Below are 72089 nucleotides of genomic sequence, written 5' to 3' on the forward strand. Positions count from 1 at the left end.
AAGGTAATAAAGGAATGGCAAGGAGTTTCTTAGCATGTGAAGACCAGGAAACTGGAGCTGCAGATGTGAGTATGGTAGCACCGGAGCAGGGAGAATCTCTTATGTTTAGAAGAGTCTTGATGGAGTAGAGCAAAGAAGAAACTGGACCTACTCAAAGGAAGAATCTTTTCCAAACTATTTGCAAATCAGGTGGTAAGTGTTGTAAAGTTATTGTGGATAGTGGTAGTACCTAAAAATTTGGTATCAGAGGAGATGGTAGAGAAGCTTGGTTTGAAGAGGCTTGAGAACCCTTGTCCTTACAAGGTGAGTTGGTTGCAAGATGATTATGTGGTAGAGGTGAGATAACAGTTCTTGGTAAATTTTAATATTGGACCTTACAAAGATGAAGTCTTGTGTGATGTTTTGCCTATAAGTGCTTGTCATGTTTTGCTAGGTAGACCTTGGCAATATTATAAAGGAGCTATCTATGATTGTAGAAGGAACCTGATCACTATTGAGAAGGATGGGCAGAATTTTACTTTGGCTTCTTTGAAGGAGAAGGAGAAGGAAGTCAAGAATTTGAGTCATAGTGCTCAGGAGCAGGTTGCAGAGGTTAAACCGGATGATGGTACGGATCTGAAGAATGATCTTGTGGATGGGTCTATTAGCAAGATGGTGTGGATGGCAGTAAGGTTAGAGTTGTGATGGCAAATAAGAAGAGTTTCGGTAGAAGAAATATATCAGATTTGCAAAAGAAAGAGAGTGGTAATAAGGGACAATGTGGAAAAAGAGGAGAAGTGGAAAAGAAGATGGAAAATTCAGTTGAATTACCGGAAGGGGTAAGGAGGAAGAATTTTGCAAACAAAGAGGACATTTGGATCAGAAATGAGCATGGGGTCTACATCCCGAATCTTTTCCAGTGTTCATGAGTTACCTCTCATGGAACATCATTTTGCTACCTGGGGTGTCTAATGCAAGAGCATCTCGATCGATGAGTGATCTTGCATCAACCAAAAATAAATAAAAAGTAATTTTTTGTTTCTGTTTAGTTTTGTGTTGCAGTTTCTGTGTTTCTTCCAGCATTCTCCAAAAGCAGTTTATTTTTCATTGTGGATCAGATTCATTTCTTTCAGACGTGTTCTTATCCCATATTCTAGATTATCAGTTCATTTGGGTCCTTTTACGGCAAGTTATCGCTTCCAGATTGGTTGTTTCTTGGTCCCTGAAGCAGTTTTGAGCTTAGCGGCCAGTTGGATATTTCTTCTCTTGCAGAGTGATTTCTCAACTTGTTGATCTAATTGGCACCATGTACAATGTTCCTAGGTCCTTTTCCGACCTTCCTTGGTGGGCCGCACTTCATTGTTGCCTTTGGCGGAGGAGATCTTAATGTTTTGGGTCTGACCTATTTTACACGTTTTATTTTCCTATCATTGGAGAATTTAATCTTTTGTGGTCGACCCAGATGTGTTCAAGATGCTATATATGTTGTTGTATTTGATCCTTTGGGAGATAAGTGAAGATAGATGATGATTTAGATTTATGCTTTGTAATTTTAACTCCTTAGGAGGTCCATATGGATCATTTTTCTAGAATGTAAGTTGTAATAAGGCCTGTCAGCCTGTATGTTTGCTCGCAGCTTACCAACTTTATTTTAATGAATTTGTGATATTGCAGATGTCTAATTGTGCATTTTCTACTTCATGCTTTGTTGCTTCCATTGTGTTACTCTGAATTGTTCTCTTTGAGGGCCCTCTGAATCATGGTTGCATTAATAACCCCCATCAAATATCTTAGTTCTTTTAAGTACCAAATAAAATACTTCTAATCCCCTTATTACTACATCCTGAAGCTATCTACATCTTTTTCCTACAAATAGAATTATAATATTTCCTTAAGATTACCCTCTACAAAATGCATGAAATTACTAATCATACATATATGCAATATTATAACAGCAAGTACTAATTCACTTCCAAATAGGATCTCATACTATAATACCAAATTAATAATCATGTGCTATAACAAGAATGCACTAATTCTAAACATTATATTCTCTCACCCATCATAAGATCTCATTCCTATACATAATGAACACTTCCACAACATGAACCATATGATAATAAATCATCTTATTTCTTTTCAAGATCATAATCTTTACATCAATATCATACCCTATTACTTAAGTGTACATGATACAAGTGCATAGTCTTCTTTACAATTACAATGCCACCATGATTACACATTACAATCTTTATACATAGAAATCACCTGCATGTCCATTCACATAAAGGAAAGTCATAGAATCCATAGCCACGCATGCTAGTATCAATGAAGAACATCCCAATGAAAGAAGACATCAAACCACCCAACCATGTGGAACCAAATAGGAACCACTCCCCATGCTAAAAGATAACATGGGGTTCCAACTCACACTCAAGTACTAGGCTAACACCTAACATCCAATGGACTCAACAAGACGACCACAAGATAAAAACCAAGAACAATGAAATCAATCACATCACAAGGTTAATTATAAATCAATAAACACCTAGATGCATAATCAACAACAAAGGGCATAAGGATAATGGACACATGTAGGGAAGAGTGTCATCACATGCTAGCCTCATGTGTAATCTACCTCAACCTTGGAGCCAAACAAGGGAGGTCGATCTACCTCACTAAGGGTCTTCCCAATCATAGATTCCAAAACCATCTCCCTGGAATTTGTTGTCTCAAAATCATCTCCCCGGGACCCGTCATTGGGGCACACAACTCAAATTTATTATATTTATTTTATTGAATCGTATTTACCCAACCCATTAATTAATTATTGTGGTTATCGCTTCCAATTAAACATAAACTAGATTCATGTGGTTCCTCTATTGGTCTACACCCCCTTCTATAAGTCTTTTGCTCATGACCTCGGTCCACACATGCAAGAGCCCACTCTCCCATCCATAGACCAATACATTAGGGTATTCATAACAATAGAATTACAATAACGTCACATGAACATTCAACCAAAGTATAAATGATGGCCATAAGTGTCCACAAAGAACTATACATCAAGAAACAATCCATCAAGCTCATAAAGCCAAAATTGACACATTAATAAAAAGCCTCAAGAAGGAAAAATACACATAAAAAAGGGGTAAAAAATAATTCCAATAACACCACATAATCCTCTAGAGTGAGGCACATCATATCCTCTCGCTAGAGAAACAATAGTCCATCCTTAAACAACAAGGATTCACTCTACTTGTCGGAGCAACAATACAAAACCTCAACAAACAAGTATAAAACTTCTTGCAGGAACTCAAAAGAATTAAAATATATAAAATATGAATATCACAATGCCTCAAGAACCTCAATCACATCACAACATGCCTCTAGTAAAAATCTAGAATTGAGAAAACTGATCAAAACTGCCAAAAACCTCAAATTCATAGTGCAAATGTAGAATGGCGCATATGCCAAGTACTTTGGCACATATGAAAAAGGAAGTGGTGCCTTTGACACTAAATTTTGCACATATGAAAAATTTTGTGGCACTTTTGATATTTATTTTGGCACATACGAGTCAGAGAGCTAGAAAACTCATAACGGAAGGGGAACGCTCTAGACAACCTAGAAAACCACTAAGGCATAAAAAATTGGAATCTAAAACCTTCTAGAAAGATGTGATAACATTCAAAACATAATAATCAAGGATAAATTCAATCCATTAATTGATTCATAGACTCAAAAATCCATTCTAAAAGCCACAGAAACTTCTCGGAATCACACAGAGAGCAAATACTCAAATCAAACAAATGAAATCTCATTCTAAGAATACAATCACTCCTAAAACTCATAAGGGATTGTATAGAACCAATTTACACTATCAATTGACCCCCAAACAATGCATTCAATCAACCTTAGAAAAACACAGTTTTACTCAAAGCCTTTCACGACAATTTTTTTCAAAAATAAACCCATACAAATAAGACAAAGATGAAAAATAAAACCAATCCCAATATTCCCATAAATAATATAAAATCATATTTCACATCTCTCAAACCCAAAATGAGAATTCACAGAAAGACATTGCACAATCTAAATACTCAGAAAGTTCTCAATGGCATTCTCGGCAAACTACCTGCAATGCAAGGAATACAAAGAAATCACATCCCCAAAATTATATTAAGTGCTTTTATCTATTCTAATACCCCATTTCTATTTACAATATTATTTCTCCCAACAACGAATAAGCAACCTTTCACAAGCACAATGCAGACACAGATAAATAATATTTTCGGAAACTAAAATTGCAAAGATAGAATCCTCCAACCTCAAAAAAATAGAAGTTATGGCCAAGGAAAAACTGATGAAGAGAAAAACCAAAATCATCAAGCTTCAATCCAATTCCAAGCCTCCAATCCAACAAAAATATTCAGCAATCACCAAAAATCATAGAGAAGCCAACCCCTGACAACGCACAGAGAATGCAATAAATAAAAATTAAACCCAAACTATAGAAAGATATTGGCCAATCAGAAAATTCGATAAAACAATATATTGTACCTACCAAGCATGATTTTGAGGTAAATATTATTTACTTACCCATTCGAAATCAACCAATCAGGAAAGAGGGTAGGTAACTATATATTATATATATTCGATTATCAATAGTAACAAGATAATAGTTGTATAAACACAAATAAGCAATTAATAAATCATACCCAGTAATAATCAAATAAATGAACTAAATGGGTGAAAGTCATATAAATAGAAATTCATAATGGAAGATAAAATCAAATTGTTGATAAAACATAAACAATAAATAAATAATAAATTAGCCATCAAACAATAAATAAATAAATAGACAATAAATAAATAATATAAATCAAATAAACCAAGCTCAATAACATTAATAAAGCCTCAATAATAAATAATCCAAATAATTAAATACCCATACTATATGATAAATTAATTTAAACATTAATAGATTATATTAATCCAATTATTAATTAAATAATAAACATACACTCACATCGCCTTAAGTAACCCGACGAAAGGATCAACATCGACACAAGACTCTAACCAACACTTACGTCATGCCACAACTTACAAGGTGAACAAATAAGCCTAGAGTATGAGAGGGAAACACATGGCATCTTTGACAACTTGCCATTGGGATAGGAAACGCTTAGACATGTGAGGCCAAGTGGAGTCAATGTCTAGTACCTGCAATCCTACAACCACCACTAGAACACAATATAATATATATATACATCATGACAAACAAGCAAGTGAAAAGAGAATCGCAACACCATATCATGCTTGCAATGAGTGATAAGGCATCATCCCTTCCACGAAGACAGACACAGAAGAACAACATCAATGCATCACATGAAGCCATAACCATGAAATAGGGGTTAGAACTATCATAACATCATAAATCATATAGTCCACATAAAAATGTCAAGTGCATATAATCCATCCAATGTAAATTCGTCCATCAAGTAATCCAGAATACATAATCAATCATATAAGTCATCCAACACCATGTTTCATATCAAATATCCATCATCATCAATAAGCATCAAGAGTCTAAATAAGATTATAAGTGTCGATCAAATATCATCAAAACATCAACCATGAGTCTAAATAAGTCTATCAAAGCATAAATCAAAATGTGAGTCTAGGAGGGATACTACATCCTCCCCTCCTTTGCCTAGGATTACTCTTGGAAGCTTGAGAACAAATAGGGGTAAATCTCTCTCATTTGAGAAACATCCTCCCATATTACCGAAGAATCATCACTCGGGTCCCATTTTACCCTTACCTGCTCTATGTCCTAACACCTGAGGGTTAGCCCTCAACACTGAAGAATGTGCACAAGCTCCAAAGAAAGTTGTTCATCCTCGACCTGCAATCAATGCCAATCCAAAACATGTGATATATCAGGATGTTAAGGTCTCAATACAGAAAAATGAAACACATCATGGATATAGGACAAGCTAGGTGGCAAGGCAAGGCGATACACTATAGGACAAATCCGCTCCAAAATCTCAAAAGGTCCTACAAATCGAGGCACCAACTTAGAGCCTTTTCCATAAAAGATAGGACTCTTTCACAAACGCACTCTCAAGAACACCTTATCTCCAACCAAAAATTGTCTTTCCACACAATGAGAATCTACATATTTCTTATGTTTGTCCTATGCCACTATCAAATGCTCTCTAATACACCTCACTTGTTGCTCCATGTCCTGCAACATCTCTTAACTAAGGAATACTCTATCCTCCAAACGATCCCAACTCAAGGATGTCCGATATAGTCTACCATATAATGCATGGAAAGGAGACATGCCAATAAAACTATGATAGTCGTTGGTATAGGCAAACTCCACCAAATGAATGTAATATTCCCATCTGGATTGTTGATCCATGACATACATCCACAACATATCCTCCAACACCTGATTAACCCTCTCCGTCTGACCATTTGTCTTGGGACGATATGTTGAACTAAAGTTCAGCTGCACTACTAAGTCATGCTAAAGGGAAGTCTATAATGCTAAAGTGAACACTGGATCACGATCCGATATAATCCGTCGAGGAATACCATGCAACCTCACTACCTACTCCATGAAAATACGAGCCACTGCTGCTGATGTGTATGAAGATTTGATCGACAAGAAATATGTCACCTTGGTCAACCTATCAATGGTGACCATGATAGCATCGTGACAATGTGAAGACACAGACAATCCAACAATAAAATCCATAAATATAATGTCCCATTTCCACTCTGGAACCAAGTTCGACTGTAACAAACCTATCAGATGTTGGTGCTTTGCCTTCACCCATTGACACTCTAAGAAACATGACACATAATCCGCTATATCTCTCCTTATGCTTGCCCAATGATACAACTAACGCAAATGTGTGTGCATCTTCTTGACACTTGGATGTGTTTAGTAATGTGCACGATGGGCCTTTTATAAAATCAATTCTCGTAGACCATCTAAAGGTGGAACATATATACGCCCTAAATATCGAAGAAGATCGTCAGGCTTCAAAGAGTAACTTGCATATCTGTTATCCAAAGCTCTCCCTGGTGCAATCTTTGCTCTGACCTCCTAATACCAACCATCTGATGGAAGAGTACTAAGTATCCTTCTCCTCAAATCTACACTAAGAATCATCATTGAAGCCTCTTGCCTCTTGCGACTCAAGGCATCTCCTACCACATTCTCCTTACCCTGAATGCATATCAACTTAAAATCTATTACAAGTGTGGTTGTCATTGCACCAATAGTTCAACCTGTTAATGCTCGATACAACCACTAGACTTATAGAAACCATAGGAGGCAATTAAGCCATGTCACAAACCCGAGCGTTACGCTGCACAACATGAGAAGACCAAGGGCGCACACCTTGCAACAATCCCCTCCTAGCACAAGCAAGGAGTTTGAACTTGTGACCAATCTCTGATACCACTTGTTACAAGTGTGGTTGTCATTGCACCAAAAGATCAACCTGTTAATGCCCGATACAACCACTAGACTTATAGAATCTACAGGAGGTGATTAAGCCATGTCACAAACCCAAGTGTTGTGTTACACAGCACAAGGAGAGTAAGGGTGCACACCTTACAACAAAATCATACTCATACAAGAACTCCATCCAACATCGTTTCCTAGCATTCAAGTTCGACTACATGAAAATATACTGCAAACTATGGTGATCATTGTGCAGCTTGAATCGGTGCCCGAGAAGAAAATGCCTCCAATGAACCAAGGCATGCACCACTTCCACTAACTCTAAATCGTGAGTAGGATAGTTTAACTCATGATCTTTGAGCTTACGCGACTCGTACATTATCACTCTACCATTCTGCATCAAAACTGCTCCAAGATCCTCCAAGGATGCATTTGTGCACACCACAAAATCACACAAAGGATCTAGCACTGCTAGAATAGGTGTGCTAGTCTGATGCTCCTTAAGGATCCAAAAAGTCATCTCACATTGATCTGACCACACAATCATCTTCCCTTTCCTCTAAAGAGGAGTGATAGGGTGAGCAATCCTCAAGAAATCTTGAATAAATTTGCGATAATAACCTGCAAGCCCCATGAAGCTACGAAGCTTGCCTATATTAGTGGGTGCCAACCAATCCACTATAGCCTAAATCTTAGAGGGATCTATTGCGATACCCTCTCCTGATATGACATGGCCAAGATATCTCACCTTTGTCTGAAAGAACTTGTACTTCACCATATTGGCGTATAATTGATTATCCCAAAGATACTGCAAAACCTACCTCATGTGCTCCTCATGCTCCTCCACTGATCTCCAGAAAACCAATATATCATCCAAGAATACAAGCACAAACCTATCAAGATACGACCTGAAAACTCCATTCATCAAGCTCATGAAAACTGATGGAGCATTAGTGAGACCAAAAGGTACCACTGTGAACTCATAATGTCCATATCTAGTGCAGAAAGTTGTACGATGAATATTCGCCTCGTGAATCCTTAGTCGATGATACCTAGACAAGATCTATCTTGGAGAAGATCTTTGCATCCTTAATCTGATCAAACAAGTCATCAATCGTCGACAAAGGATATCGGTTCTTCACCGTCACCTTATTAAGTTGCCTGTAGGCAATACACAACCTAAGAGATCCATCTTTCTTCTTCACAAACAATATCGAAGAACCTCATAGAGAGACATTGAGGCGAATGAATCCCTTAGCCAATAACTCCTCCAACTGCAATCTCAACTCACTCAACTCCTGAGTAGTCATCCAATAAGGAGCCTTAGATATAGGCTCTGCTTTTGGAACCAAATCTATCCAAAAATCAATGTTGTGCTTCGGTGCCATACCTAGAATCTCACTAGGGAAAACATCTAAAAACTCCTGGAGAATGGGATGATGATGAAAGAGATCATCACGATTCCCTCCTTCATCCAAATCATCCACTCTCACTGCAAACAACTGACATCCCTATCGCATACACCGCTTCAATTGCATAGCGGAAATCATGCAAAGAGAGATAGGTCTCTGAACACCCACTATCTCTACACTCTTCTCATTATCATTTAAACATTGCACCCTCTTGCCACGACAATCAATACTAGCCCGATGAGACTCAAGCCAATCCATGTCTAACACAACACCGTAACAACCCAAAGAGATAACTTTGCTGTCATAGTCGAGACTCACTTTAGAAATGTAATGTTTGAAAGTTTTACGCTGAAAGAGCTTATGTATGGGGATTTTTTTGTCAGTAGAAGTGGGTAAAGCGAAATTAAAATTATGGAAAGATCAAAACCATTTTGAAGATATCCTCTACTAAAATTGGATTCCATGGCCATAGAATTTTTAATTAATCTCGATGTTTAGATAAACATATAAGAAACGAAGATGTTGGATTTCAATTTCAATAGATGTGAAGATATTCGATACCAATTTCTACATCTATTTTGCATTGTGTTGCGGCAAAATGAACTTTGCGTTCACCTATGCCATGATTTCACTGAAAGGATTTCTGAAATACTTCTAGAGAAATCTATTTAAACTAATAAATTGTTATGGACATTAAATTACAATTAAAATACATGAATCAAAGCATCAAGAAAACAACTTCAATTTCATATACACATCAAGAGAAATTGATAGCTATGCGATTTCTGTGTGAATAAAATGGAAGCCCACAATAATGGACAAAATTATAATAGAATAACAACCACCTATGAAATTGCATAACTAATTGGCCCAAAACAACATCCATGCTTAAAAACACAACGTGCCTTGGTAAAACATCCATTCTCAGTTTATTATCTCGAAGAAAACACTATTCAGTTTGAAAAAGTCTATTTGGGTCCATAGCACGAGTCATTGCATATGCAAAATGTTTTGCATGCCTCCTAGTCTTAAATACGACATTCAATACAAACAATTTATTAATGTATTCAGATTTATTTCTATTTGAATTTGGATAATCATTGCGATCAGACGTAATTTCAGGGGCAGAAACACATGGTATACAATGATTTATTCCTTAATGGTCCATGCTGTCAGCCGCCTTCTAGAACCTTCCATCATCTTCTAGAACAGTCAAACACGTTACGTTCCCTAAACCAACCATCCATTCTGCCAAAAAAAAGGCTATATTTACCCAGCAGCTTTTACAAGAAATACATCAAACGCATCATAATTCAAAAACGTAATAGCTTGGACAGAGAAATTGAAGATGACTTCTAAACAGGGCCCCGTATTCGACCGCAGTGATTCATACGGAACAACCTGGGCAGATCAGTGGGATTACAGCGAAGATAGATCTCTTCATCAAGGAAATTCAAACAACATGAAGACGTCAGATAAGGTGAAATCTGCAGCATCTACAGGTTTTGACAAGGCTAAAGTTGGAGCCAAAAAGATTAAGGAGGGTTCCTTCACAGGCATCCGTTGGATTAAGGTGCATTATCAGAAGAGGACCAAGAAATAAATGATCAAAGGACCAAATTTAATACACTCTGTTCCGCTGGGCTGTTCTTTCTTCTTTGGCCTCATTAAATTTGTCTTCCCTTGTAAATTGGGATTCTTTTGGTTTGTATTATCTGAGTATTGCTTTGTATAATGAATTGTTGGGATTTGAATTTTGTGGGTCATATATTCAATACTCAGTCTTGAGAATATCTGAAACTGAGTTGTATTTATGATCAATTATTGGGATTGTATTTTGAGATCATATGTTGAATAGTAAAATTTGAAAATATCTGAAATCAGATTTGTGTTTTAATTGATTGTCTATAATACTTAGAGAACGATGTTACGGTGTCTGGTTATAATGGAAATGAAATTACTGAAATGAATTCTCCTACATACAAAAATTTAACTGAAAGAAGCTTCTAATTTTCAATATATATATTTTTAGTATTCTAATCCGCTATAGAAAAACAAAGGTACAGATACGTTATCGAATTGTTTTGATTAGAAAAATGTTTAAAAAGTCAACAATGGAGATTGAATTTGTTCTCCGGCCTATCGTCCACGTCGAATCCAAATCCAGATTGAATCTAACCGGTTGCTTACGTCTCCAAAATGTTTCAACCAAATAATTTTTTTTTTAGCTGATTAATCCATTAAGTATTGTTTTTCATGTGGTGAGATAGCCTAAAATTGTTTAGTATTGTGATTGAATTTAGATTCTACAGTTGGGAGAGGAAGAAAGCTCCCATAAAGCCCACTTAGAAACTTCTATTGTTGTGATATGGAGGCATGAATCTTATGAGTGATCTTTTTGAGTTCACTTAGTGATGGAGAACCCGTGTTCTTGAAAGAGGGGTCACAAGTTCAAATCTCACAAGGGGTAAGGTATGTACGCCTTGTTTGTAACCCAGTTAGGTGTCTCTCACAAGGAGTACTGGATAGTCCCATATTGTTAAAAGTCATCTATCTGTAGACCCATATAGAAACCACCTGGCATCATGGACCATAAAGCAATCTTTCTTTCTTTCTTTCTTTCTTTCCCCACTATAGTTGAAATCTTGCTAGGTCATAATATATACACAATTGTGCTTATTTTATTGTATGTTGTAGAGACTATATATTGATTTTTGAATGTGTGTGTAGCTTTATAAAAAAGGTTGGTGTTTCTATTATTATTATTTTGATAGTGTTATTATAAATAAACGTTATAATAAAATAGTATATTTTCTATATTATGTAAAATCATATTTAGTTATTTATTCTTCGAAGAAAATAAATGAATGATTATAAAGTGTGATTTAAACTTTTATACAATTTATATGAACACGGAAATTCATCATCTTAAATACAATGATTTCATCTAATCTATCAATATAAAATTTGTTCAATTATTTTTCTATTGATTAATATTTTTTAATTCTTAAGAACTAATATTCTTAAAAAAAAATTATTAATGGTAACAAGAGTTTTTTGAAAGGTCTCCAGCCCTTTTACAAAGTTGTTACCAAATAATGACTAACAAATAGCACAAGTGCATCAAAGCTACCAAGGACAAACCAAAAACACTAAATAATTATATAGCTACATCTAGCAAGTTGCACAACCTTAACCTGAGCATGTGTCAAAGAACATTGTTTGAAAGAAATCTCTTTCTCCTTTGAACTACATTCCAAGAAAATTCATCATCCAAATCTAAAGAGATGGGCTCAAGGAAAGAGTAATGTACAAGGAAAGTAGCACTAATGGATGAAACTAAATGCTTAGTGAAAGTCACAACACCAACCAAAGGAATGACACCAACACAACTTGCTAAAATAGGGGTCAAATCCATAATATGATCTTTAGAACAATGAGAGGCTTAAATTCCTCTAAACAAGAATCAACCTTTACAATATCCACTTAAGATTATAAAATAGGAAGATCTTAAGACCTTAACAATTCGGTAACCAAATGGAAAACATCTTATAGTAAAGCAACATCAACAATGAAAAGGATACCTTTGTAATCATAAATATGACTCCAAGAATATTCTTCCACTTGCAAGAAATAATCTATTAAGGGGGTTTGGATGGATCCAATTCAGCAAAGTTTCAAGCATAGATGGTGTAAGAGAAGATTGAAGTTGAAATGATCCACCTTAACAAATGATCCAATACCAATATGGCAATAATCACATAAAAAGTGAAAAGGAAGAGCTCAAAGGTGAGTCTAAATTGGAAAATAATTCAAGGAATTTGTGAAATGAATAAAAGGTGAAACCCAAGTTTTTAACAATAGATCATGTTGGCTCTAGAACTAAGATCATTCCTCAAGAATAACATTATAATTTAATATCAAGTTAAATAAAACTACAAAGAAACCCTTGGCACTTGGGTAGATTTTAGTTTTTATTTCTATAATAGACAATTCTATTGCTAAAAAATTAATCAATTTAGATTATATATCTAAGGATAAAACATATCAAATCTACAAATTACTCCATTTTGGTAGAAAACAAATACATACTCCATTACAACTTGTCCCCTTACTACTCCCAAATTCCTAAACACTAAAAAAAGAGAGATTAAAGATCTTGACATGCTATTACTAACAAGTAATGAAGTGGCATAACAATATGTGACCACAAACGTATTCATTGTATTAGACCCAACCAAGCCCCAATTCCAAAGAGTGAAAACTTGCAAATAATATCACATACCATTATCCTTATACCAACACCTCAAAGTTCTAAGCTATGACAAGAAATATATCCTTCACAAATTCTTAATTTAATATAATTAACAAGATTAAACCCTTCAATATCATAGATCAAATAAGACATATAATTAGCATATAACCAACATTGATGTAAGGCTCTCTAAAACAAAAGAAGGTCAAACTCAAATCCATTCCATAACCAAGAATAAATCCAACAACGTCTCCTAAAATTTTCATAACTATCATCATATATTAAACTCATATGCACAAGGAGATAACCATGCCAAACATTCCTCAAATGAACCCTCTAAAAATAACAAGCATAGTTCAAAATGATCAACCAAATGTACCAATAGTAGAGAATAAGATTTCTCCTTCGAGATACACAATGCCATATTGACTCTCGCCTTGAATAATATTCTATGTACCTATCCATCTTGAAATCATGTCCATATCTAGGTGAAGGCTCTTCAATATTCCTACTAAAACCTCTCAAGACTAACCATCTCAATAAAAGTCTTTAATACCCAATAGAACTCTAGCCTCACCTAAGTCTCCATGTATCCATGATTACCTCTAATAAAACAATATTTGATAGAATTTAAATTCAATATTTCACTATCATGAGCTATATAGATCATCGTCAAAACTCCCACAACATGTTTGTAGAATCTAGGGACACACCAGGAAATATTGATATAATATCTCCTCCTAAGAGATCACATGCTCCAATGAAAATATCCTACTCTTGAAAGTAGGTATATATACAATGTCAAAAGGTTAAATATTTAGAATTATGTCACAATTGTGATCAACAAAAATATTTCAACCGAAATGGTTTTAGAAAAAAATTAACTTCAGACAAAACTACTTGGAACCTATTTGACATAAACAGTTTTGGGGAGAAACCATTTCTCCCAAAGCTATTGAATGGCTATAATTTAATTTTAAAATGCAAACTAGGTTGAATTTACATATTTTATTTTATCTAAAATATTTTTTAGTGAAATTATTAATCACCAAAATACTTTCACTCAAAATTGTTTATGTGGTAGCCTAACCCTCTTTTGAGGTAAATTCACCAAAAATTTAACTTCAAATCAAGAGAATTCTCCAACGAATGGTACTTTCATGAAAGTATAAAAAAAACTTATTTTATAAATCTTGTAGTTAAAAATAGAGGTATGTATGTATGTATGTATGTATGTATGTGTGTATGTGTGTATGTGTGTATGTATGTATGTATGTATGTATGTGTGTGTGTGTGTATGTTTGTGTGTCTATATGGAAATTAGATTCTAGGCCTATAAATGCAAACTCAGATCTCAAATCTCAATTACATAACATTGGAACTCAAATAGATTCATCTAAAATCCTAATAGGAGAGTTAAAAACTTGGTTTTATGTTTCTTTGTCACAATAGAATTTAGATTGTGAAGTGTGTGTGGATGAACTAGGTTAAATAATAGAAAAAAGTTGACTTTTAGAAATAATAATAAATTATAAACAAAAAGCATCATAATAGGTGAGATTTGGAAACAAGATACAAAGAGGAACCTATTACTAAAAATGCTAGACAGGTGTGTTGGGCGCCCTAGTACAAGGGGTGACCAAACTGATAGAAAGGGGAATAAATGTAGTCAATAATTTGTATAAGCCTATCTCCAAAAAATATAGCTAGAAAGTTTCAGACACTAGAGTTGGGCACCCTAGTCCTTGTGTTTCTGCCTATTCAAACTCTAGGACTATCAGTCACTATTTGCTCTACTCATCTATAACCTCCTCTATTGTCAAATCTAAACCTGCACACACAAAATGGAGAATAATGGTTGTGATATATATGGGCTTGTCTAATTCAAATCTTGTGTTAGTGTTCCCACCTCATCAACAATTATGATTGATGAAAAATAGAGCTTATCTGAAGGACAAAGGCTAAATAAAAAAAAATGCTTAACTTATGTGGTGTTAGATGTTATTCTTATGTTTCTTATTTACAGTTCCATTCACTTTTTCTCCTCTCTTATCCATGTGATGTAATTTTCATTTCAATGATGTTTATGTTCATCAAAGATAGGTTTATTGTGCATGTTAATGTGCTTTAATTTACACATGACAATGAAGATGAATATATCAATGGTTTCTCATATTTAAGGTAGCTTAACTTTTGGATTTGCATATATTTAGAGATTTCCACACTAACATGGTATAAACCTTGAATATCATCAATGTTATCATTATATTAGAGGATGATAATATCTTAGTAATTTCCCAATATTTGGTATCAGAGCTTAAGATGTTTTCATGGTTTGCATGTGCATGTATTTGAGTTGTGTGTACTTGCATATTTCTTGCATGTGCTTAAGTGTGTAGGATTCATGGAAATTTGATTTTGATTTCTAAAAAGCTTGTGGGAATGTGTTAGAAGGAATTGCTGATTGTTGGAGGCTTGTGGATTGTAGTAGATGTTTTATGTGTTAATAATTTTGGACATTCCTCTATTCTTATTTCTAAAAATATTGGAGGAGTCTATTATAAGGAATTACATATTATTGGATTCTTGTGGATTGTAGTGGATTTTTCTATAGATCTCTGAAAATGGATGCCATAAAATCTAAGTTTCAAATGGATATTGTAAATGGGATATATGGAGGGAATTTGAAGTTCATGGACATTTCACTGGGAGTTGATCATAAGTTTTCTTCTTATATTGCGGTGATCTACAACTTCAACTTAGAAATATGCAATTCTCCTCTTGCATGGTAGTTATGTTCTTTTCTCTTTTCGTTGTGTGTAGTGAAAGGATGCGCATTCTGGTTGTGTGCTTTTAGCCTCCTAGTCACATATCAAAATACATACTATTTGCAATATAGTATGGAGTACTTATGTTGGGTTTATGGTTTGATCTCGTGGAAATGTGAAAGGTTTGTATGATTAACCATTGGTTGCCTATATGTTATGGATCTAATATGATTTATATAATGTAAGCTTATGAACACCATATTTTATCTTCTTATTGTGAGTTGTGGAGTTGATTGTTGTATGAGTTGAATTATTTTAGGCAACTTGGTAGGTTTTGTAAATTTCCTATTTCTAAAAGTTGTGGGTTTGTAGACCAAGAGTATTTCTATAGATTAAGATGAATTTTTTTATGATGTGAATAATCTGATGTTTAAATAGATTTAGATTTATAGAGATTGTTTTAAAAGTTTAACATGTTATTTCTAGGGTATTTCTTATAGACATGCAAATAAAATCAATTAAGCAATCATGATAATCATTTTCTTGCATCTACATTGATTATTATTATTAGCTAGAATTCCTATAGCTACTTGGCTAAGCTATGTCTTTGCTCAGGTTTCTTTTTCCATGGTCTCCACCCCTACTTCTCTAATAGAGATAGAGACTCTTGCGAGTTCGATGGCTATTCATTAGAGTTGTTGGCTTTTGAATACTCTCCCGGTTGACTCCCCTCCTTGTTTAGGGGTGTTTGTAAGGAGGCTCTTCTTATTCTTCATTTAAATCATCTTATTGTTTCTCCTATAGAGATGGAAATTTATCTTGTAGGAGATATTGGAGTCCTTGATCTACATTATAAGCTTCTTCTTCATTTTGCATCCCTATCAATCCTATTAAGGTGGCTTTGATGGTGGGTTTGATCAAAAATGAAGATGGATTATTAGAGTGGTAGTTCTCACTATTTTTCTCCTAGTCTTTCCTCTTGAGCATCCTCTAGAGGCGGTATTTTCTCTATTGGTTAAGGCTAGGTCCCCTTCTCACCATTGGTTAGAGGCTTTTATGGCCTTCTCAGTTCTTTCTATTTCCTTCCTCTTCAATTATTTTAGTAAATTCAGTTATGGTCCTTATTTGGTGTTTTGAATGGTTATCCTTGCTCCTATTCCTATGCAGGTGGACTCCTTGGAGGTTTTTGTTGTTTATGATCCCACTATGGGAACTTTGATTGTTGAGTTTACTGGGATTTTTACCCAGATTTGGTGGTGTTTGGATAGAAAAAATTTCTAGTCAAAGGTTTTCATGAGAGGTTGTCCGAGATCAATTTTTCAAGTTTACTCCTTCTCCTCTTGGTTTGGATGACTACTTTCTTATTCTTTTGTTATCCTAGCATCCATTTCCTTCCTCTCCTTGTCTCAATTGAAAGCTAGTTTTCTTTTTTTGTTTCTTTTGGGATTTTTTTTATCTCATTCCCTATCTAAGAATGTCTCAGCTCATGGCACATTCCCTTTTGAAAAAGGTTTCAGGGTCCCTTTCAAAGCCCGTTGGTTATGAAAGTCTTGGCTTTTTTTCAAGGTCAGGACCCTTGCTCTCATCAGTTCATTTCTATGAACAAAAGCTTTTTTTAAAGGCTTCTATTCCTTTTTGGTTTTGGTAGTCTCATTACTTGTGAGATCTCTCTTATTTTCCTAGTTGGATATTGTGTAAAGGGTTCGGACCTAATCCACATTTTTAGAACTATTAATAATTAAATATATTCTTTTGATTAATCAAAACTTGTTTCAATTATTATAGAGATTTCAATAACAAACTGTCTTGAAAATTTATAAATATTGTCGTTCCATTTGTATCTTGTGGTACCCATGTTTCTAAAGTACAAATTTTCTAGAGAAATCTTAAATAAATTTGTGAAATAAGAATATGGTCTAATTTTTCTTTAATTTTTTTGGTTAAAAAAAAAATTAAAATGAACAATGTCATATTATAAATTATAAAAATTATATGCAAATAGATGGAAAATATAGCTAGCCATCACATACACTACTTGATATATAATTAATAGTTATTTAAAAAGGATGCCTTGCTAGTTTTCATATAATCATAAAAATGCCTATGTTAGTTTAGGAAACTTTAAGTCCCATACCATGACAAAAATAAAACCCTAAAATGGGGAGTCAGAGAAAGAGTGGGTCGGGAGCTAGGGTTTTGGAAAGCGAGGGAGATGCAGGGAAGGATGGTGAGACAAATGATTATGGCAGGGGTTCGAGACCTCTATTCTCTATTGCAGCTATAGTGTTTTGGATGTATTCTAGCAATAAGCGTGGGTTTGATTTTTCACTGCCTTTCATGGATTTTTCTGAGTGGAGGCTCATTAGTATATAGGTATTCTTTCTTTCTAGTTTGTCTCTACCTGGGTGGGTTGGTGTGACTAGTTCCTTCATTGTTTGGCCAGTGTGTAAAAAAAATTTGGTGGGTGGTTGCTTTTTGGCTACTCTATATCTGCTTAGGTTGTCTATACCTTGCATCTCATGGTGATGATTCACATGGTGTGTATTCTACTTATGTTGGTGGATGTTTTGCCTCATGTTGTCTTCGTTGTGCCTTGCCCTAGTTTTAGCGAGTGTTTCAAAGCAGATGTTGCCTCTAGTTTTGAATGTGGCTCTATTATCTAGCTATATGGGGTCGAAGCTTTCTTGGGTATGTGTGGGATCATGAGGGGCCAAAAAGTGGTGGTATTGAAAAATATCTATAACTTTCAAATATTATCACAAAATTTTAATCTGAAATGTGTGTCACTTTCTATGCTTTGTATACTATAGGATTAATAAAAATAAATTTAATAAAGCTTTGATCAAGTTATGGTGGTCAGACATACGAGTTTTTTGTATTTTTAAAAAGTTGTAGTAAAAAAATCATAAATAATTATTTATTTAAAAAAAATACAAAACAATGTGTCACATCCAAACAAGAGTCTTCTACTTATATCTAAAATCTTATAAAAAATATTATTATTTGATTGTGGTTAGGGTGGTTAGACAGACACTTGGTTCTTATCTTTTTCTTCAAATTTTAATACTACTGCATTGAAATTTCAATTTCTTGTCAAATAGATTTTTTTTTCCAAAAAACAACTAGTAGCTTAGAAACAACATTCAATTTTCTAAAGATTCTATTCTTACATAGTTTTGAAATAATATTGGTAACTTTTTCAATTTTTTTATTTCAACTTGCCTAACTCTATTTTTCTGATTTCCTTTGCCACTTAAGGGCATGTTTGGCCCACCACAATCCTGCACGTACCCTCCTCCCCCCTCTTTTGACACCCCTGTTTTTTATCGTTGTTGTTGGGTCTTCAAGGTGTTTGGAGGATGTCCAATACCTCTCCAATAGTGGGTGGGTGTGGTTTATGTTTGTAATGACCTCTCTCTGCACCTTGAGTCTTTTCATTGCCCTGCTCTGTGTGATTGTGAATCCTCTATCGGTATTTGTTGAGTGATTGTTTGCAAAGGGTGTTGTTCACTCTCGATAGTTTAGATCAATGCCTATTGGATCTATGAAGATAGTTGTGGCCCCTAACACTTGGTTCTTTCAACACAATCCTTGTGCCTTCCGCAACGGTCATTTTTGGCTAGGGGTTTCGTATGTTTGGGGTTCCCATTCTATGGGGGTCACTGAGGGATGTAGCCCTCCTTTTTCTTTATGTAACCCTAATTGGATTCTAGGTTCTTGGTGCCCTCTTCTGATCTCAAAGGGTCCTTTGTACTTTTACAAGGTCTCCCTGCAAAGTCTCCTTTTGAGGTGGATCTCACTTTGGGGGATGTTGATTCAAGTCTTTGGGGTTTTGTGGTCTAAGAATTTCTCGGTGGAAGATGGATTTTCTATTGAATTTGGTTCCTTACTGCCATTGATAGGTTGGATGTGGTGGTGTGTTGAGGGTTGGTTACCCTGTAGGCAATTAACCAGAGAGGGCTCTTTTCCCTTATTACATGTTCATGTGGTTGTTTTTCGACTTCTTCTGGGGGATGTCGTTTTCTTCCTAGGTTTATACTCTTGGGTTGTTTACGCTTCTTTCTTCTTCAATCTATGCTCTCTCCCTTTGTACTACAGATAGAGGACCTATTGACGTGTTCCATGTTACCATGTTTGTATGGTTTCCTACCATAATAAGGACTAGGGATTCCTTTTACAACCTTCTTGTATCTTTCCTTGGCATTGATATTTTTATTTTAGGGGTTTTTGTCCAAGAAATGGTTCGGAGTTCTATCCTAAAACCCCTTTGTTTTGATTAAGTGATTTTGGGGTTCAAGACCCTTGTTCTCGTCGGTTGGTTTCTCCAATCAAATGGCTCATTTCAAAAAAGGTCTTTCCTTTTTGGTGTTTTTGCCTTGGTGGTCTCACTACTTGTGAGTTCCTCCACTGTGTGCACCTGTAGTATGGTTATGTAAAGGTTTAGGCCTATCTCGCTTTAATTAATTGAAACTTTAAGTCTTATAGCTCCACTAAATCAAAGCTTATAGCTACATATTTGGGAATCCCATTTTACAATAAATGATTCATTTTAACCTTGTAACTATATTTTGTAATTCAATAAAATTATTATCAGTACAATCAAAATCCCACTCCCTTTTATGAGACAATATCCTTAACAAAATTTTAAGATTAACATGAAGAACACTATTCAAAATGTTCATCTCTAACAATTTTATCTTCTACTAGCATTATTACTTAAATACCTTTTATTGAGGATCTAGTATCAATGATGTACGCATTGCTATGTTTTATTTTAAGCAAAATGCATGAAGCATATATATAAATATAAATAAAAGGGAAAATATAGAGTTAACATAACAAAATACATAAATAAAAACTAAACCATCCCAAGCAAAGAAAGGGAGAGGGTGTCAACCCTAATATAGTCAAAAAATACATCCTAAAAAAGAACCAACCAATTCTATGAGGGAACAAAAAGGCCACATCCGCACTTCATTGCATCATTTAAACACATAGTGTGCCTATTGGATTAACATATGCCAAATGCAACATAGAAGCAATGATTGCAGATGCTACATAGTACATTTTTGTCATAACCCATAGAGTAAAATAAATGTGCTTATTTCTTCTTTAGAAACCAACAAAACTGATGCTAAAGTCTTATAAAATGGACAAATACAATCTCATCAAACGTTGCCTTCCATCCCCATAACACAATCTAATTCTTTATTGTTGTAAGTGACTCACAAGTGAGATAAGTGTTTATGTTTTGATCACTACAAACCCTTTTCATCTAATGATATCTAAGGTAGGGAAAATAATGGTGTTACTAAAAAAAATTATAGGGCTTATTATATAAGGGTTAATGTTTTGAAGTTCTTTATACCTTTGTTAAGTCTAAAAATTTTCATTAATGAAAATCATTTGTTGATTTGATTCTATGAGACCTTCCAAAATTTTAAAATATGATATTAAATAATACATATAAATAAATTATCCTGCCAACCATGCATTATTCATCTCTCCCACCCTAAAATATCCCAATATAGGGGAGAGGACCCAAAAGATTAGCACCCTGACTTCGCGCTTTTCAAAATCTTATGTGGAAATTTCAAATCACTCTCAACTTTTTACACCAACTTACTTAGCAAGTCCCCTTCTTATAATTAAGGTTTCAAGGTCACATCATCAAATATGATGCCACATTAGTATGCATTTTGCTAAGGTGTCCAAAAAGGCCTAAAAAAAGTGAGGCTGATACTTGTGCACTAAGTCATGTTTTATTGGTGAGTTGATGTGGCATCACATGATTTGTTGCTTTCTAGATGTAAGGAATGTATTCAATTATGAGCAGTTATCATCAACAATAACAACTTTAAAATCAAAACTATTGGTGTAATATTGTCAAAAATATTGGACATTAAATCAACAAGTGCTATCACAACTGATTAGAACACGCTCAACTCGTTGATCCTCTCCCCTGAAAAGGTGGGTCATAACTACCCTTTTTAAAGCTGAATATGTTGTTGAACATGAGAACAATATTTTTTATTATCTAGAAGGAAAATATAAAATTAACAACTATATTAAGTTTTTAAAAGTCTAATTGGATCCATAGCAAGTGAGGCAAAGTCATATTGTGCGTAGGGCACAAGTAATAGCACATGCCAAATGTTGTGCATGCCTCCAAGTCTTAACTACGACATTCAATAAGACCAATCTATTAATGTGTCTCAAGATTTATATTTGAATTCGATTGTGTGGGGGATTTTTTTATCCATATTTAATCATAGTGATCAAACTGTAAAATCAGGGGCAGAAACTTGTGGTATACAAAGAGTCATTCCTCGGTCCATGGCATCAGCCGCCTTCTAGAACCTTCTACCATCTTCCTCCTCAACAGTCAAACACCTCAAGTTCCCTAAACCAACCATACATTCTGCAAAAATAAAGGCTATATTTACTCAGCAGCTTTCACAAAAATACAACAAATGCATCATAATTCATTCACGTAATAGCTTCGACAGAGAATTTTTTAATGGCTTCCAAACAGGGTCCCGTATTCGACCACAGTTATTCATACGGAACAACGTGGGCAGATCAGTGGGATTACAGCGAAGACAAATCTCTCCATGAAAGAAATTCAAACAACATGAAGATGTCAGATAAGGTGAAATCTGCAGCATCTACAGGTTTTGACAAGGCTAAAGTTGGAGCCAAAAAGATTAAGGAGGGTTCCTCCACAGGGGGTAAAAAGATTATTCGTTGGATTAAGGTGCAGTATCAGAAGATGAGGGCCAAGAAATAAATGATCAAAAGGGACTAAATTCATAACACACTATTCATCTGGCCTGTTCTTACTTTTATGGCCTCATAAAATTTGTCTCACCTTGTAAATTGCAATTCTTTTGGTTTGTATTATCTGAGTATTGCTTTGTATAATGAATTGTTGGGACTTGTATTTTTTGGTCATTTATTGAATACTCAGTTTGAAAGTATCTGAATTTGGGATGTATTTTAATCGATTGTGTATGATCAATAGTTGGGATTTGTATTTTTCGGTCATATATTGAATATTAAATTTTGAAAATATCTGAAATTAGATTGTGTTTAATGTTTAGAAGATGATGATATGTTGTCTGGTTATACAGGATATAAATTTATTGAAATGATTCTCCTCCATATAAAATTTAACTGAAAGAAGCTTCTAATTTTAAAATTATATCTTTTTAATATTGTAACCCACTATAGAAAAACAGACACAGATACGTAATCAAATTGTTTTGATTAGAAAAATGTTTAAAAGGTCAACAATAGATATTGAATTTGTTCACTGGTCTATTATCCACGTCGACTGTAAATCCAGATTAAATCTAACCGAAAATGTTTCAATCAAATAATTTATTAATGTTTTTGCTGACCAATCTATTAAGGATGGTTTTTTCTTTTTTATGGAGGTTCAAACCTGTGAGCATGACAGTCATTAAGAATGATTTTTCATGTGGTCAACTCGCCAAAAAATTATTTATAATTGTGATTGAATTTAGATTCTCCAATTGAAAGGAGGAAGAAGGTTCCACAAAGCCCACTTAGATGATTATTATTGTGATATTGAGGCATGAATCTCATGCCAAATCCTTCACCACTATAGTTGAAATCTTGTTAGGTCGTATATACACAATTGTGCTTAACTTTATTATATGTAGGAGAGGCTAGATATTGATGCTTGAATGTATGCATATTTTATATAAATGTTGTTGTTTTGATTATTATTATTTTAATAGTATTTTATAGATAAATTCTAAGGTAAAATAATATATATTTTTTATATTAATACTTGAAATCATATTTTATGATTTGTTATTAGGAAGAAAAGAATAAATGAATGATTATAAAGTGCGATTTAGATTGTTGATCTAAAACAATTTCACATAATTTACATTTACAAATATTCATCATCTTAAATGGTTTTTTATTAAGGTAAGTGGGGAAGGCCTCAAACCTATTTTAGATTAGAAACAAAAATCATAAAAAGAGGCCTGGAGATCAAGCTAGCAACCACTGTGGACAAAGTAGTGTTTTGACAGGGCCCAGAACCTTATACAATAAAATGAAATCTCAAAAAGATGACAAGGAACAACCCAGAGAAGAGACAACACAACTACATCAAACAAACAACTATAGCTGCACACAACAACAAATCAGAACAAAATAGAGCAAAACAAAAACTACATAACTTCACACAATCTACATTTTGAAACATCCATAATCTTAAATGTTGTGATTTCATCCATACAAAGAGGAAACTTTTCCATGAAAAAATGATTTTAAATATGATATGCTTGTTAAAAAATTTCATGTCAGATAAAAATTTATAAACATGTGCACGTACCTTTTTTAATCAACCCTAAAATATGGTCATAATCACTAGAAATCAAAGGAATGTCTTCAAAGCTTTCATCTTCATCTTCATCATATTTGTCAATAACAACTAGTGGCACCAAATTCTATTCATTAACATATTCAAGCTCTTGGTTGATGATTTTTCATAGTTATCCAAAATGTATTCACAACAAAAACATGATTAATCCCTAGTGTACAATGTCCATGGGTGATTATCTATACTCATGATAGAATGCAAAGATCTTGTCTTCTCTACCCTCTTGCACCCATGCATTATTCTTCTATCCACACCTTGAAAATGTACATGTATAAATATTAAACATATTTAATTTAATACTAAACTTAATGTAGCATCCTAAATTATACTCGCTTATAATTTTGTCCTCACCTAGGCCTCACTTTGGCATTCCGACTTTCAATGCCTGATTGCAGTGATGATTCTTTTCACACCTCATTCCAATCTTACATTTTTATCATCTATCTAGTTCCATCCCCATTCTGGAGTCCTGATTTTCAAGACCAATCCATACCATGCCCTAGTCCTCTTAATCGGTCCCTAAATTGGGGCCTCACAACGGTCATCTCAAATGAGCAGGAAATTTTCTCTCATGTCGTCATTTTCTAGAAATTCAATTTTTTTTCAAGTAAACAAGTATAAAAGGAGGTCTACCCCTCTCATTTGAGACCTAACAACTTGTATGATCTCAATTACACTTTGGGAAAATTTAATTGAAGTGAGCAAGTAACTAATCATTCATCAAGCATTAGAGAAGAAGTGAACTCAAGTTCAGGTATATAAGATGGCATCTATGATCAATGTAAGACACTCTATACATGAAACCCTAAAACCTTTGTGAAGGTCAAAAAAAAACTTCTTCAAGGTATACATTGTTGTTTGAAGCATTTGAAGCAATTTCAGCCTTTCTCTCAAAAGGAAAGTATTTCATTATAGTCTTTCATTACATTTATCAATTCAATTTTATGGTTAACTCCAAAACTAAGGTTTGACCTAAGGAAAACATGTATTCCCAACATCTTTCCCTCTTTTTCTGTGTCCAGAAAATGGGTGCAGAGACATACTTAGGGAATCCAATAGTGTTGACAACGACGAACAAGTTCAACTTTCAATGATGAAAAATTAAGAGGACCGAGGTGGATCTATGCTACTGGGTCCCAAAAAATTAGGTTAAACTTCTGAGAATGGGTTCTAAACATCTTCTTTTGCCCATATCTCAATTGGTGGTTCCATGGAGCATTTGTATCTTACTATATTTATTCGTTTACTTCAATTGTTCATGGTTTTGCCCTAATTTTATAAGTACATTATGAATTCAACTAAGAAAGAGGATAATTAATACAAACTAGTTGAATCCAATTAGAATCTCAAACCTTTCCCCATTGGGATTGAGCCTAGATCTATTGGATTCAACCCTCTTTCAATATAATGGTATTAATTGGGTTATTTTAGTGGATTTACTTAATAAAACCCTAATTTCTAATTTTCCCTCCATTACATTTTGGTGAACCTGACATCCTTCATTCTTAATTCTAATTTGTTTTCTTAGATCTAATGTTGTATGCATTTTAAAATTCAAATTTCCACTCATAGTTGTAATTTTCAATTGAGTTACATAATTTTAGAGGTTAAATTCACAAAAACTCTAATTTATTATTCTAAAATAACTTGTGGGTTGCATAATTTTTCAAGTGTATTATCAGATCTAATTATTATGAAATGTTATGTTATGATTTAAAGGAATTTATTATTCAAAATCACAAATCAAATTTCTTAATCAATTGGTTAATCTTGCATTGCTGAATCATAGTTTCCAATTTTTGCATTCCAATTTCCCTCCTTTTTGCATGGATTTTGTCACCATTAGTCCTACATATAATATTCCCATGAGAAGAAGTTGTAGACTTAAGGCTTCCCAAGATTTAAACACCAACGATATGGAACCTCAGTTGGATCACTTGTTCCATGAGAATGTTGGTGCTTTCTCTAATCCAACAAATGACACCATTTATCCCAATTCTCCTCATAATTCGCATGATGTGGGTGAATCACTAACTAGGGTTACCATTGACCAATTGGATAAGATTGACAATGAATTTGAAATTTTTTAATGTAACTGATGAGTCAACAATATTTGAAAAGCAAGGCAATCCCTTTGCTTGAAGGATAAAAAAAATGGTGCAAAGTAATAAAACAGGTGTTGATTTGTTGTGTAGCCTTGCTCATATTGTTGACACTAATATAATGTCAATCAAAATTTGTGTCGAAGTCCTTGGTTACTCTCAACCCACTAGCCAAGTCAATCATTCTATTCTTATGCATGCATCCTTGCCTAGTGCGCCTAAATTTACATCTTATACCATGGCTACTTCTACACAAAATGTTAATCCTACACATGTGGGAAAATGCACAAAGTTGTGGTACCAAAAAGGTGCCACACTTTAAAAAAAAATCAAATCTCCATAAGTCATGCGCCTTTTTTTTTTTTTAAAAACAAGAACCTGCAAGCCCGTGTTTTGGCATTTTTGTGCATTTGTGTTGCACTTGCCCTTTGTAAACGCAAGATATTGGGCCCTAAGTTATCCATTTCTCATAAAAATGTCACCACGACATCGAAGAGCTCGAAGAGGTATGTATTTTTGTTTTCTTATTGTCAAACTTTTATTAAGTTGAAGATTAGACTAGGTTTCTTGATTTAAATTTATTTTAATTGTCAGGAATTGTGACTCCTCAAGAAAGTCTTGAAAACACTCAATCATCTCCTCATGAAGACCATATTGAAGAACAAGCACATCAAGAACCTTTTGCAATCCGTATACATCCCATAGGTACACAAGAAAACCTATTAAGTCAAATAGAAAATAGCCAGAAAGAGCTTGAAGATTTAATAACAAGGCTAAAAGATCCCACTAGAATGAACTCTCATAGGACAAACCTTGTTAATTCTCTGCAATCTATTGTATATCACATACAATAAATGAGTGGGAAAATCAATTATTGGTCCAATGAAAAGGAAGAACAAAAATAATTTTATGTCAACAAATTATCATATGTAGCAGTGAAGAAAAAAAAATAACAAATTTGACTTGTGTGCCCTTTTTACGGACCCCCAAACGAATCAACCTTTACACCCTGGATGCAGGAGGTTCCATATCCATTGGTGTCACCATGAAGGGATTAAGAACAATTTATGGGATAGGTGGTGGATGGTATTTGATTAGTCCCCATGGAATAATCACGAGGTACCCCAATACTTTTTGAAGAAACTGTACTGTGAGTTTTTTCTTAATGAGATCCCAAACTATTTTGATTTTCTAGATTTCCAAGGTAGTCATGGGGGCTCCTCACATGATAGAGTGGGTGCACAGCGTGACCCAAATCTCCCACCAAGACACTTGGCCCGACCTATGGTGGAGCATGTCATTATTCCTTCTGTAGTCACATAAATCTGTCCATTTTAATTAAATGAATATTTGCTATTTATTTAATTAAAAATCCACTAGCCATCAGTTAATTAAATTAATATTTAATTAATTCATCTTCAAAACATTCTCCTATTAATGAAATAAATTATTCAATTTATTTTAATTAATTCATTAAACCAAATTCACACTCAATTAAATGAATAAATATATTTATTTAATTTAATCCTCTTTCCTCTTTTAAATAAATTAAATAAAACATTTATTTAAATCATTTATTCCCCCCACTTGCATTTCCCTACAAATGCAAGTTGCAACCACAAGTTGAAATAAATTAATTTTATTTTAATTAAATTTCTATTTTCCCTCACCCACCAAATCCACTTGCACTCCTAAACCCCCTTCTAGATTCTTCTAAACCCTTCCTAATTAACCTAATCCATCCCCTAATTATTGTCACATTCCTAAGCAACTTGGAGTCACCTCTCAAAGACTTCAAAGTCTTTGAAAAACATTTAATGCTTTGTGTGTTCAACAAGCTAACCTCTAAAGTCTTCCAAACCATTAATGGCTCTTACATGACCATTTATGGTTAACCCCTAACTCAACCCTCATGTGACTCATGTGTCTCCTCAAGCATTTATTGCTTTGACCATGGTTATCCCTTTTACCTTTGCACAAGAGTTTATCCATTGGATAAAAGCATTATTCTTTGAATAATGAATTTATTCACTCAACCCAACCTTGACCTTAACTCCCAAGTTAACTCTCAGGCCATGTCAAGCATTTAATGCTTCTTCCTTCTCCTCTCAACCCATCTCATGTTGACACTTGTCATCCTGAGATTGGGTTGAAAGCCCTCACATGGATTGAATGATACCCTTGTTGAGATTACTCAATCTCAACCATCCATTGCTCCATTTTTCCTATAAATAGAGCTCACATTCCTCATTTTCAAATCCTCAAGCTTTCTCAATCCTCAAGCATTTAGCATTCATAATCCAAATCCTGAAAACTTGTATGCATTTAATCTATAGTGAATTTTAGAGAGAGCATTTAGTATAAATCACATATATTGTCATTATTGGACTAAAATAAATTTTAGTTAATTTCATAATATGTCTAATTAGTTTGTTTTACACTTGCATAGCATAGTTAAAACATTTCAATCTTGAACCTCCATAAGCATCCATAGTGCAAAAAGTTGTTGAGAGCTAAACTAATTTGGAACTTGGAGAGGAGAGGAACAAAGGAGAAGGAGCTAAGAGCATAATAAAAAGCATTTGGAGATGTCTTGTGGTATTTACTTCCATAGTTAAATCCTTTATCATATTTTTAGTTTCTCTTTTGATATGTCTGCTTAGATTAGTTTTTGGTTGAATAACACTAACCTTTGATCCTTGTTTCTTGTTGTTTTTGTGTGTTATACAACCACAAGCTTTAATCTAACCCTTGCCCCATTTCACAGAGCATAACCTTCCATTGTGAATGATATTTTTGAGGTTGAAACTGTAGACTCCATTAGCTCACTCACTCAGACCCTTATACAATATGTCAAGCCTCTAGTAGAGGGTGATGTGGGTGATTCTTCTAGGCATCAAGTTCCAGCTCATTTTTTTTTTATCTTGTGGTTCTCTTTGCACTTCTGATCGTAATAGTAGTGAGCATGCACATGCATGAGATGAGTTTACCATGGAGAACATTGGCATGACAAAATCCTTGCTGAATGAAACATTTGGCATTGATACCAAGGTGAATTTCATTATAAGTTCATTTCATTCTTTTTATTAAATTTTATATATAAATTTAATAACATATCTAAATTAGTAAATGATTATGATAATAAATTAGGTTCAAAGTGTTGTCAATACTAGCAACATTCCTGTAACACCCTTTTTCATGAGTTCGTTGACTCCACAGGTATACAACGAGTGAAGAAATATAATTATTATATGTGAATAGTTGAACATTATGTGAATGATTTCTAATTACTCATTTTTGATGTTAAATAGTTTGATGTTGGAGCTTCAACATCAACACCACATAATGTAGCTCATCGTCAGTCTTTCACCCAGGTAAGCAATTTATTCTTTAATGTTGTCATTAAATAATATAGATAGTTTTGGTGATTGATCAATATTCTTTGTTTAATTTTCAAATGTTGACATCTGAGACTCCTCCTGCTACTTGCACAACAATGGAGCGTGGTGTTGTTGCAACAACTTGTATTTAGTTTAATTTATATTGTGATGCCTATAGGAGGGGCTTGCCACTCCAGATCATGAATGTGTGCATGTTGTGGATGAACATCATGATTATTTGTATTCGATAAGTTACTATTCTATTATATGTCATTCTAAAATTCAATTTTCTTATATGTTAATATCATTATTTTCATTTTATTAGGTGGAGTTACAAAAAAGTTTGGAGAGAAGGTCGAGTGGGCACACTCGAAAGGTACCCGCGTCATATGCATCTCCATCCACCCGAAAGCCAAAGATATCTCGTGATCTATTTCCTTGCCCTAGAGGGAAATGACTAGATCAAGGTCCTATCTTGTATGCCTATATGGCAATTTTGAACACATGTTTTGTATTACGAATACATGATATTCTATGTCCCTATGGCTTTTGGCAAGCCTATTTGACTTTATTAGATATTATGTTGTATGTCTATATGGCAATTTTGAACATATATTTTGTTTTACGAATACATGACATTCTATGTCCATATGGCTTTTGGCAAGCCTATTTGACTTTATTGGATATTATATTGTATGCCTATATGGCAATTTTGAACATATGTTTTGTATTACGAATACGTGACATTCTATGCCCATATGGCTTTTGGCAAGCCTATTTGACTTTATTGGATATATTTGATACTAGATTATTGGTATATAATGTTGTATGGATTTTTAGCTTTCTGGTTAATGCAAATCATTTATCATGGTTATCCATAATTGCAGTACAAATGATTAAATGAATAATTGCACAAAGTTGATTGTTAATTAAGCTTTGAACCTAAATATGAGTCTCTAATCCAAGAAACAAGCTTATAGCGATCAACACAAATTCAATTGTTATAGTCCAAATCATTGTAGAGGCATTCTATAACATTCACATTAATACAAACCACAATTTAATAGTAAATTTTTAATTTCATACAGGTTTGACGGATTTCATATTCAAATCAACCTAGTCATGGGACTGAAACAGAAATTAATAATATATAAGGGAAACACGAAAAGAACCAAAATTAAACAATGTAACACACCATTGTACCAATACCCATTCTAAAAAAAATGCATAGCACATACAATTCTATTAATCTAATGCATACCCTAATAGAGCTACTTTAAATGACTCTCAATAATTAATAACACTTCAATGAAACCCAATCAAGCTCCCAATTTAATACTTGCTTGAATTATAAACCTTATATGTAAGGACATCAATACGTCAAATAGGAAATCATTGTATTTATCATTAATTATTCAACACAAAAAAAATTCAAAATATCTGATAGGTTCATCTCGCCGACACTGAGGGTAGGTTGAGTACTTTGATCATTGTCATATAGCTCAATAATAGACATCAACGAGAAATAAAAGATATACATGTGACCTCACATTTCCTACAACCTAGTATATATATACCTTTTTCATGAGTAGTACTTAGGTTATACCCAATATAGATAAAGAAGAGTTAATTTATTAAGTCAATCAAGTATATTATAATTAAGCCAAGCCACTAATAATTGTAACGACCAATAGAATAACTGTCGCAATGACCAAATGGATCTGAGTTTTTAAAATATGAGAGAGGTTCTTGTATAGTGTCTTACAACATGACCGCATAGGATCAGATGACTCATTAGTATATCTCACGGGCATTAAGATATGCGTCACCGAAGTTTGACTACTTTTTAAAATTTGAGCACTTAAGCGAGATGGCTAGTAGGGTGTGGCCTGAATCGATCAAACGAGTGGGAGAGCGAAATGAAGTCATGCATAGTGTAAACTCGACCACATGGACATGTACGAGCAAAGGATTCGGTGCCACAATGAGTGGATTGAAAGTTAGGCATTGTGCAACTTTTCATCATACTCATCTGACACTTTTTGAGGCATCTGAGAAATTGTTGGTATGGGCAAATCGATCTGGTTATTCAAAAACCAAGAGAGGTTCTTGTATAGCTCATCGTAACACGACCCCGTAGGATCAAACAACTCATTAGTATGTCTCACGAGTGTCGGGAAATGCATCGTTGAAGTTTGAAAACTTTTCGTGATTTGAGCGCTTAAGCGAGATGGCCAATAGGGTGTGGCCCGGATCAATCGGACAAATTGGAGAGTGAAAAGAAGGCATGCATAGGGTAAATCCGGTGACACGGATGCATACAAGTTGGTGGTTCGATGCCACGACAAGCAGATTGAAAGTTAGGGTGTTGTGCAACTATTCATTGAACTCATCTGACACTTTTTTGTCACCACCGAGAAAGTGTTGCCACTGGCAATTGGATCCGAGTCTACCAAAACTAAGAGAGGTTTTTGTAGTGTCGTAACACAACCCTGTAGGTTCAAATGGCTCATTCATAGGATCACACTCCACTCTCCCCTTCACCAAGCACTTATGGCTGCCCATTCACAAATTAGAGGAATAAATTCAAAATTTTAAGGCTCCAAAATGTCCAATGAATGCTTCAACCTTTCTTCGGTGTGGGAATTTATTCTGTCATTACTTTGGCAATAGCAATTAAAAAATGTAATTGTTATAATTTTATATAGATTTACCCAATTTTTAAATAAATTTGCGAAGTTGGAGGAGAGAAAATCAAGAATGAAACTCTGCCTACAAGACCAAAAACAAGCACAAAAAAAAAAATGAAAGATCAGTTTTTAGGTGTGTAGGATTGCCCATGCACCCAAATGGTTCTACATCAAACACATTGGCTAAGAAAGAATGTTTCATGAGTCAGAATGCTTCTACAAGGAGTGATACACCTAACACTCTTTCTTGGACTTGTTCATGTGTATTGTTTGTCTTTCAATGTTTAGATTAATTATCCCTACTTCAAACCAATACAAAGAGGAAGCTTTTCTATCTTAACTCTTAGAATTCTACTTTTGTATGACTCACAAATTGTTCAATAACAAAATTTGTACCCTTGAATCAAACTTGGTCTTTAAGAAAAATTATAATCTGTAATGTATGGAAAATTAGAAATTGGGGTTTCACTATATAAATCCACTAAATAGCCCAATTAACCAAATTACATTGAAAGAGGGTTGAACCCAATAGATCTAGGCTCAATCCCAATGGGGAAAGGTCTGCGATTCTAATTGGATTCAACTGGTTAGGGCTGACTATCCTCTTTCTTTATTGAATTGCAATGTAATAATGAAATTAGAGTAAAATGAGGGATTATTGAAGTAATCTAACAGAAAAAGTAAGCTATAGATGTCCCACAAAGCCACCAACTAAGATCTAGGCAAAATAAGATGTTTAGAACTTGTTCTCAAAATTTTGGCCTAATTTTCAGGACTAGGTAGCACTGATAGGGAGAATCTCTCAAAAGAGTTGCAATTTGGTTTATAGATTAGGAAAAGGTGTTATTGTGGGCTTTCTTGTTTTTTTATGCCCTTCTCTCCATGTGTGAATCTATCCCAACACCCAAACTCCTTTGTAGATCTCTCTACCAACTCAATTGCTCAAATTACTCAAATCCAAGGTTAGAACTCACATGAGTAAGTTCAACCTCCAACATGCCTAATTCAATGCTCTTCACTTGCAGGGGTCTAAGAAGGATCTAACATGGTTTTCCAACTCCTTCCATGCTGATTTGGTGTCTACTCCCATTCATTCTCCTATTGTTTCATAGATCCTATAATTAAGGACTTGTAGCCCTATGAGCCCCTTTTAGCCCTCTTTTTATGGTTTTTTCTCTTTGGTTCTAAAAATTGTCAAAGGACCCCATAGAATATTTGCAGATATGAATACCCATTTGGAAACCCTTTAATATTTTTGAGGTTAGGTGGTTTGTTTTGTCAGTATAGGGACTATCCCAAAAATGACACTTTTCAAGGGTTTAGGACTTGTGAGCATTCACCAATGGGTTTATATGTCTCAACACCCTGTCAAGATTCCACACTTACACTGAGGCTCTGTCTAGCATCCACCCTCAACACAAAATACTTAGCATTATTTAATTTTTCCACCACTGCAAGGAATAAGGTATTGTGCAGTCATGTTCCCTAGTCGGGCTATGGCAGAGCACGCCTAGGGCATGATCTTAAAATTAGCAAATACAACTTCCTGGTCACAAAAATTGATAATTACACTGTACATAAACTCCATAGCTATAATCCCAAAGGCCATTGGGAACCCACAGTGGGAAATCAAGATGGAGTCATTTTGGGGGGCCTAAACCCTTGCACAGACTGAGAACAGTGAAGACAAACACATGGACATGAAAAACCCTAATCACACACACATTCTTGCATGAAGATTGATGTAAATTTCCTCCACAATGCTTGAATGATGGATATGTAGCCTTGACTCTCTAAAGATGTTTGATGATAAATGCTTCATGAATGCATGAATACTTTAGCTGGCTCATGTGAATGATCAAATGAATTGATAGAATTTCTTTATATAGGTTTTCCTAAGTAGATTACTAATTAGGCTAACCTTCAATAGTCATGTGTAGCCCCAAGAATCCAATGCTATCAGGGAGATATAGCACCTACCCCATTTCAAATTAGGGCCCATTTGAGAGGGACTGGGATATTTTTGGGTGCCCTGGTCCAGATCAAGGCGTCCCATGCCATATTCCTTCTACAAATAGGACCAAAATAAGCATACATGAGGGAGGGTATCCCACAGTAGGACTCACCAATGGGTGTATATGACATCAAAGTTGGATAATAGGGTCTGAACAGACCTCTAGAGAGAGAGGATGAGGATAGGACACGCTAAAGTGGGAGCACAAACATGAGCTATAAATTGGACTAATGACAATTTACAATGCTACATAATTATACTCCATCCTCACCCAGAGTCACCACTTTGGTCCAACATAAACCAAGGTATTAACAAGAGAAACCCATCATTCAAATTAATTTTAGAACTTCCAACCCATGGTCAACTATTCTTAGGTTTACTCCACCATTGTTAGTTTAGCTCGATTCAACTTCAAACATTTAAGTCAACCCAACCTTAGTTCAACATGACCTTGGATCATCAAACCTACGTTTACTCCACCATAATTAGTTCAATTATGTCAACTTTAACTCAAGGTCAAACAAACCTTGGTTAAACTTAGACATAATCTATTTAACCATATAGGTTAACTCAACATTTGTTTAATTATAAATCTACTATAATTTAATTCAACTTAATTTAAATCAATCAAAGTTTAGTTCAATCATATATTAACTCAACCCTAGGTTCACTCAACCCAAGTTAACATGATCTTAGTTTAACTCAATTTGCAGATTAACTCAACCTTAGTTTATCTCAATAATAGATTAACTCAACTTTAATTTAACTCAAGAAAAGCTATGTAAATCCAAGATCAACTCATCCTAAGTTTATCTCAATCGTAGGTTAACTTGACCTAAGTTTAAAGTATCCCTAGGTTAACTCAACTTTAGTTTAGCTCAACCACAAATTAACTCAACCTTGTTTACCTCAACCCAAGCTTGGCTCAACCATAAGAACTAACTTAGCCCATGTGTCTAGTTCAATCTTAGTTTACCTTAGCCATAGTCCATTAAACCTATATTCACATTTGGACACTAGATTCACAGTTGATCATAATTATAATCAACCCAAGTCTAACATTACTATAGTGTAAAATATCATGTAACTTCCACACTCAGGTTAGATTCTTCCTACATCTAGGTAACATCCAACCTTAGCCATATCACTATTTTACGCTCATGGTATGACGATCCCATATCCAAATCATAAGTCCAACACTTAATCATAAAAATTCATCCCTTGTGAATTAAGTTCATATGTAACAATTCATATCTCATCCATTATAACAAAACACTCACTTTCAACCAAATTTTTAGTGTATATTTTATCATTGGTTGATCAAATTTTGTGTCTGACAATTTTTAACATGTAATATTTTACCATATATAAGAAATTATGTTCATCCATGAAAAGTAAGTCTAAACTTTGTATCTCACTATTTCTTACATGTAGCCAAACAATGTACCATAAAATTAATAACTATAAACACTCTTGTGTGCTGCCCCAAGACTATGATGATGATAAACATAGAGAATATGGAAATTGCTTCAAGAACTTACATTGAAATACATATATATCACATCCTTTAAGAACCAATTTATAATGAAGAGCTTGATTTCCAAGTGATTTTGAACTTGACCAATTAACAACACAAGGACACTCTCCTACAAATACTAATGAATTCCATCAAGCACTTGAAAATGATGGTACTTGTGAGACTTATTAGAATTAAAAAAGAATGAATAAGGGGATAGTCTTTGGTAAAATTTCCCATTATTAGTCTCATGTAAGCCTTATAAATACATCAACCATATTTTTTATGTCGTCCTCAACACATCTAAATTTAATTTCAATCATCCAAATCTTTGGTCAATAAAATATTAAAGGATATGAAGGATACCCTTATAAAATTTCATTTGGGTTCACCTTAGACTAAAGGATATAAGTTCAAATAACTATATTAATGTCCCTATCCTTTTTAAATTTCAATCACACAAGTACTTTTTCCTTTACAGTTTGAAATACCCAAATTTGATAAATCAAAGGAAACGAAAATGCAACGAGTCACATTTGTAAATTTGCATCATTTACCATGATTTTTCTTACAATAATGATTATTTGCATTTCCTTTTTCCTTGTAGCATTAGGGGACAAGATTTGGATTGATTTACTTGTCTACCAAAAGGAATAAAAAATGTATTTCCCAAACTCAAAGAGTGGATTATTAAAAACTTTTCATACAATTTATCAAAAATAAATATATAATTATTGATCTTTTCAATGATCAGTAAAAAAAAAGTGTTCAAATTGAAAAGGTAATAATTTCAAAGGGTTATTCAAAGTTTTACCAAGGATCAAGACAACAAAAAAAACTAAAATGAGAAGCCTAATTTCTTTGTAAAAGCTACAAACATAGTCAACAATGATTTAATAACTTTAAAGCAAAGATATATAAAAAAAAACTAAAAATATAAATAATCTTAAACATCAATAGATAAAGTGGTTTGAACCCTTGAATAATATATTCAAGAAACTCTTACAAGAGAACATGATCAACTTCCCACTTACAAAGTTTTATGATGATAAAAACAAAAAATTGTGTGATATAAACACCATGAATATTCTAAATGCCATTGATTCAATAGCCATACAACTAATAAATGTCTAAAACTTAAATATTATGCATCCAAGATTTGAAAGGTGAAGGTTACATTGAAGTCAAAAGGCACCATCATCTTCACCTAATAGTATATATTTATTTTGTTATGGATGGCTACGAAATCTTTATTTATTCAATTATTTCTATATATTGAAATGGAGAAAAATAAATTAGATACTCGTGTATACAAATCAATTTATGCAAATTAGTTTTCTTTAATAAAATTCTTAACAAAAGAAATTATGAAAATACCCATACAGATTAGAAAATGACCCCTGCCTTGTGATGCAAGAGTTAATATACATAAATCTAGAAGCATAAAAAAATACCAAAAATATATTTTGGTATCTATTTTTTTTTTTTTAAATCACTTTTTCTAGGAGACAAAAAAGGATTCAGATTTATTAATCAAGAGAAATAAAGAGAATAAAATAATATTTCTAGCTATCCATAGCTATCATTGCAAGGAAAAATAGGAGACAAAAAAGTCTCCCACAAAAATGTCAACTCCAATAATATAGGACTCTAGAAAAATTCAAGAAAGAAGTACAAAGATTGTCCCACATCATTCTAAATTATCTATGTAAAAATTAAGAAAATGATCAAGAGAAAGAGAACCCCGATCACAAATATTTCATCCTCTGAAAGTATTTGAAAGTTGTTTAGCTAAAAAACCAACACTTGCATTCCATTCTCGAGGGATATGAACAAAAGATATGGAGTTCAAGTATTGAGATAAGTCAAGAGTTTGTGCAGTAAGAGAAGTCATGTGCCAGAAAGATCTCTCAAAATTCTTGTTAATCAAAAGAGAAACTAAAATCATAGAATTCATCTCACTGATGACATCTTCAACCTAGTACCAACTCTATTAGCTACAAACAAAGAATTGCATAAAACCATAATTATCATTACCAATCCCTCCAATCCTAGTTGGACTAGGATTGCCCCTAAAGGAACCATCAATGTTAAATTTGAAAACATTAGGAGGAGGAGGCTAATGGCCATCTATGTTAACTTATTGAGAAGGAACATAAGGATAAGGACAAGTCTACAACTTAGAAGTAGAAGAAATAAGAAAAATACCCTTACCCAACAGTTCGACAAAGGTGAGACAGCAACATCAAGCGTCAAATAAAAAGAAAATTTAGTAGTAAGAGTTTTGTGAAGTGAAGTTAACATCTTATGCCAAACATACTCAATGAGGTTATGATGACCCTAGAAAATATAATGGTTCCTCTCTAACAAGACTTTCTACAGAAGAAAAGTGGGACCAATATCCCAAACTACCAAAAAAAAAGTAGTGGGAGGAGCATGATCCAATTTATCCTATAAATCAAACAAGGAAGTAGCATGAGAAAACATATGAATCCAACACCACCACCATTTAGCCCAAAAACCCAAAGAAAAAGGGCATTGAAAGAAAATTTGAGAAGCATCCTCCTCATGAAGCCCAACAATAACAAACTTTTAAGGTCCTTGGAAACCTCTTTTTTTTTAGATTATCCTAGGTAAGACATTTATTTTAGCTAAGAATCCAAACAAGTGAGTTATTTTTGGTCCAAGAAAGCTTATTCCAAATTATTTTCCACTAAGGGAAATCCTCCAAACCATTCTTTTTGGCATCTAAAAATTGATAGCCACTTCTAACAAAACATAGACTCCTTTAAGATCAAAATCCCAAGCCAAGGTATCATGCTTAAATAAGGAAGAATAATGTTGATCAACTAGAATAGAAGAAAGAGTTTCCCACAATTCATAACCCCTACCCAAAGGCCTTCTACTCATATCTTTCCACTAAAGAGAGAAATATTCCCCCTTTGATGGCATTCCTTGAAGTCAACAACTTTCTACCATCTAGCATCTATGAAATAATTACTCAAATGGTGGAGATCGAGAAAGGAGGAGAGGATCATATAGTGAAGACCCAAAATTTCGTCCAAAATAGAGTTGTACATCACCATAATTCACAATCCAAAAAAGACCATGTTTAACAAGGGAGAAACCTTTCTTTAGAGTATTCTATATCAGAGAACCTTTACTTATCAAGTCAAATGTGGGACCATCTTGAGAGCCAACTCTGTGAAGATATTTATTATTAATTATATTTTTTCAAGGTTGACTTTGTTGAGTACATCATCACCAAAAAATTAGAAGCTAAAGCTTGACTAATAATCTTAATTTGCCTAAAGCCTAGACCACCATACTGTTTAGGTCAACAAACTTTTTCTTAGCTCACAAGATTACATTTTTTAATATCTAAATTTATAGCCCATAAAAATTTTCTAGAGAGAGAATCAAACTTAGGTTTAAGAAACTCTTGGGATTAGAAAGAACCATAAATTCATAATTAGAAAGGGGTTTCAAAAAATATTTTAGAAGTGTCATACAACCAACAAAAGAGGACCAATAAAAATTCTAATGGTTGAATTTCATCCTGAAATGATTAAGAAAATTCTTCCAATAGACAAGATTAGTAGATCTAGTTGACAAAGGGATCCCCAAATATTCCAGAGGGAGTTGGCCTATACGGAAACATAGGATAGAAGAAATCCTAAGTTGAATGGGAATAGGAGTATTGAAGAAAAAATATTTGACTTATCTTCATTAATTTTTAGACCTAAGGCTAACATATACAAATTTTAATTTTTATGAAATGAATGGCTTCCTAATCTTTAGCAACACCTATAAGGGAAGTATCATCAAAAAATTGAAGATGCGAAAAAGGACAACCCTAGCCACCTTCTACCCCTATATCAAACCATTAACTATTTGATGATTGATCAACCTTCACAACCCTTCAACCATAAAAATAAAAAGATAAGAGGACAAAAGATCACCCTGATGAATCCCTTGAATAGAGAAGAAAGAATGTTATTTATAAGAATAAAGAAATAAGAGGATTCCACACAAATCATGACCCAATTAATCCAATCAAAGAAAAAACAAAGGAAGAGCTCGGATATTCTTCTAAAAAGACCATCTAATCATATCATAAGCCTTAGACATATCCAGCTTAATAAACATAGCTTCTTCCTTAGAATAATCTATAAAATGAAGAGCTTCAATTGTTATTACAACCCCATCTAGAATTTGATGCCCTTTAACAAAATATCCTTGCTCAAATGATATAAGGTTGTCAAGAATCTTCTTAACATGATTAAACCAATGGTTGTAGTAATAATTTTATAGGTGAGATTACACAAAGCAATTATGCAGAAAGAGCTATATAAACAATTAGCATTAGGTTTCTTTGGAATTAAAGCCAATAAAGTTGTATTTGTGGATTTAAGCTTCTTATTATTAGTTTGGGACTTGTGAATAACCTCTAATAAATCATATTTAAGAAGATCCCACAACTCTTGAAACAACTTAATAAGAAATCCATCAAGACTAGGAGCTTTATCATTTTTTATTCCAAAAACAATTGTGTGGAATTATTCAATGTTATTTGGGGCCATCAACGTCTCATTCATTTTCATTGAGATGAGAGAATGAATATAGTCTAAGATAACTCTTTCTTCCATCACAGAGGTAAAGACCATTTTCAAAAAAAAGGGAATAAAATAAATGAACTAGAATCTTGATTGATTGCATCAAATGAAGTCAACTTCTCACCTTGTGAAGAGATGATAGAAGAAATAACATTACCACAATGCTTATCCTTAAAAGAGTTATTAAAGAAGGAATTATTTTGTTCACCTTCCTATAGCCAAGTAATTCTAGATTTATGTTTCAAAAAAAGATTCCTCACAAAGTTCCCATTCATGGAGCTATTTGGATAAAGAAGAATCTTCTTGAAGAGGGTCTATGGTCATACCACATTTCCTAATAAGAAAAGTAATATCATTAAGCCTATCTTGAACAAGTTTCTTTTGCCAAAATAAATTATGAAATCCAAATTTGTTCCATTTTTAAGTTGGAGTTTTATAAATTGGAGCCACTTAGAAAAATAGTACATATCAGTACCAAAGGAAGTTCTCCCCATAATCCACCATTGTAGCATTTTCTCATATAGAGTTTGATCCCGAAGCCACATTAATTGAAACTTGAAAGCATATTTTTTCTTAGTAGAAAAGAGATAAGAAATGAATTTAATAGGCCAATGATCTGAGCCACGTCACTCCAAATTTTCAAAAGTTGTTACCCAAGATTGTCAATCCAAGAAGAAGAGACCAGAAATCTATCCAATCTTTTTTATTTAGATTCCAACCCACATCTATAATTATTGCATGTGAAAGAACCTCCACTAAGCTTACATCCACAAGATTGCAAAAATATATATTATTCTTGAAATAGAGTAGAAGATTTACCCATTTGACTAAGAACCCCCAACTTATCTTAAAAAGAAAGAATAGCATTGAAGTCCCCAACCAAAATCCATGGAGTAGAGGTAAACAAGGATTGAACAAAATGGATATGAGACCACAACCCAACATTAACTTCAAACTCTATTGAAGAGTAAATATTAGAAAGGAGAATGACATCACTAGAAGGAAAACGAGTACCCAGCAAGGATAAAGAGTGTTTAGAAGCAATCCAATACATATGAGTAAGTTGAAGCAGATCCACGAGACAAGCCACTCCTCCTGTAGAACCTTTAGCTCCAATACATTGGCATCAACTACCTTTCCACGGGGTAGAAGAAATAGATTGCATCACATTCACAAAAAGTTTAGCTTCCCGAAGGAACAAGATAACTAGCTTGTGAATTGTAATAAGATTTTGAACAACTTTCTGACAAGGGCACTATCCAAACCCCTAGTATTCTATGAGAGGAATATCATCATTAAGACATAGTGAAATGTGAGTCCAAAGGATGGATAATGCTCAATTCCATCAAGGTTTCACCTACCAACTTCACTTTCTCTTGTGTACTTTTCTTGCCAACTTGACTACCTTTCTTCAATGTGGCTTTTTTGAGATTCTTTTGTTGAAGACACAGAAGAGAAGGAGAACATTTTTTTACTTTCTCATTTGTATTAACAATCATAGAGACATTTGGCAAGATATAATCAAGACCTCCAAAGGACGCAATTGCTATTGGAAAAACCAAAGTATAAAGGAACAATAAATTAATCATTTTTTGAATAATTAAATGACCACAACACAAACAAAATTATATAATAAAAAAGATGATAGCCAAATTCTTGAATAAACTCACTCAATTACTAATATGTAATTGCTCAATTATTGAAATAGCGTTTTATGTTTGGAATTATTATTGTTTCAAAGTGTGCCAATTTGGTTTGTTGTATATAATTGAAACTTAAACAAGCTAACATTCTAGGATAAAAGCTATAAAATATATATTAAACTATCAATTTCCATATTAAATATTGTTATTTTATTAAAGAACAAAGTTGAAAACTTTTGTAAGAGAAACTCTCTATAGTCCTCGTGCTCTTATTGTTGCTATAGTTGACGTCATCATGTCAGAATCTTACACTGCCTCTGCTTTTAGGATGCGTCTATTCTGGTTTCAAAATGGCAGTACGGATTCACTAACACGCGTGTTTGTTGCGTGTTTTACACCATCGATTTTGCAATAAACGATTGCAATTGACTAACCTGTCGCTAACATGCTGTACGAAAGATCTGTTTTAGAATCCGAATAGCTTCAGCCCTGCTTTTATAACACTGCAACGACTGTGTTACTTCACACCACGAGAGCCATTGCAGTTTGATCTATTGACCAGTGACTGACACCAATCTAATCTTCAGCCCACTGAAAGTTTCTGAATCGTGATAGAACTTCTTTATGTATATAAAACAAAATATGGAAGACAATCTGAAAAGAAAGCTCTGTTTGTGATCCTTTCACCGTAAGTCTTTCCTCTAAGCTGAGTGGCAGTCTACTCTCAAGTATTCTGGTCGACATTAAATATAATAATACGTACCTTACGTTCAATAAATGCATGAAAACATATATAGCATGTAAATCTCAAAACATTGAAAGTCGTTTAAAATATTGGAAATTACAGTGTGCTAGCCATTGTCATTGACAGACTCCATTTAAAGCTCATTGACAGAAGTTCATCACGTTAACAAACTCAGTGCCAGCTACCCATCTGCCCAAAAATTAATATTTTGTACATTCAGTGGCCTGTTTTTTGGGTGGGTTATTTTGACCTCAGGTCATTAAAATCTTTTATTCATTTATTTTTTGAGTGTGTTATTTATGAGTTTTATAAACTATTTCGATCACATGAATGTTATTTATTCTTAAGATGTGCTATTCGTGAGTCCCACAGACTACTTAGACTACATGAACATTATTAAAATCTTTCATTCATTTAGTTAAGACATGTTACAGTTTAGTTTTTGGGTAGATCACTGGCATTTGACAGCGACCGTACAGCACAATCTAGTAATAGATTCCATGGAAAGAAACAGTTCACAAAGGCAGCACATGGAAGCCTCAAGGTCACCACAATTCCCTATAAGTTTGTAGCAGACATTTTGAAATTTGAGATTAGCCAAGTGAAGAAGACTACAGTTAATGCTTGTGTTTGTCTAGCCAGATATATTGATGGGTGAGAGGAGGAGTAATAGAGGCCTGTGGAGACCTGAAGAGGATGTTTTACTAATTAAATACATACAGGCTCATGGTGAAGGGCACTGGCGGACATTGCCCCAGAGAGCAGGTATGGATTAATTATCATGTCAAAATTAATTATTAACATATTGTTAACTTTAATTGCTTCTGAATTGGATTGATAATTTTTTTAAAGTATCATAAGATTCTGTTCTAATTTGTGAATCTTGTCTGGACATTTCAGGTCTGCAACGCTGTGGAAAAGGTTGCAGACTGAGGTGGAAGAATTACCTGCGTCCTAATGTGAAACGAGGTAACATTTCCTTAGAAGAAGAAGAGCTCATTATCAGATTGCATAAGCTCCTTGGCAATAGGTATGCTCTTGGGCTCAATGTCAACTTGAAATCTGTGTTCACAAGAACTACCAACTTGCTAATCTGTCTGTACTTTGAAGGACCTGCAAAATGAATGATAGAAGTTTTACTTTCAAAGCTAATTTAGAGAAAAGGAAATGTTTAAGGGCATGAGCATGTTTATATTAGAATAAGGTGGAAGAATTTAAATGTTTATGAGGTTAAAATTAATCTATGAGACAGTGGTTAAAATTCTTATATGGAATAGAGTTTGATTAGTTTTTTCATAATTATATAGAAGTTTTACCTTCAAAGTTCATGGAAATTTTTAAGAGTAGTATGTTTATTTATTCAGTGTGAATGTGAAGGGTATATGACAAAATTCATGTTGCAGGTACTTTTTTCTACAATACAGAGAGAAAAATAAATAAATAAAAATAGAATAGAAAAAATTTAATATTCATTAAGTTCAATTTTATGAAATAACACAGACCGTTATTGTTAAAGATTAATCGATTTCCTATTAATCAAATAACTATTTGTTAATTTTTGTAAATGAAAAACTACTGTTCAACTAAAGACTCACATTTCCAGTCTATTTTATTGGTTTGAATATTTTTAAATTAGAATATATGAACATTATTCTTCATTGTATTTTAGAATATAGATCATATGAATCATAAAAAAAAACTTTCAATATCTTTGTCCTCAACTGAAATCGAATATATTGATGCAATATTAGCTTTCTGTCAAGGAATATGATTGTTGGTTTTTCGATTCTCAAGGAGTTGTTGGTGACCCTTGGAATCCCTTGGACTACTAAATGTTGGATTTTCGAATTGAATACAATACTTTTTGGCTTGCTTCAATTCTGTATTATCTTGTTCATCCACAACACCGCAGGTTCTCACTTAGATGTTGTCGTCCAAATCCATAATTCGGATCAACAAAACATATTGATATACAATATCATTTTATCAAAAATCTGTAACTGAGAAACAGGTTGAATTAAAATTTTGCAAAACCAGTGATAAAACTTGCAGATATACTCACCAAGGCAGTTTCAAAAGAAAATTTTGCAAAGTTGAGATAAAAAATGGGTGTTCAATCATTAAACATTAAGGGGGGAGATTAAAGATAGTAATGCTTAATGGATCCATATCAACTGGTCTTCTGTAAAATCAACAAATATTATTCTTCAACGTATTTCAGATCATATTTAATAATCTATCATCATATGAACAAAGAAGAGAAGAGGAAAGTCCCTTACATGATCTAATCAATAAATATGTTCCAATGAAATTGTTTTGCTGTGTTTTTTATTTTGTGAGTGCAGATGGTCTCTGATATCGGGAAGAGTGCCCGGTAGAACAGACACTGAAATCAAGAATTACTGGAACACTCATTTGAAAAAGAAACTGAATTGTAATAACCACCATTACAACACTGCTGCTTCTCAGGTGGTTCCCCCGAAGATCAATGCACAATTGGAATGTGGTAAACCAATGGCCTCCCTGATGGGTAATTCAAACTGCCAGAACTTATGTATCTGTGAAGGAGATCCCTCCAACAGCAATTTTTTCAATGGGAATGTCAGCCAGTGTAACTATACAGTGGATAATATAGTCCCTCAATATGATCCACATGAGATATATCTACTAAACAGAACCCATTTCAATACTATGGATTGTCAAGCTGATATTCAAAATCATGTAACATATGCATATGAAACCCATCCCCATAATGTAATGGATACAAGTATGGCAAGCTTTACGCAGTGCCCATTTGCAGAATACAATGAAAACAATCATGGGAACCAGTTGGATGGTGTAAGTCTTGTGTTGGGAGAAGCAGAAACTTCACTGCAACGACAAGAAGGTTTTCTTTGTGGTGAAAATGGGTTCACATTCCATGAAAAGCCAGTTCAACAGTACTCCTCAGGAGAATATGTTGATGGTTACAAGTATTTGCAAGAGCTTCCGAAGCTCACCTTAATGTATGACGACCTGCTGCCTACATTAGTAGATGAATCTACCAATGAAGTTGGTAATGGTATTCAAGTGGGCTGGAATGATAATTATTGGCCCTTGAAGCAGAATTGAAAACAGGCAGTGCACATCTGCAATTAGTTCTAAGTAGTAATAAGTTCCATATCCTCGGAGATATTGATCCCTCTGCATCATGACATTCAATGATTTCTAGTTTTTCAACCTACTAAAGGGCTTCATGATTTCTAGTATTTGAACCTTCTATAAAGGGCTTCACCAAATTAGTGCTTGATATGTATGTTAAACGGAATTTAATATAAATAAGCTAATTAGTACTTTGAGATTTAAGGCAAGAAAGTTATTCAGTGTAGGGGATGACTCCCCTTATCTAGAACATTCTAAGAAATCTTTTAGCATTTTAATGCTAAAATATAATGAATATTTAATGTTTTGTAATTTTTTGGTATTTTAAAATATAATAAATATTTAATATTTTTCAAAGTGTATGAGGTGATAGTATTTTAACAGCAAGCATTTTAGAAATTCAAATTATTGTGTTTTCTTGAAGGAGAATTTTAAACATGAGATGGGAAGTGTTTTTTCTTTTTCTTTTTTAATCAAGAGGAATTGATGAGTTAATTTATTTTATGTCAGAGTTATTTAACTATGTTGAGAGCTAAAATGAAATGTAATCTTATGATTTTAATCTTATGAATGTCTCAAATTCTTTGAGTTAATTTATTTTATGTTAGAATTATTTAACTATGTTGAGAGCTAAATGAAATGTTTATTTTTCATTAGAATTATTTAACTATATTGAGAGCTAAATGAAATGTAATCTTATGAATGTCTTAAATTCTTTTATTAAAGAGTAACATGTGATTTATTCACATAAAACTATAAAATAATTTTGTATTGAAAAAATAACTTTTAATGTCAATTCTAAAAATAAAAATAAAATAAAAAACTATCTAAATCATGTGGAGTTGTAGAGTTCTAAAGTGATATATTTTTTCAAATAAAATAAAAAACTAGTGATATATTTTTTCAAATAAAATAACCTTTTAATGTATATAAAGAACAACAATTCTAAAAATAAAAATAAAATAAAAAACTATCTAAATCATGCGGAGTTCTTGAGTTCTAAAGTGATATATTTTTTCAAATAAAATAAAAACTATTTTTTCAATGTGGAGTTCTAAAGTGATATATTTTTTCAAATAAAATAAAAAACTATCTAAATCTGAAAAAATATAAAAGACTATCTAAATCATGTGGAGTTCTAAAGTGATATATTTTTTCAAATAAATAAAATAATTATTTCAGTCCAAGGGTGCAATTATGTGGTGGTGGAGGGATGTGGAGTTCTAAAGTGGTGGAGGGATGTGGAGTTCTAAAGTGATTAATTTTTTTAAATAAATAAAATAATTATTTATGTGCAAGGGTGCAATTATGTGGTGGAGGGATCAACAATGATCACTTGATTATTAATGATTTTTACTTCAGTGATTTTCCCTCTATAGTAGATGGCTTTATAGAGCTAGCTCCTTTAAGTATAACAAATCTTCTCATGATGTTGGGTCCTCTCTTCTTGTTCATATTCTAGTGGCTCCTTTAAGTATAACAAATCTTCTCATGATGTTGGGTCCTCTCTTCTTGTTCATATTCTAGTGAGTCACATTTTTAAGGAGGTTTCTCATGTGGTTGTTGTAGCTCGTATCGATCCTTTGACTCATATTAGTAAGTTCTAGGTAGTTCTTGATGTTGCTACTTAGCTTTCATTTTCATTATTTCCATTAACGTGACACATATCTACTCTTGAAGTAGTTGATCATTAGTTGGTAGATTCTACTAGGTGTTCCTCTATCTATGTGGTGCCCATGGATGATCCCTTTGAGGAGGCATCCCTCCTCCTAAGTTGAAGATCTTAGAAGATAGCATTTCCTATATAACCTAGCTAATTCTTGATCTAGTTGCTTAGCTTCCATTTTTATTATTCCCACTACACCATCATCTTTGACGTGACACATATCTACTCTTGAAGTAGTTGATCATTAGTTGGTAGATTCTACTAGGTGCTCCTATATCTATGCTATGTGGTGCCCATGGATGATCCCTTTGAGGAGGCATCCATCCTCCTAAGTTGAATATCTTAGAAGATAGCATTCCTATATAATTGTTCAAAAGTGGAAAAAAGGTCTTCTCATATCAATATCAATCTCCCATGGGTATACCAAAGTTATTGGTGTGATTTTTGAATTAGATAGGTTCTAATATTATTTAGGTTAAATCCAGTAGGTAATTGTTTATGCTTGAAAATATTTTTTGATTCAGGGACCTCGCATTTCTTTTGCATTGTCTTTTTTTTCCCCGCCTACCACTATGTACATTTTTTATAATTTAAACTTAAATTTAGTTTGATCATTTGAGGGAGAGCCACCTACTCTTAGGTACATTAATGAACAAAAATGTGACAAAAGAGGAGAAGAGGCAACGTGATCAAGAATCCAAGAGAAGAATTGTTAAACATTTATGTTGGGATTTTGTGCAATGTACCTATTTTAGGTAGGATTTTGTAAAAACTTACAAATTTTTGGAGGGATTTTTACAGAGAAATAGGATGTGTGTGTGTGTGTGTGTGTGTGTGTGTCTCTCTCTCTCTCTCCTCTCTCTCTCTCTCTCCTCCTCTCTCTCTCTCTCTCTCTCTCTCTCCTCTCTCTCTCTCTCTCTCTCTCTCTCTCTCTCTCTCTCTCTCTCTCTCTCTCTCTCTCTCTCTCTCTCTCTCTCTCTCTCTCTCTCTCTCTCTCTCTCTCTCTCTCTCTCTCTCTCTCTCTCTCTCTGTGAGAGAGAGAGAGAGTGTGTGTGAGAGAGAGAGAGAGAGGAAAAAGAAGATGGAAACAATCAACTATACCTAATCATGTTTTCTTTAGAGTCATCTAAATTCTAGTACTATAATACTAAATATTATCAAACTATTACTATATTATTATTAGGTTTAGGATTAGTACAAGAATTAAAGTTATGATTTGATTATGATTAAATATAGGATTGAATTAGTGTTATTATTAGAGATGATTTTTTTTTTGGATTCAATTAGGATAACACATAGAGATCAATTATGATTCATATTAGTATTATATTATATTATCACTATATTATCTTAATATATATTCAATTACATATTCCCTTATTTTAAACAAATTGTTGGAATCAAGGAACACTGAGGGGGGGGGGTGAATCAGTGTTCTACTATTTATTAAATTTTCTGACTTAATCTTAAACCATCGGAAGCATAAATATGAAACTGAGATGCAGAAACACAAACAATCAACCACAAAATCACAATAACAGAATTTTTACATGGAAACCCAAATGGGAAAAACCACGGTGGGATTTGAACCCACAATATGATTCTACTATGGCCAGTAGAAAAACAATATTACATGAAGGGGAATGCACAAGCATTCAGGCACACTCCCTATAGCTTACAACTCAATTACAATAAGGGCTACAACCCTGAAAGGCTCGCTGGCTTACATATCAATTACAGTGATGAATTACAATGAATGAACTCTAAAATAGCATCTAACAATTCCTGGATGAGTTTCGGTTAAGTGCAAAACTCTGACTGTACCACCTCTACTACTCTACTCTGTTTACTGTCTTAGTTAACTACCAGATCAAGAATGCGCATGTGAAACTATGCCAAAAGGGATTCTCGATCACTACTCACTCATATTACCTCATAACATACATCAAAAAGATCTTTTGCACTGGTCTTATATATCCGCAATCACAAAATAGACAAATATCAAATCGGCCTATAGTGTAACGTGTAGAATTAAGTCAGCTTGACCGGATCACCAAAAATAAAAGAGGATCACCAAAAATGTGATAAAATGATGTCCCTATGTTGGCCCTATCATCCCATGCATGATTCATAACATTGCAATCACTGAAAAGCTTCCGAACCAAAACTACTATGCTCAACCTAAAATACTAGTTAACTGGTTACCGGTTCACATCCACTTCCAGTTATCAAGATCTATAGCTACCAGATAGGATTCGATGAAGAGTTTCCATCAATGACAATCCTTAAACCAATAATCAAGCATCAGTATCCACCAGATGAGTGTCAATTGCCAACAATCTCCCCCTTTAACATTGATGGCAACACTCGTGAAAAATGACTAAGTGTTGAAACAACTTGGATACCGGATCAAAATTGCTATCAAAATTTCTAAGGCTCCCCCTTAGATCAAGACCTCAAAAACCTGTAACATTATCTATACATTTTTCACCTTTACTCTCCCCCTTTGACAGTAATGCCAAAGTAGGGGTGATGTCCAAAACTTATGTACAAGGATATCTACTGGACACTTCACATATACTTGAAGATATCAACAAAAATGGTCTTCAAAAATCCTAGGTGAGTGTCCCACCCACTCTTCAAGTTATCCAAAACTGTGATAAATGCACTGAAAACATAGGCATGAATCTCCACATCTTTCAATTCTAATGGAACAGGTTGTGTCATAGCCTTTAGACAATCAACCTTATTACTCAACATGGTGTTCGTCTGGGGGGCAACCAGATTCCGGAGTTCACCAATTCTCCTCAAAATTTTGTCCTTCTCCACATTTAGGATCTGATACCAATTGTTGGAACCAAGGAACACTGAGAGGGGGGGTCAATCAAATTTCTATTGTTTATTAAATTTTTTGACTTAATCTTAAACCATCAGAAGCATAAGCATGAAACTAAGATGCAGAAACAAAAAAAATCAACCACAAAATCATAACAACATTATTTTTACGTGGAAACCCAAAGGGGAAAAACCACGGTGGGATTGGAACCCACAATATTATTCCACTATGGCCAGTAGCAAAACAATATTACATGAAGACAAATGCACAAGCATTCAGACACATTGCCTAGAGCTTACAGCTCAATTACAATAAGGGCTATAACCCCGGAAGGCTCACTGCCTTACAGATCAATTATAGTGATGAATTATAATGAATGAACTACAAAATAGTGCATCTAACAATGCCTAGATGAGTTTTGGTTAAGTGCAAAACTCTGACTGTACCAACTCTACTACTCTACTCTGTTTATTGTCTTAGTTAGCTATCGAATCAAGAATGCACATGTGAAACTGTGCCAAAAGGGATTCCCAATCACTACTCACTCATATTACCTCATACCATACATCAAAATATCTTTTGCACCGGTCTTATATATTTGTAATCACAAAATAGACAAATATCAAGTCGTCCTATAGTGTAACATGTAGAATTGAGTCGGCTTGACCGAATCACCAAAAAAAAAGCGGATCACCAAAAAGATGATAAAATGATATATCTATGTTGGCCTTATCATCCCATGCATGATTCATAACACCACAATCACCAGAAAGCTTCCAGACCAAAACTGCTCTGCTCAACCTGAAATATCGGTTAACTAGTTATCGGTTCACATCCACTTCTAGTTATCAAGATCTATAGCTACTGGATAGGATTCCATGAAGATTTTCCATCAATGACAACCCTTAAACCAATAATCAAGCATCAATATACACCGGATGAGTGTCAATTGCCAACACAAATGTCACACTATTCAAGCATATTCATATAATTTAAATAATGTTAAAAGTACATAACAAATTCCACATTTAAATTCATGTCATACCTCTTTGTTTTGGAGAGGTGTTATTAATAAAAAATTAAATATGAATCTTTGAATATTTTGAACTTACTTATGATTGGGTGGGAGGGACTACTGCATTAATACTAATATACACATGGATAGGCAGAGAAGAAACTTTGATACTAGAGTTTCTGTACTTGATTGGGTCAAGCCAATGTGATGACTAGCTAGCTTGAATAAAAGAGGTGATAAGTTTACGCAATTTTATCAAAAACTTCTATCTTCAAGGTAGAGAACAAGAGGAAGCAATGGGTGGAGCATTGGGAAGCATAATTCGGCTAAATTAAATAAGAGAAACCTTTATAATATTTCACCATACCCTAAAATCTTGCTAAAGTATTTCTATTTACAAGGGTCTATACTCATCTTTAAATTCATTTAAACTTTTGTGTCATGCTCCTAGTTGTAGCACAATAAAAAAAAATCCATATATTCAAATAAAAATCCAACTAATTAATAAGCAAATTAATTAATTAGTAATTTATGTTTGAAATGAATCGATTAAAAAAAACCAATAGTACAAGTTCCACTAGAAAAATATAAAATATTTATTGAAAACTACGTATATGTTCATTTTCTAAGAGGGATTCTCACTTGCTAAGTAGATTCTTCCTTACGTGTTAAAGATTTTTCCTTTACCCTTAGATATTTGTGACATTAATGCTTCAACTTTAGAGGAGGTGATTGTATTCACAGAGATTAAATTAGATTTTTTCCAAATTATTATATCACCAATCTACTCAAAATTAGGCATCTTAACTTTAAAACCAAGAGCATCTATTGTAGAGTAAAAGCTAGAAGAGAAGACTTGAAAGGAGTCTTTCAACTTAGATATGATCAAGAACCTACATTGTTTATTTGATTTTGTTTTTCCACAACCTTGTAAATGTAAAATAAGATATTTTCAAACTTAACCAAGAATCTTCAATAAAAGAAAAAGAATCAAAGGATAATATTGTCAATTAAACAACCAAGAATCTTCAATAAAAGAAAAAGAATCAAAGGATAATATTGTCAATTAAACATCCAATTGCATAAAATAAAAAACATTGACTATACCAAATATTTCATTCAATTTATTTCACATTTGTTTAGATGAATTATAATTTGCAAGATGAAATTGAATTTGTTAGACAATGTGTGTACACTAATCATTCCAATTGTTTCATCTAATTTGTTTCTAATAATAAATTATTCATATCGCATTATAAATTAAGATTTTTGGGTTCTTATCAATTTTCGTGATCCTTTTAATTGTAATACTTACATTTGGATTTTGATATTTCGAGTGTAATAGTAGTGTGGAGTTAAAAGGTTGATTTTAGGATCCATGATTTTAGAAGCTTACTTGGAGGAATTCTAAATTTCATCATGCAACCCTCCTGATATCAATTACTGTTGTAAAATATGCCCTATTAGAAAAATTGACAATTTTTTTATAATTGTGCAAGATAAAGTCTAAATTGACCATTTATAACATGTAGTGATTCTTTATTTTTTTTTTAAATAAAACATTTCATATATAATAAATTATATGTCACTTGAAATGTACTTATATATGGCTTTTCACATAATTGAACCAAAAATAATAATAAAAAAAACTTAAAATATTCAAAAGGTTGAACATACTTGAGACACAAGATCTACATACAGTAGAATGAATAGTATGATGGTCACATACATATGAATGTACGACTTGTCATTAATTATATAGTAGTTGTACTATGGTGTGGACTATACAAAATTTTGTGTGATCTCCAATAGAACCCCTCCTAAAAACTTATACATTTGAAAATAAGTAAAATTGATTAATTCGTACATTTTTTTAGCCTTTTAGACACAACATTGAGGTTGGATTTACTCCAATATGCACTATATGAAAGTAGTTGATAAAAATCCCACAATCAAGAGAAGGGGCTTGCACATATGGAGCTCTAAAATAATGGTGAAGTCACCAAGAGATTCACAAGCTTACAAGATCTTTATAAAGCCAAACAATATTTTTACAAAGACTTTACACAAAAATCTAAGTTATAATGCCAATACTCATACAAAATTTAATGAAATGTACATGTGTTCCTTGTATATGTAGGACAGTGGGGAAATTGGAAGGTAAGAATAGAAAACAGACTTCCCCTCCAAAAGTGGTGACACATGTAGGGACAATTAGAACAAGTGTGTGGGCACATGTAGTACACTCGTGGGGTGAGGCAACAAATTGAAAACTCTTTAATTGAGATCAAGCACTAGTGTGAATAGTACAATTAGGTAGATTGTGAAATATTTAGGTAAAACCACTTTCAAACATTAACAATTATTGCTATGAGACTTTGAGGTTTTTATTGTACTTGTGTAAATGTAAAAATAACATTTTCTAAATATCTTTCTAAAGCATACATGAATAAGATTCAATAATTATATCTTAGTTAGAGTGCTTTGTCTTTGTCGAACAATTTTGTATTTCTTAAATGCCTTTTACATAAACTCTTATGTAGGAGATTGATTAAGATTAATGAAAGAAGCTCGCAAGGTTTACCAGAATTACTTTAATCCTCTTATCATGCATTTGTGTATATTATGCATCACATGATAATCCATTTATTATTTTGATATAGATAAACGAGGTTTACATGGACCCGAAACCAAAAGTTTTACAAAAACTGGCCATCAGCCAAACAAACATAAACTAACAGTAAAACAAGGGAGCATCCCAGAAAAGTCACGAAAGTAAAAGAGACGCAGACAACAAGACAAAACAAAAGAAAAACACTCAATTAAGAGAGTGTACCAGACATGATAATCCATTTATTGTTAATTTCTTTGAGTAAAAAGTATTTTCTTGCAAGAGAATCTAGTGCTCCTTGTCAAAAACAAGGATAAATTATTAACCAAATAGAGTATCAAGATCATTTTTAAATAAGAATCAATTTTTTTTAAAATAAAAATATTTTTTGTTGTTTTTAAGACCATATTTTAAAATAAATGATTTAGACTTAGATAAAGTGTTTACAGTATATTTTCAAGTCATGTTTTCATTAATTCTTAAATATACAAAAAAGGGGTATGCAAGGATAATATTTAAATATAAATTTCAAGGGAATTCCCTAAAAGCGTCTACATGGGACCATTGAAGATTGAAATATTGATATCATTATAATAACTCACTCTATATTAGTATTAAATAAACTTTAAAGATATTGTTAGCTAAAAATAGAATGAAGAAAATTAAATATGAAACTTAGCAAACCATCCCATCTCTTTACCAATTAACTTTCTTTGAAATGTATGAACCAAAAAGTTATCAAATTTAATATGTATGCTTATAATATTAAAAAAATAAAATACCTAACATGTAAAGAAACATTAAAGTAAAAAATTATATACTCTCTAATGATGTGATCGCTATTAATAGTATGAACTGATGTATAATTGTGTATGCATGGAAGTGTTAAAGGTTGTAGAGGAATAACTATCATGATATGTACTTAAAGAATGTCATCATCTAATTTAAAAGAACATCATGAATAATAAAAATAAATGGAGTAAATGGAGTATCATCACATGATGTATCATCCCTAGATAATTAATAGAATAAAGGAATGCACTTAGAGCTAAGTCACCATCATATGTTATGAAAGAAATTTCTATTATCATAGATCATATGGAGAATGTAACAAGTTGATTTAGAGTGGATGAGAATGAGTATATAAAGTTATAAGTGGTTTAGGAATCATAAATTTTTAGCAATGAAAAGAATATAAGAATGGATCTTAAATCAAATGTGAATGGAGGGTCTAGAAAATAATTATATATTTCTTAGATCTAAAAATAAATGAATAAATTAAAACTATCGTGTTTGAAAATGAAAGGTGAAGAATAATACATCAGACACAATCTTAAGTTGGGTATGTAATTGTAGGTTTAGTAAAATATAGGGAAATAAAATGCACTCTATGATTAATTTATGAGTCTAATTAAATGCTCAAAGCAATAAATATCAATCATACCTAAAATTGATAAGTGTAAATGATAAATAAAATGAGGTTAGAATTTACTAAAAAATTTCTAGAAAAGCTATGTAATTAATCACACAATTTAATGTATTGTGAACATCTCATGTACACTAGCAGTTAGAGGTGCATATCTCTTCATTGATAAAGAATATTATGTTATGTGTATCATCAATGATCAAATCAAAAATATTTCTAGAAGTTAATCTATGAAGATGAGCTTATTAAAAATGTATTATTTGAATCTAGATTTTTGCAAGATTGTCATGATTGCAATATGTTCCAAGGACACTATCTCCATGCATTCTACTCCTTTGTTTATTTGAATTCCTACATTTGGATATAGTCATTAGCATCTATGTTTTAAATAGAGGTTGTGCTAAAGAGTATAGTGAGTATGTTGTGTGCAAAAGGAAGGTTTATGGCCTCCTTGATAATAGGTCAAACCCCCTTTGATGATACAAAACCAGACACTCCAAGAAAGAGATATAATGCATTCAATGTCAAGATTGATGCAATGCTATAATGTCAATAATAATAGATGGTTTATGATGTAAGAGACTCAAATTATGTGATGATCTTCAAATGAGATTCCCTTGATTTAAGCTATAAATACATTATCTTAGATACTCAACTCGAAGTGTTTTCATGTGCAAGACCATAAACAACTAGTAAATTTTGAAATTTTTGATTCAAAATGACAATTTTTAAATTTTTAAATTGAATCAAACTACACCACAATATGGTCTAGTCCAAGGAATGAGATCATATATATAACCTAGCCCACGAAGACAAAGATCTTTAAAAATTCATAATACGCCCATCTATAACTTGAATAAAATTGTCCAAAATAATACATTTAATATTTGAATCAATCTATGTGCCAAATAAAATAAAATAAAATGAGATGACATTCATTACTAACTGATCATAAACTTCTCACATACATTGCAGGTCAAAAGATCATGGCTTCCACAGGCAAACAATTCTGATAACAGCAAGATTGAGTGGATGAAATCTGCAGCGATTACAGGCTTTGTAAAGGAAAACATTGTGGCAAATATGCACGCCAATGCTCCCCATTATTATATGATTTACAAGATGAAATTTAAGTTGACAGATATATGGACGCCCATGATGCCCATTATTTCATCTAATTTGATTCTATAAAGAAATTATGCATATCTACTTTTTGTTCACTTAACATTTGCCATAATCTTTTTTAATTGTAAGAGTTTTTTTAAATTTTGATCTTTCAAAGTGTGATAGTTTTGTGGGGTCATAAGGCTAATTTTAGGATCTAAGATTATCTTTTTTAATTGTAAGAGTTTTTTTAAATTTTGATCTTTCAAAGTGTGATAGTTTTGTGGGGTCATAAGGCTAATTTTAGGATCTAAGATTAAGGAGGCATTTGAAATTGTGTCTCTGCAACTCCCTAATATCAGTTAATGTTAGTAAAATATGTTTCTTTAAAAAAAATATAAGTTTTGAGCATAATTATGTAAGTTGAAAGTCTAAATCAATCATTTATATGATAATTTTATTTTAATTAAAATAAGACATTTCAAAGGTGTGATACAATGGTGGAGTCACCGAGAGATTCACAAGCTCGCGAGATAATCAAATAGTTATTTTACAAAGTGATTATGCAAAACTAATTGATAATTTCAATACTCATACAAAAGCAAATGAAATGTACATATGCTCCTTGTACACCTAGAACATGCAGGAAGAAGGAAGGTAAGAATAGAATATTGAGTCCCCCTCCAAAAGTGATGACACGTGTGGGAATGATTGGAAAAAGTGTAAGGGCACATGTAGTGCACTCATGAGGTGAGGGGAAAAAAATTCCCTAACTGAGACTCTAAGGTTTTTCCTACTTGTACAAATGTAGTGTGAGATGTAACAATAACATTTTCTAAATCTTGTTCTACATTTTCTAAATCTTGTTCTAAGATACCCCTACATGCTTGGTATGTATGAATGAGATCCCATTATTATATCTTAGTTGGAGTGCTTTGCAGTTCAACATTATTTTATTTCTTAGGTGTATTATCTCTAAACTCTAATGTAGGAGGTAGGTTAGGATTAATGAAAGAAACTCATCAAGTTGATTATCATTCTTTTTGAGTCCTCGTGTCATGCATTTGCATATATTATTCATTGCATGATGTTTCCATGTATTATGATTTTCTGAGTGCAAAAGGTTTTCTTGCAAGAGAATTAGGTGTTCCTTGTCAAAAATAAGGATATGATTAAATCCAAATAGAGTATTAAGGTCTTTTAAAATAAGGATCAATTGTTCCTTGAAAGACAAACAGTTTTTGTTAGTTTTGAGACCATATTTGATATATATTTGAGGGAAAATGATTTGAGCTTAGACAAAGTGTTTACACTATATTTTCAATAAGCTCAATTAAATTGAAACTTAGTACTTCATACATGTTTGATTATTTGGCCATGTTTTCTTGAATACATAAATTTAAAAGGAATTCTTAGGGGTATTTAAGTATGATATTTTGAATGTAAATTTGAAGATGTCTCCTTATCATTATCTACCGTATGGATGTTGAAGATTGATGTATTAAGAAATCATCATAAGAACTCATTGTACAATAGTAGTAAATAACTTATGTTAGCTAAAAATGGGATGAAGTAAATTGAAACTCATTAAACCATTCCATCTCTTTACCAATTAATTTTATTCAAAATGTAAGTATAGATAAGTTATTAGGTATGATATATGTGTGTTTATATTATTAAGAGAATGGGAGACAAAACATGTAAACAAACATCTTCATAAACATCAAAGGAAACCATTGAATTATGAATAGTATGAACCAATGTACACATAAATATGTAATAAATCACTAAGTGTGTGTATGGAAGTGTCAAATGTTGTAGAGGAAGAATTATCATGATATGTACTGAAAGGATATTATAGTATTATTTGTAACAACATCACGACTAATCAAAAGAAATGGAGTATTTAATCACATGATCCATTATCCCTAAATTATTAGTAAAATTAAGTAATTTACTCTTAGAGCTAAGTCACCATCATATGTCATTAAAGAGTTTTCATTGTCATAAATCATATGAAAAATATAACAAGTTTACTTAGAGTGAATGAGAATAAATTCCTGAAGTTATAAGTGGTTTAGGAATCACAAAATCTAACAATAAATAGAACACAAGAATGGATACAAAAATTAAATGTGAATGAAGGGTGAAAATGTAGAAGATAATGTTAGGTTAATTTAAAGAAATAAAAAAATGCAAGGCAAATCTAAAAATAAACGACCAAATTAGAACCATCATAGTTAAAAAATGAATAGTGAAGAATAATACCAAGGCCACAACCCTAGGTTGGGTATGTAATTGTAGGTGTAGACACATTAATCTGTCCACTTAATTAAATGAATATTTAGTATTTATTTGATTAATTAAGCATCAATCAACAGTTAATTAATTTATTATTTAAATAATTCATCATCAACCTCTTCTTCTATTAATTAAATAAATTATTCAATTTATTTAAATTAATTCATTAAACCACACTCTAACAATCAATTAAATGAATAAAGTATATTTGTTTAATTAAAAAAAAAAATTCCTCTTTTAAATAAATATTCATTTAAATCTCTAAACTCCCCCCCCACCACAACTTACATTCTCCTACAAATGCAAGTTGCACAATTTTAGTTGAAATAAATGAATTTTATTTTAATTAAAATCCTATTTTCTCTCACCCACCAAACCCACTTGCATTCTAAACCCCTTCTAGATTCTTCTAATCCCCTTCTAGACTCTTCTAACTCTTTCTAATTAGCCTAATCCATCTTCTAATTATTGTCACTTTCCTAAGCAAAGAGAAGTCACTTCGCAAAAGCCTTAAAGTCTTTGAAAAGCATTAAAGGCTTTATGTCTTCAACAAGTTAACCCCCAAAGTCTTCCAAACCATTTATGGCTCTTACATAACCATTAATGGTCAAATTCAACTCACCCACATAGTTGGAGACTTTCCCTCTAACTCAACCCTCATTTAACTCATGGGTCTCTTCAAGCATTTATTGCTTTGACCATGGTTATCCCCACTAACTCTTGCACAAGAGTTTGTGCATTGGATAAAAGCTTTATTCACTAACTCAAGTCTAACCTTACCTCCTAAGGTAACCTTCATGTCATCTCAAGCATTTAATGCTTCTTCCCTCTCCTCTCAAGCCATCTCATGTTGACATTTGTCATCCTGGGATTAGATTGAAAGTCATCACATGGATCATAAACCCATCAATCCTGACCCTTGTTGAGATTACTCAATCCCAACCATCCATTGCCTCATTTTTCGTATAATAGAGCCCATTCCTTCTTTAAAAAGATCCAAAAATCTTATATGCATCAAACTTATAATTATTTTGAGAGAACATTTAGGAGCATTTGCTTTGTTATTTTGCTAAAATTAACATAGACTAATTAGGTGCTTTCTCATAAATAGCTTGTTTAGACTTGCATTCTTAGTTATTCTCATTTTCATAATCTTGAATCTTCATAAGACATCCATAAATATTGTTAAAAGTTGAGGGCTACACTCATGTGGAACTTGGAGAGGAGAGGAACAAGGGAGGAGCAACTATGAGCATGTTGGAGAGCATCTTGGGGAGTTTTATTTCCCTTTTCCGTTTTTGTATGCTTTTCATTGTCTGCTTTATATCTCTCTTGGTATGCATGTTTAGGATCATAGGTTCATTTTTTTTTCATTTGTGTCACTAACATAGTAACGTTTGAACTTGTGTGTTTTCTTTCATCCTTTTTAGCGTGCATCAATAGGTTTACCAAAATATATAGAAATAAATGTACTATATGACTAATTTATGACTTTAATTGAATGATGAAAGTAATGAATAGAAATCATACCTAAGATTGATAAATGCAAATGATAAATTAAAAGGGGTTAGAAGTTAGTAAGAAAAACTATATAATAAACCACACAATTTAGTGTATTGTGAACATCTCATGTGTGTTAGGGGTTAGAGGTGCATAGCTCTTTGTTGCTAGAGAATCTATTATGTTGTGTTGTGATCAACGATCAATATAAAAAAGCTTTCTGGAAGTTCATCTATGAAGGTGAACGTACAATAAATCTATATTTTGAATTTAAATCGTTGCAAGTCATTGCAATCTATTCTAAGGACACTTTATCTCCATACATTATATTCCTTTGTTGATATGGCTTCCTACATATGGATCTAGCCTTTAAAACCTATGTTTGAAATAGAGGTTATGCTAAAGAGTATGGTGAGTACATTGTTGGAAAAAAAATGTTTATGACCTCCTTGGTAATAGATCAAGCCCCTTTTTGATGATACAAAACTAAAGAAACACCAAGAAAGAGACAAAATTCCTATAATGCCAATATTGATATATGTGATATTGCTATGTTATAAGGCTAATTATGATAGATGTTTTATGTTGTAAGAGACTCCAATTATATGTGATGATCTTCAAATGAGATTCCCTTGATTTAATGGCATTTGACTATCTATAAATGTATTATCTTATATACTCAACTCAAGATTTTTCATATATGAAACAATAAGCAATTATTAAATTTTTAAAAAGTTTGATTTAAATTAATAATTTTTTAAATTTAAATTTGAATCAAACTAGATTACAATGTGACTTAGTCTAAGGAACAAGACCATATATATAACCTAACCCAAGAAGGGGGAAAAAAAAAATCTTGTTCCTATCTATAACATGAACAAAATTATTCAAATAATAAATTTAAAGTTTGAATCATTCCTATACCAAATAAAACAAATTAGATTTGTCATAATATTTTGATGTGCAATGTGACCAATAAGGTTTTTTGCCCATTGGACGAAAATTGTATACAAGCAGATTTTAAACACGTGACATAATATAATCAACATGCCAATACTTTATGTTGAAGGCGGTCAAAGTCACCCTCCAATTGAAAACTTAACGTACAAGTTAAAGAAAAGAAATAGCCGCCATCTAGAACAACCTTCTTCGTGTTCCACTCAAACTCGTGTTCTCCAAAGAAAGAAAGAAAGAAAAGAAAAGAAAAGAACTTCCGTGCCTGACTGTCCATCTGGGGGAAGGTTCTATTTATATGCACACGCAGGCACCACATTCTCATTCATCAATGCTTCATTGAAAATCATTTCTGTGTGCAAAAATACAGTTTATACAGTTTATAGCATTATCATGGCTTCCAATGGCACTCCAGCCTTCGAACGCGCTGATTCATTCGGCCTTAGGTGGGATTACAGGCAAGATATTTCTCATAACAGCAAGATTGAATGGATGAAATCTGCAGCGATTACAGGCTTTGAGAAGGCAAAAGTGGTGGCTGCAAATGGTGCCAACAAAATCAAAGAGGGCTCATCCGCAGGTCTTCGTTGGATAAAGATGCACTATCAAAAGAGTGACAAATTATAAAGGAAGAAACAGTCTGAAGTTGTATATTAGCTCCTCCTCTTTCTGCTGCTTTTTCTTTCTGGTTGTTCTTCAGCCACTTATATAAGCACTCTGTATTATGTATCCATCCGTTGTGGATTGTATTCTTTTGGTTCCTTTTTAACCAGTGTTTTTGGTTATATTGTGAATATACTATGGATTTATTTGTCTGAGTTACTTTTTCATGTATTCGTGCTGCGCTTCTGCGAAATCGACATGCAAAAATAGTTTAGAAAAAATGAAATATATTAATCAACTGAGGAATTAGCAACGATTGCAAAAAATTTCTCTTTTCATATGTTGAAGAGAATATTTACCAAGAATACGAACAAATGAAGTGTGACCAAAGGCTTTGGTCACAAGGTCCTCTTTAACAAGAATACGAACAAATGAAGTGTGACCAAAGGCTTTGGTCACAAGGTCCACTTTCAAGAATCTGTCTAAAGTATCATCAATAGCTTCGTAGGCTTCATCACACCAAAAATGAAGGGGAAGGTAAGATAGCCTTACTCATACTGAAAGAATGTCAACTGAATCTTTTAAGGGGCTGAAAGAAGAAACCCAAGGACACACAACAAGGATATGAGATTCCCACCATCAAGGCTCACCATCAAGCACAACCTATCCATCATCTTTGGATTCAAAGCATACCACACAAAAAAACCTCTAGTGGAAGGGTAAAGCTTTATTTTACCATCAACCAAAGGGGACCAAACCTCTTTAACCAAGCGGTGCAAATCAAGAAGAGAAGGCCAAAAATGAAAAAACAGCTTGGAAAAATAATCCTCACAATCTAGCACTATTTTCCCATGAGGAATTATAGGAGCAACAGCACAAGGAACTATATTTCTATTATTTTGATTTTGTTTGAGAAATTTGAATTAGCTCTGAAAGAACGTGAAATTGTACAAATGATGATGCTTGTTGGAGGTGAATAGGATTTTTTAAATGAATAGGTGTATAATTTATCATTTTTAAAATAATATTATACATATTCACAACAAAAAATGGATGGATATAAATCCATAATTATAGAGTCGAATGTACAAATCATAAAGCATATAAAACTAAGCTGTTGAGGTGGTAATAGCAATAGTAAAGGGGAGAGGATGTGACTCTTGGCCACTCAGTTTATCTTATACATTAGTGGCATCTGGAGTATCCATAGGAGGGTCCCAACCCTTATTATTTTTATCTTTATCTTTATCTTCTTTTTCATTGGCATAGACTAATGATGTTGCAAGGACTAGTTGAGGAAATTTGCAAGAATCAAACCAACTAGAAGTTTCACTCAAAGGTCACATAAAGGTTCCCTTTGTGGGTGAGAAAGAGATAGAGCACCAATGAGTAAGTGGTGACCAATCCCATTCTCCGCAATTTCATCTAGTAGCCAAAGGAGAAGCTAGTGGATGAGCATCATAGTTGCCCCAAATAGAAAAACTCCATCCCCATTGATGCCTATGAGGGGGCGAATAGCCAGTAAAGGAGGAGGGAGACAGAGGAACTCTAGCCATAGCACATTCGGCATTACCCAAGTGGTTTAGAAGCACATGTAGGTGGGCCACTTCTAGTGCAACTTTTTTAGCTCTTGCACCTAAATTTGCCATAATATATAAGAACAAACAATTGTTTTACAAAAAATGAAATTTACTAATCAATTGAGAAATTTGCAAAGATTGTTATCTTGTCATGTGTTGAAGAGAATATCTACCTAGAAAGAGTTTCAATTTTGGTTGAATTTGCGATATATGTGAGGCGAATCCCCAAGAAGAACCATTTCCTAGGAGAAATGCTCTGGCTAGAAGGTCTTGAAAAAGTCACAAATTCATGTCTATAGTTTCTAGACCCTAGAATAGATTCAAAAGAGGTGTTTAAAATAATATGATTCCCCATGTAAAGAGGGCAAAAAATATCCTAGATACTCAAATGGGGTAGCCTAAAGTCCACCAAAATGCCTTAAAAAAGTATACACCAAGCAAAGTAGGCCAACTTTGATTCCAAAATAGCCCACCAAATGGTTTCAAACTTGTGTTGCCAAATTGAAACCAATGACTATAAAGGCCTTCTCTATTTTAATAATGGAAAATAGAACTGGTCATAGGTTTTAAGGTGCTTGTGGCTACTACCAGAGAGTTAGAAATTCAATAGTTTATTCTTCTAGGTAGTGAGTAGGTATTGAAAGCATCAAAGTCATCTATCAAGTCTTTGACTCTGTTCCTATATATTTTCAATCTTTAGTCATGACAAGCATATTGAATCTAGATTTTTTTTATCACTAACTCATCTAGTCTCCTTCAACGGATAGTCATTTCACTTTTTTTATGGGCTAAGAGAAAGCCTCAAATCAATGCTTCATGGTTAGCCATATTATTTGTAAATACCATGAACTATAACCTATCTAGGATGTAAAAATGCATCACCTCATGGGTTAACTAGTTCAACTTCGGCATCACAACCTTTCTTACACTTGTATCCATCAAATTTGAGCTTCTATATTGGTATTTCCCCATAGCCTCTAGGTTCTTGCTAAAATGTTGACTTAGGTACTTTCATTTGTTAAGCTACAATCGACTATGCTTTTCTCCCTTTTAATTCATCAGGTTCATTAATCATAGTTGGAACTTCTTCTAATTTAGGTTCATTAATCATAGTTGGAACTTCTTCTAATTTAGGTTCATTAAATTTTGAAAAGTTGAACTCAAAGTGACAATTTTTTAAGTTAAATTTAGAGTCCAAAGAACAAGACTACATGTATAAACTAATTCAAGAAGACAAAGATCTCGAAAGATTAAAAAAATTCTTGTATCTATAACATGAATACAATTATTCAAGATGATAAAATTAAAATGTCAATCAATCTCTACACCGAATAAAACAAATTAAACAACACAACAATAATATATTCACAATAAAACAAAAATAGATATAAAACTAGATATTAACCTATATGAATTTTAAGTCATGTAACCTTTTAGCCCCTTTTGAATGAAAATTGTAAACATTTTCTAGTTGGAACACCTCAAAAACATATAGCATAATAAAAAGAGATGGCTTTCATCACTATTATATTTTAAACACGTGACATAATTTAATCAACATGCCAACACTTAATGTTGTAGGTGGTCAAAGTCACCCTCCAATTGAAAACTTAACGTATAAGTAAGAAAAGAATTAGCCGCCATCTAGAACAAACTTCATCACGTTCCAGTCAAACTCGTGTTCTGCAAAGAAAGAAAAGAACTTCCGTGCCTGACTGTCCATCTGGGGGAAGGTTCTGTTTATTATGCACACCCAGGCACCACATTCTCATTCATCAACGCTTCATTGAAAATCTCTTGTGTGTGCAAAAATACAGTTTTTAGTATTATCATGGCTTCCAATGGCGCTCCAGCCTTCGAACGCGCTGATTCATTCGGCCTTAGGTGGGATTACAGGCAAGATAATTCTCATAACAGCAAGATTGAATGGATGAAATCTGCAGCGATTACAGGCTTTGAAAAGGCAAAAGTTGCGGCTGCAAGTGGTGCCAACAAAATCAGAGAGGGCTCCTCCGCAGGCCTTCGTTGGATAAAGATGCACTACCAAAAGAGTGACAAAATATGAAGGAAGAAACAGTCTGTAGTTGTATATTAGCTCCTCCTCTTTCTGCTGCTTTTTCTTTCTGGTTGTTCTTCAGCCACTTATATTAGCAGTCTGTATTATGTATCCATTCGTTGTGGATTGTACTCCTTGGATTTTTTATTACTAACATAGATTCTCCTTCAACACACAAGTATTTCACTTTTTTGATGGGCTAAGAGAAAGTCTCAAATCAATGCTTCACACTTAGCCACGTTGTTATTTGTAAACATCATGAAACCTATAAGATGCAAAAATGCATCACCTCATGGATTAACCAATTCAACTTCGATATCACAACTTTTATGACACTTGGATCCATCAAAATTGAGCCTTCATTTAAGTTTTCCCCACGGTCTTTAAGGTCTTGATGTAATGCTAACTTGGGAACTTTCATTTGTTGAGCTACAATTGACTATTCTTTTGTCCCTTTTCATTGATAAGGTTGATCAATCATAAGAAGAAATTCTTCTAGTTTAGGTACCATTGTGTGTGGACCAACATTATCCTACAAATTAGCTATTTGTTCATTTGTTCATTTGTTCATGAATCTTTGCAACCTTGAATCTAGATTTTCTTAGGTGGTACTACATGTATGTATTTGATTCTTTAGATGATACCAGTATACATGTATTTGATTCTTTAGAAAGTATATGACATGCAATATTTGGGCATACCATCTATGATGGCATTAAAAAATGGAAAAGAATGGTGTCATAAGCTTGCCAACTCTACCCAAAACAATTGAAAAATGAGAAGCATGCACATCTTAACTAAACATCAAAGAGAGTTAAAATGAAAGGAAAATGCTATTAATCCACTCTTATTGGACCATGATATATTTGAATCTCTTTTATCGTATTCATATTATACGGCCAATATTTATCACAATAACATTTGTATCGCACAAACCCTTAATTACAATTTTTTTCTCGATGGAAGCGAGAGTACAAACAAGAGAAAAAAACTAAGAGCCAAAGGATAGGAAATGAATGGATGTAAAAAAATTATAATGCAATTAGAAGGTTCCATCTTATCTATATTCATATGCTCTACCAAGTTTGAATGAACACGTCAAAAAGGTGCCCCATTAGGAAGCGGGAGATCTTTCTATTAGAGTTGGTTGTAGCTATCATAAGGAGGGTGACATCTATTTAGAGATCAAAATGTTTTGTTGAGTGTATTTTTAATCTATTAATTAATTGAAAATTTTGATGAATAGGCCTTCTCTATTAAGTATAAATATTAAAGTACATATTCACAAAAAAAGATCAATGAATACAAGATCACCCCGCGAGAGTCATACGGAAAGAAGCCGGAGTCAAAAAATAAAGATATTCATCAAAAAACTTCCTCAAGCAGCCAAAGCGCAGAGGCAACCAAGGGAGGAGGATATGGATCATCTTTCTTGCCCCATACATCAGCAGGGTCAGGAGTTAGGTTCGGCACAGACCACCCATATTTAGGGTCTTTGTCTTCTTCTCCTTCCTCCCGCCTGGGAGGCGAAATTTCCAAAGCCAGGTGAGGAAACTTGGAGGTGGTGGAAATAGGCCACCTAGAGCCATCACCAACAATAGGAGCCAAAGTCACGGGAGAAGCAGAAAGCCACCCCGAGGCAAAGCCATGACGCAGAGGAGAAGTCGAGCGGTGCCTCCATGCATCGTCTCTCCCACCATAGGAGTGGCGAGGAGCCTGAGACCGCAGTCGGGCGGAGGAACTACGACCACGAAGTGGAGTGCAGTCGGCAAAGATAGAATCCAGCAGCACTCTGGAAACTGCACAAGGGGCATTGCCCAGTGCTGGAGGAGCTCCTATAAGTAGCCCACCTCAAGAGCTCAAGAGACACTTTGTCAGCTTGTACTTGAATCTGCATTAATACATTATTACAAATGCAAGCTTTAGCATAAAGCGAGACATTAATATCCAAAGAGTTGTGAGTAAAAAGAGCTCTATTTCTATCTTTCCAAAGAGTAAATAGGATCTCCCTTCTAAAAGCATGCCATATCTAGGAAAACTTGAAGGGGATTCTAGGCGAATTGCCTAGAAGAGCCATATGCCAAGAAAAGGGCTTAAGTAGAAAAGGTCGAAAGAAATCATGGATCCAGCTCCAGTATTGTTGAGCTGTTCTACAAAACCAAAAAATGTGCATAAAAGTTTCTAGGTGACAACAAAAAGGGCATCGAAGATCAAGAAACCCTAAATGTTAAGTCTAGAACCCAAAGGCAGCCCTTGAAATAGCACACACCAAGAAAAGTGTGCAATCTTGGGTTCAGTAGTGGAAGACCAGACAGCAAGAAACCTGAGTCTCTAGGAGTTCTGAGAAGATTGCAAGTGCCACCGTTGGTTGAGAATATGGACCATTGGCAAATGGGGAACCAACCAGAGATAAACCATTTTGGGTTTGTAGCTAGTGAAAGGAGTCCAAGGATACCACTTCCAATCTTTCCACCAAGATCTAACAGACTGAATGCCAAGCTTATGTAACAAATGTGAGGGTAAGGCTGAAACCAGAAGGTCATAAGTCTGTTGATCTGGTCGAGACAGACGAAACTGGACCTGGAGGTCATCCCATGACCAGAGACTCATAGAAGCTCTTGAAAATAGATCCTTATGTGATTGATTGTCGCGTTTGTGAAAACGCAGAGCACTAACACCCTGGATTTTGGGTAGCGGTAACCCTTGCACCTGAAAAGTATGTGACCACCAGAGGTTGTGTTGATTCATGGAAATCCCATCACAAAAACAATCACCCACCCATCGAATCCAAGGCTTGATAGCTTCCCAAGCACGCCAAATTCTTTTAACAACAAAATTACCCTGGATCTAAATAGGGTCTTTCATAATGAGCAGGGTTTGAAAACCAATCCCCTTCCAAGCCGGCCTATTGGTAGGAAATCCTAAAGAAATACAATTCCAAAGAAGGATTTTCCAAGCCTCGACACCAGATAAGGCTCTGATTATCCATTTAGCACATAAGGCAAGCCCTTCTTTCTGGGTAGAAATAAGGTCGAGCCCTCCAGACTCATTGGGAAGACAACAAATAATAGAGAGGGATAGGGATAGGGATAGGGATGGGGAGACAAGGAAAGATATAGATAGAGGGCAATATAGAGAGATACAGACAAATAACGAAAGAGATAAAGAGATGCGAAAAGAGATAGATATGGAGGTAGAGGTAGAGAAAGATATGGGATGGAAAGAGATAGAGAGGAGTGAAAGGGAAATAGAGAGATAGAGAAATAGATTCTAGGAGATGTGGATGAAGTGAGAGAATGAAAAAGAGAGAGGGGGGATGAGGGAGAGATATCTCAATAGATAGAGAGGGAGTGATATAGATAGAGGGAGATATAGAGAGATGGAGAGGGATATAGAGAGAGATGGCAAGATAGAGGTAGAGAGATACATATAGAAAAGGATAGATAGAGGGGTGAGAGGGAGATCAAGAGAGGGATTAAATAATAGATAGAGAAGTAGAGATAGTGAGATATATAGAGAGAGGGGGGTAGAGATGGAGGGGAAAAGAGAAAGAGAGAAAGAGGGTGACAAAGACAAGTAATAGAGAGGTATAGAGAGATAGAGAGAGACAGAGATAGAGATAGAGATATGGAGGGAGAAATAGGGAGTATATGAGTGAGAGGGAGAGATATGAGGAGGGAGAGGGGGGGGAGTAATAGAGAGAGGAGAAAGTATTAGAGACATATAGAAAGATAGAGTGATAGCGAGAGAGAGAGAGAGAGAGAGAGAGAGAGAGTGTGTGTGTGTGTGAGAGAGAGAGAGAGAGAGAGAGATTTAACTCAAGAAATATCAAGGGAGTTAGTGAGAGATAAATATATAGAGGGAGAGTGAGAAATAGAGGTAGAAAGATATATATAGAGAGATAAAAATATAAAGATATAAAAGTGGATGTATATATATGAGAGAGATGGAGGGACATATGTAGCGAGCAAGATATATATAAATAACATGAGAGATGGAGGGATATATGTAGCGAGTAAGATATATATATATATATATATATATATACTAGACTTTAAAAATATGGTGTTATTCTATCTTTCCAAAGAGTAAATAGAATCTTCATTCTAAAAGTATGCCATATTTGAGAAAACCAAAAAATTGGCTCTTGAGGTGGGCCACCTACAAGAGCTCCTCTGGCACTAGGGAAATGCCCCTTGTGCGGATGCGAGAGTGCCGACAAATTCTATCTTTGTTGACCGCACTCTACCTAGTGGTTGTTGTCGTGGCCGCAATTTCTCTGCCCGACGCTCTCAGACCCTGCGGTTCCAAGCTCCTCGCCACTCCTCTTTTGGGAGAGACAATGCATGGAGGGGAAACTCAGCTTCTCCTCTACATCATGGCTCTCCCTTGGGATGGCCTTATGTTGATCCTATGACTTTGGCTCCTGCTGCCGGTGCTGGCTCTAGGTGGCCTACTACCACCACCTCCAAGTTTCCCCACTTAGCTCTAAAGATTTCGCCTCCCAGGCGAGAGGAAGGAGAATCTAAGAAAAAGACCCCAAATATGGGTGGTCTGTGTCGAACCTAAATCCTAACCCCATTGATGTATGGGGCAAGAAAGATGATCCAGATCCTCCTCCCTCATCTGCCTCTGGTTTGGCTGCTTGAGGAAGTTTTTTGATGAATAGCTTTGTTTTTAACTTTGGCGTCTTGTCATGTGATTCTCACAGGGCGATCTTGTACCCCCGGCCTTTTTTTGTGAATATGTACTTTGATATTTATAATTAATAGAGAAGGCCTATTCATCAAAAATATGGTGTTATTATTTAAAAGAAGAGTTAAATGTGCATTTAAAAAGTTAAAACAATTAAAATAATTCTTATATAAATTGAAATGGAACATTTTTTTTTTTAATTATGCATTTATCCACAATAACATTTATTAAAATTCTACATCAATACTATTCTACTGTGAATTTAAATTTAAACATGTACACCAAATGAGATATTGATATGTATATTGGTAAACTAATTTGATATATAAGTTTACCACTGTACAACTAATGTTCCCTCCATGATTACATAAGCAATAAAACATAGATTAAGTACCAAACCACTGATCTTCCTTTCAATGAAAAAGTGAGAAATATCCCCAACCAAAAGATGAAACTTTTGTACAATGGCTTTCCTTGCCAACGGGGTAAATGACAATCACTGAAACCAAATTGATTTTTTTATTTTTTTAAATGAATGAGTATCTATATTATCATTTATATAAAGATAATATTATGGGGAATAATACATAGAAACAATAAAATCATTAGATAGTTACAACAATAACAAAAGTGTGCTGCTGGAGGTAAGGGTAAATTAAGGAGACCTTCATAGAAAGATGCCTTGAGCTGAAGGATGCAGCCCGAGAGGTTGCAGTAGGAAGGCAAAGAAGCTTGGATGGTCTCTCTGAGAACAAGAAGAAGAAAAATTAACCTATCCCAATCTTGGGATATGGCCTCTACTCAGGGAAGTGTATTTGTTTGTGTTTTGTTTAAATAAAAATTCTATCCTGGAATGTGAGGGGCCTGAATAGCCCCCTGAAACAACATATGCTAAGGTGTGCGTTGATGGAACAAAAAGTGGATATTCTTCTAATTCAAAAGACTAAAATGAGATTTGATAACTTCAAGAAGGCTATTAACTCCTTTTGGGCCTTTGCTTCTTTCCTTACCAGTGATGTGCATGGTGCATCTAGTGGCATTACTACTCTTTGGAACTCGACCTACATTAAAGGCACTCTAATTCATTCATAAAAAATTCCTTGATAGTTAAGTTGCGGAATCTTAAATATCATCTTCATTGGTTCCTAATAAATTTTTATGCTCCCAACCCAAGATCCCCACGTGTTGCCCTATGGTCTTCACTAGCCAACTTTATTATGAGTCAAGTGAATGCTCTGTGGATGGTGGCAAGAGATTTCAATTCACCACTATATCCCTCTGAGACATTTGGAGGTGTCAAAAACTACTCGGAGAGTATGACAGATTTAGCAAACTTTATTTCAAATATGGGTCTGATGGACATCAACCTTTCTAGGTCCAGATTTATGTGGTCAAACAAATGAAAAGGTCAAAATCTAATTCAAGTTAGATTAGATAGGTTTTTGGTTTCCAGTAACTAGGAAAACTATGACTCCTTCTATCTTTGCTCCTTCTTGAGATCCGGATTTGATCATAATGCTATTCTTCTATCCTTGGAAGACTCTAGGGAGGAAAAGTGATACACGTTCAG

General features: G+C 33.7%; 1 protein-coding gene across 1 annotated transcript; it reads left to right on the forward strand.

Annotated features, from left to right (window-relative positions):
• Positions 1–29418: 29418 nt before the first annotated feature.
• LOC131052414 (uncharacterized) lies at positions 29419–46220 on the forward strand. Its single transcript, XM_057987082.2, has 8 exons — positions 29419–29478; positions 29578–29646; positions 29739–29801; positions 30133–30183; positions 43471–43575; positions 43670–43796; positions 43932–44061; positions 45377–46220. Exons 1-8 carry the CDS (start codon positions 29419–29421, stop codon positions 46140–46142), a joined length of 1371 nt encoding a protein of 456 aa, XP_057843065.2. The 3' UTR covers positions 46143–46220.
• The last annotated feature ends 25869 nt before the right edge of the window (positions 46221–72089 follow it).

This window comes from Cryptomeria japonica, chromosome 10 (genome assembly GCF_030272615.1).
Source record: "Cryptomeria japonica chromosome 10, Sugi_1.0, whole genome shotgun sequence".
Taxonomy (NCBI): Eukaryota; Viridiplantae; Streptophyta; class Pinopsida; order Cupressales; family Cupressaceae; genus Cryptomeria; species Cryptomeria japonica.

What these genes read in the sequence shown, in the direction of transcription:
- LOC131052414 (XM_057987082.2), top strand. Translation starts at nt 29,419, where the DNA reads ATGGAGAACATTGGCATGACAAAATCCTTGCTGAATGAAACATTTGGC. An exon ending in CAGCACATGGAAGCCTCAAG is followed by an intron (nt 43,576 to 43,669) that starts GTCACCACAATT and finishes GTGTTTGTCTAG; the next exon opens with CCAGATATATTGATGGGTGA. An exon ending in CATAAGCTCCTTGGCAATAG is followed by an intron (nt 44,062 to 45,376) that starts GTATGCTCTTGG and finishes TTGTGAGTGCAG; the next exon opens with ATGGTCTCTGATATCGGGAA.